The 72,089-nt window shown below is 41.7% G+C and overlaps 1 protein-coding gene across 1 annotated transcript; it reads right to left on the reverse strand.

Moving 5' to 3' along the window:
• Nucleotides 1–4,865: 4,865 nt before the first annotated feature.
• Nucleotides 4,866–60,158, reverse strand: Orc5 (origin recognition complex subunit 5). Its single transcript, XM_032907092.1, has 14 exons — nucleotides 59,992–60,158; nucleotides 57,705–57,797; nucleotides 55,045–55,245; nucleotides 50,148–50,222; nucleotides 46,147–46,258; nucleotides 42,188–42,318; nucleotides 34,973–35,021; nucleotides 34,801–34,891; nucleotides 33,146–33,198; nucleotides 32,182–32,294; nucleotides 31,097–31,144; nucleotides 25,951–26,061; nucleotides 13,269–13,381; nucleotides 4,866–5,612 (listed from the first exon to the last, which is right to left on the reverse strand). Exons 1-14 carry the CDS (start codon nucleotides 60,061–60,063, stop codon nucleotides 5,567–5,569), a joined length of 1,308 nt encoding a protein of 435 aa, XP_032762983.1. The 5' UTR covers nucleotides 60,064–60,158; the 3' UTR covers nucleotides 4,866–5,566.
• Nucleotides 60,159–72,089: the final 11,931 nt, after the last annotated feature.

Below are 72,089 nucleotides of genomic sequence, written 5' to 3' on the forward strand. Positions count from 1 at the left end.
CTTCTGTGCTAGCATGCTGGCTCTCCCAGCCCATCACCCAGACAGAAGAAAGATGAACTACATTTGTTTTTACTTTTGGGGGCCATAAATAAGTAAATAGAGCTTATTAGTTTCTTATCATTACTTCATGAGCTGAAGGGAGTGGGGAGAGAATCAAATAGTGCAGAATTATTATTTCAAAAAGTACAGGCAATTTGCAGTCCTTGAAGACCAGTCACAGCTTTATGGCTACTTTCTACGTGGTTTCCCCTAATCATGACATGGATATTGCTTAGAAGACTAACGCATCTAAATCATGGAAAAACTGCATCTATCCTGGTGGTTTTCTAACATAGATCCAAGTAATCACATCACACAAGATTCTCAATGGTAACATGTCCAAAACTGAGCCCATAATCTCTACCCAACAGGCTTAGTGGTCCCCAAGAGAGCCTGTTTCAAAGGATGGCTCTACATTACCAGCAGCTGCTGTCTACAGATCTGTCCCCACTGCTCACTGCTGCACCCTTGCACAGAACTCACGGCGACATACGTAACTGGTATTTAGCTTTATACATACACGCCACATTATGGAAACTGCCATTATACCAGACCCCCACTTCATGTAAGTGCAATGAAAGGTGAGTGTCTCCCAAATCCTAGCAGATCTTTGATGCTTCTAAAGCCAGGCTCTCCCCGCCATCCCAAAGCTGGTGCTATTCACTCGAACAGTTGGAATGCTGTTGGAAAGCCCCGCCATCACTGTGCATCCACATGCAGTTAAATGAATGAATTGATTATAATTTTCCCTGCTCTACAGGGTCCCCACTTGTCACACTGTGCCTCGTGAATGCACGCCACTGCTGGAAATGAGCACTAACTGTATGCGGAGCAGCTCACGGCAAACTTGAACAAAATGTTGCTGTCTTGATAGGAAAGATTTCTTTGAGCTCTACTAAGCATTTTTTTTTTTTGAGAGCAAATTGTGCCAGCAGACTGACTGAAATTACATGCAAAATCATCGACACTCTTCACATCTGATAGGCAACCATATGTAAAGATGAAACTTTCAAAATGCAGGAGATGGGGTTGACTGATCAGCCGCTGTCTCACTGCCCCCAACCCAACATTCAGCTCATGGGAAGGTGTGAACTACAAACAGTTACAGTCCGTGACGGTGAGAGGCTTGGGGTAGCAGTGGAGGAAGTGTCAGAGCTGACTGCACACCGCCTTGCTGGGTGTTCGGTGGGATAAGGGTGGACTGTCCCTGGATCTGGTACATAGCTTTCTCTGTATGGCAAGAACAGTGGTGCGTGCTGACCAGACTCTTGTTAGCTCCTCACTCTCCAGAAAGTATTGATTACCTACATCAGCAGTTGGCTCGTCCCATCTGTTAGACGTACTGTCATTACACTTGAAGGCAAACAGTAAGTTCTAGGTTACCTGTTTTCTGGTTTGCTCTCTTAGCTAAAGTTTCCACATTCTTACCGGACCCTGAAGAGCAAGAAGTGAAGTCTACATATGAAGTAAATAACGCTTCAACTCTAAAAATAAAGATCCATGTTACCGTGACCATGAGCAGCTCTAACGTTTTAAGAAATAATTTCTTGAGGTACAAGATTCCTTTGTATGAGGTCAGGTAACACTAAGGGGAGAAAGGGAGACCAGACAAAGCAGTATGAATTAAAAAACAACAACCCCCCCAAAAAAACCCCAAACCCTCCAGAAATACCATTGATTTTGTTTTGTATCATTCATCTAACTGTGGGCTGGGGCATACCCAGTAAGATTCCTTTGAAGAGAGAGTTTTTCTTTTGTGAGTGACTATTAATTGGAGATAGTTTGTGGGTTAGGGATGGGGGCTTGTGTGTGCCTCCCCTTACAGTGCTGGGACCCCATGTGTGCAGGCCGAGTGCACGTTGCCACAGTCTCTGTGACCGCATGTGCACATCCATCCTGTTGTATCTAGAAGGCCCCTTTTCCTTGGTGTCTTCCATTCCCGTTGGCTTTTACACTCTTCCTATCTCTTCTATGGACTTCCCCAACCCTAAAGAGAGGGATTTGATGAAGACAACCATTTAGAACCAAGTGTCTCAAAGTCTCTTATTCCCTGCTTTGTCTAGTTATACTGGATCTCTGTATTTCTTCTCATCTACTGCAGGGGAAGGCTTCTCTAATGATGGGTGAGCAATCCACTGATCTGATTATAGCAGAATGTCTTTAAAACTCATTGCTACATTCCTTTAGCAGAACAGTAGTATGTGGTTTTCCCCTGGGCCCATGGCCTATCTGGTCTACATAAGCAGGGTCAGGCATGGGTTCTGTCTCATGGATGGACTGTGATCATCTCATGGTCAATTAAATGCAATCAGAGAATGGTTACCCCCATAAGCTCGGTGCCAGTATTGTACCAGTGTATCCTGAAGGCAGGATGCCATTGTAGACGGAGGGTTTTGTAGCTGGGTTAGTGTTTACATTTTTCCTCTGGTAGCATACAAGATACCCTCTAATACTGTGAATACTAGTGAGTATGAGAGAAGGGCCTTAGGTAGACAACAGCTATGTTTCTGTTTGTGAGTTACGTGTTATTTTCAGGACTAGGGCCTTACCATCAGTTTGTGGAAACAACCAATAGTGTAGGCAATAGCCTAGTTGTTTAGGGGTTTCCACGAGGTCTCTTCAGTCAACTCAGTAAGTTGTAACCCCTTCCTGTTATTGGAGGTTTCATTTGGTTTCGACAGATATCTAGTTGGGGCTTTCTCTGCCCTATTATTTGGTAACTAATTTTGATATAGAATGTATATTTTAGTATATTTTCAACATCCCTAGCCTCTCTGCTCCCTACAAGCAATCCAGCTAGACAAACTAAAATAAATATCTATAGAAAATGCTAAATGCTTCCTGGCGGGCAAATCTCCCCAACTTGAAAAAAACAACTGCTTTAGTTATACAAAATTAATTATGTGAACCAACTCCATGAAGTAAACTATATTCTCCAATGATTATCAGTCAGCTTTGCATTACTGTAACTAAATACCTTGAATGGACATTGAGAAGAAACAGGTCTATTGTAGCTCACTTTGAGAGCTTTGGCTTAGAGTTCAAGTCAGTAGCCTAACTGCTTTGGGAATTTGTGGCTGAGCAGTATACTATAGAAGGGCATGATAACCAAGATGCAAAGACAGAGAAGGTGGTATGGTCTCAGGATCACCTATAAGGTCACACTTTCAGTGACCTAACTTCTTCCCACTCTGGGAAGGTTAACAGGTTCCACTACCTTGCCGTAGTGCTCCAGGCTGGTGACTAAGCTTTTAATGAATGTTGTGACACTTATTCCAAGCACAGCAATGAAAAAACAAGGTGCACAAAGGTTAAATAACTTGGCTAGGGCCACAAAGCACAGTGATTTAGCTGGTTCCCTACTCCCCTCACCCCACACCCCAGTAGCCTGAATCCATGACTTCGGAGCAAGTCCTACCTGTCGCCTTATGGAGGAGACATGGTCGTTTTGTGACTTTCAGGCTTAATGCGGCGTGGCTTGGTACGCCACTGCCCTTTCCAGAGCTGTTGAAAAGAATCTCCTCATTTATGAAGGCTAGTCATGGGTTGAAATGACAAGGAAGGAAGGAGGGTGGCCTTTAGCTGTGTGGTCTGGTTCTTGGTAAATTAAGAAATGTGTAAAGTGGGAGATTATGTAAGAAAACCTAAGAAGGCACAGCTTAGTAACTGCCCTCACTACCACCTACAGTCCTTTCTGATCAAGGTAAAGTACAAAGTACAAGCTGCCTCCTTAACAGAAATATCTGGCTTGCCCGCTAGCACGATTCTCAGCGTTAGATTTCTTCCTCTAATTGGAGAAATACGCCTTCTGAAGAGATTTCATTTGTGGATGACCCTTGTTAAAATGCTAATATGCGTATTAAGCTCTATTAGTCTTCATTTAAATAAACTGATCATATTACTGAGTCATTTAGCAAAGCTATTAGAAAGTAAATTACAAAACAGCAAACTTCTAAAGGCCCAGTTAGGGCAGGGAAAATGTAATTAGAGTACCTTTGAGGGAAGCCATTTCTAGGGCTGGCAATATGGTGTGACATGTTTCAGGACAGAAAATGTGCTGTACAGGAGACAGGTAACTAGCTGCGCTGAGGAGCAATGGTGTGGACACTAGAAACTTCACCCCTTTCTCTTTCATCTTCAGTTTCTAATCTGCCAATTGCTCTCCTTTCTGGTGTGTTTTACCTCACAGGACAGCTTGAACCATGACTCAGCATCTGTGTAGCAAAACAGGAACCAAAAACTACATGTCCCAGGAGGCACTGCTTTGACAGGTTACCTACAGGGCTCTCTGCTTATGTCCCAGAAAGCATTGCTTTCAACAGTTGCATACAGAGCCGTCCACACATCTATCCCAGAAGGCACAGGTCTCGATGGTTACCTACAGGCCTGTCTACTCTCTACAGATCCCTGCATTTGGAAACCCAAGTGTGAATCTGTTTAGTGCTCCACTCTTCCCAGGTTCTTCCTTCACCAAGCATCCTGGGAAGCACTGGAACAACTTCCTGGAAGAGCATGAAGAAAAACGCTCACTAGTTGTGGTGCTGTCCTGACTGGAAAGATCCCATCTTACTCAGGAGGCAAAACACAATTGTATTCCGTACCTCAAAATAAGAATGAGACAGAAATAACTTGTTTCCTTTGAAGAAGAAAGGGTCAGATAAATCACCACACAGAAAGGCTTCCTACCTACGAATGGCGACTGTGAGAATTTTTCTTTATAAAATGAAAAGAAACATTTAAACTAGGTTATAATTAAGCTTTCAAGTATTCAATGTAACAGGAAACAACTTAGAAAATAAGAACAAGTAAGGCAGTCAGAAACAAGGTACAATGTAAGAGGAAGAATTTTATTGTGGGGCTCTCAAACCTCAGTGACTCAAAAGCAAAAAGGAAGGAAAACAACATTCTCTAAAAAGCCATTGGTGGTTAACAAGAGTGACAGTACTGTCAGGGCAGCAAGCAGAGTCAGACATGAAGCTGTTGTGTGTACAATGAACAAGCTGCCTTGTGTTTGGGAAAACCAGGGTAAACCATAAGCATATACAGCGCATACTTTAGCAACCATGATCTTCTAAAACAGTGGCCTTAGGAAATCTGCTCTGGCAAGAGCTGGCAGCGGCTCCCGTGGAGAGGAAGTGAAAAGGCTGGGCAAACAAACAAGGGCTGCTGGCACGTTCAAAGCGCAGGGGATAGTTCATAGAGCAAAGCACAGTCCTAAGTAAATGGGTTTCAGGCAATTTCAGTGTTAAGATAACATCATTAAGAGTAGAACAGATTGTGCTCAAACCCTGCTGTTTATAATTAACACGTTGCTTCCAAATACTCCCGGGCCCCTGGTAAATAGTCTTCTGCTCACATCTACCCAGACCAATCAGAGGATTTTCATCAGGTTCCATGCTGGGCCAGCACCTGTTTGGACAAATCCAATAGAGCCAAAGAACTCCTTTCCCTGGCCAACCGAGTAGTTGGATGAACACAGCTTGGCTTAGTCATTGTCACAGTGTCCATATGGCTTTGAAGCTTGTTTTCACAAGAAATCATACAAGTATTTTATTATGTCAAAGTTCACCGTCCTAGAAACAAAAACAGATAGCACATTAGCATCCTCAGTCTCTACTGCTCAGCTCTGAGGGACTGCAGGGTACGTGGGAAGCAAATTCACACTGGACAATGCTGTCAGATGTACCAGGACAGTGGCAGCACTGATTTTTAGATGTACCTTATAAATGGGACGTTAAGCCATTGTGAACCATTCAGAAATTACTTTCCTTAAGACAGTTAGAGCTCCTTAACACTGAGCTATATTGTGCGGAGTTTAGATTCCATTTGGAAGCTGCTTGCTTTCTGCCTAATAATCAGACGAAGTGATTAGAGATGCAGAAGGGTTTGAGTCTTGTTTGCTTCAGAACATTGTTTCCCTTCCAACACCTGCTTTACCAGCGCAGCTCATCTGTCCTCGTTTGCAGCTTTCATTATCCCAGTCTTTAGCAGCGCTGACCTGTGTGTGCATTTCAGCTAAATCTGTGTGGTCCAAGAACATGATACAACGGGCGACGGAGATGTATATTTTTACACTCTGATAGCAGGCAGAATAAAATAACAGAGGGAGAGACATATAATTATTTTCCTTTCTCTAAACTCATTCTTCACTATAAATATTCAGACTTGGAGGTTTATTATTTGAATAAATGGTCAAAATAATTAGATATAATGATCTAGCAATAAGTATAAAATTAAAGCCCTAAGTATTCAGTTCCACAAAAATAATCATCCACTTGAGAACAGCCTTTTCCAGTCACTAATTGCACATTACTTATTAAACTATCATCATTATTCTTTCTGTCTATCATTTTGTTATACACTTTCTAAAAAAGTTTCTACACAAATGACTGACATGCCAAATATTTTTTAAATATATGGATAGGGAATTATAGATACAGATTTTGAAGCACATTTAAAAATAGCTCGATTTGCGAGATGCTCTGGCTACCGAGATACCCACGCTGAACTGAAGAATATATTTATTATAACAAGTGCCTCCCTGAGAAATACTGAACCTTTCTAAGCAGCAAAACAGTGATCATTTCAATTAAGTCCTCTCATGCACAAGGATGATGCTGTGACGGCCTAACACAGTCCTTCGTTCACTTACCTCTCACACCTACTGGCAATAGAGTTCCTGTAGCAATGACCTTAAAAATACCCTCACAGCCAGTAACCTGATTATCAAGTCTTGAGAGAAACCAGAAACAGTAGGCTAGACTTTCTCATTCATGAGGAAGAGAAAATGTGCATTCATATACCTCTCTGAATACATTTCCTCTGATGGTTTGAATGGTCAACAAAATAAAATAGATTTAATGCCTTGGTTTTGCTTACTTGTTTGTTTTGTTTTGTTTTGTTTTGTTCTGGGTGAAAACAAAAAGTGCTAGAAAAGTTAAAAAAAAACCAACCTGACACAGACCTGGGAGAATTTCTATATCCCAAAGCATTATTCAATAGACCAGTGCATGGAAGGAACAAATGACCAATATGAAGACGCATCGACAAGACTAAGAATGTACAAGGAGAACGCACAGAGAACACACAGAGTCACAACTGTGCTGCAGTAACCATGAGAAAGGTCTGCCCAAACAAATGAAAGCAGATACTTTGTGATAGGACCCTTACATGTTTAAGTAAAAGTCCGTGCTGTTACGGCATAGTTTATGCAATAACATACTAAGAATAAATGGTCTGAGTTAAACACCCCAAGCAACTTAAAAGCATTCACTTATAGACAATTCACGCATTCTGGGTCTGTTTTGCAAATCACTGTGTAATTTCTTTTTCTGAAAGTCTGAGGACTGTCATGGCTCAGTGGTTAAGAACACACACTGCTCTTGCAGAGGACCCGAGTTAGAGTCCCAACACCCACACCTGGGTGGCTCACAACTGCCTGCACCTCTGGTTTCTGCAGTTACCTGTGCTCATGTGCACAAACCCACACACAGGCACACACACTCACAACTAAACAAAAGATGTTTTGATGTCCACAAAGCCCAGAAGACAGCATTGAATCCACTGAACTAAGGTATGAGCTGCTGGCCATGTGGGTGGTGGGGACCTAAGCTGGTTCCTCTGCAAGGGCAGCACATGCTCCCCAGTGCCCATGCTGTAAGATTTTATAGCTCCCCTCTAAAACCAAACAAGCGAACAGCAGAAACCCTAACAACTAAAGCAACTAGGGGATTCAATGTGCAAGATCATTACTTTATGCAACATTTACTAAGCAAAGTGTCCGATTACTTCTATGGTCCCTGTGGAGGGTGGGCTGGGAAAGGTATCCTGGTTCCCAGTTGAAATAAGGTTGAAACCCCAGAGACCCTAAGGGACAGTAGGCATTTCCCTAAACTCCCAGAAGGCCAGGCCCTTCTCAATGTAGCCACACTCTCCTGTAGAGAGGCTTGTGGCCAGTCACATAGAAGCAGGACCACGCCCTCCCACATGTAGATGAGGTCTTCCCAAGCTCTCAGACCAAGCAATAGGAAGCACCTGCTGTCAGACCCTGACCCACCACAAAACTGTATATAAGAATCCTATCCAAAAGGATTAAAGGTATGCGAGAACTACACCATCATCTGTCATTAGAGCTGTAACACTGCAGCATGGGGAAGAGATTTGCTCTCCCAAAATTGCCCACCAGTAGCTCTCCTGCACCCCTCGTTGGCTAGCCAGTCTCCTGCTGGCTCAGCCCACTATGTCTCAATGTCTCGGAGCAACTGAAGAGGCAGCGTTGGAGACAAATGTATTCCCCCTCCCTACTTAAGTTCTCTCCCCTTCGCCTGAACCCTCGCAACTAGCCAGGTCAGAGATCTCCCTGGAAAAGCCACCAGTATGAAGGCCAACAGGTCACCCCAGCTCTCAACAAACAGGTGACCTATCTACTGACCCCACATACATCTTCTGAAACAATTTAGAATTTCAACAGCATGACCACAGTGGCAATATAAAATACCAGGGAACTCTTTTTGTATCTATGAATATGTGGAATATATGTGTGTATGCAGGATTGTAAGTATATGAGTGCTGGTATGTGTACAGGGAGGCTTCGAGTTGACACTGTGTCTCCCTTGATCAGACCTCAGCAATTCTAGGTAGCCTAGCCAGCCAGCTCCATCATGCCCCTGTCTCTCATGTGCTGGGAGTCCACGCACATGCCCCTTCTGTCCCGCCTCAGCCTGGCTCTGTTGCTCTGAACCTCTGTCCCGAAGCTTGTGTGGAAATGCTTCACTCGCTGAGCTGCTGTCTCCTTAGCCCTCCCTCCTATGGGTAACTCTTAAATCAGAATTTACAACAACAGAACTAAACCGTACAATACACATTTAAGGATTTAGTTTTATCTCTATCTTTTTATTTTATCGTGTCAATTCTTAAATCATAGTAAAGACTTTTCTCATGCTTTTATACTTTGGGGCTAGTTTTGAGTTTTGAAAATCTGTTTGTCAGCTTTTGTCACTAACAAACTTTACCTTCCAACCTTGAGGCATTGTGTAGTCTTTCCACTGACTATGGAGAACTGCAAACGCCTACCCCTCACCCCACAGGAAGACTGTTCCATAGTTTCTTCCCCGGAGCTCCTGGTTCTACGTCCTCCTCTTCACACTTCTACTCTACATTCTGGTTTCTTCTTGGGAGCAGCTTCCTGTCTGTAAGTCCTCCATGTCTCTAATCAATTTCTCTCATTCTGGGCACTAACTAAAACATGGCTCTCCCTGAAGGGCACAGTTTTCTCTTCAGTTCTTGCTAATACAGGTTTATCTTTCTAATGTATGCCAGACAGTTCTGTCAGGTGAGACTGGTGTCCTTGTGTAAGATCCCTGCCCTTGAGACCCAGCGCATTCCAGTCACCTGCCTTCTATCTACCTTGTCACCATTTCCTAGTCACTGAACACAGTTAGCACAGAGTTTGGTTTCTTTTGTACCCCAAGACCTGTAAACTTACTATATATTTGCCTTTTCATCCGTAAACACTCAGAATAAGAACACTCAGTAAGTTCTACTCTTAGAACATACTTACTGAGATGTTATTTTTTTCTATTTCAAGTATCTGGGACACCTAGGGACAGCTAGATTACAGACCCTTCGTTTTATTGACCTACGAACACAGTGTCTATGTGCTAGGCAGGAGACTCTTGGCGCCTGGCTTCCTTTCTGTCCAGCGCAGACTCCACAGCTCATCACACCAAGAGCTCACCTGCCACTCGCCTGGCAGAGCCCAACAGCATGTGATTTCAATTATTCCTCTCTGCAGCCCTGGGTCTAGCATATGGATGCTGCTGCAAAAGACCACAGTCTGTAAGATTGGTGCCACTGTAAACTCAAGGTCAAGGACTCCAAGTCCTGTCAGCACGCTGCTTTTCTTGTGAGCACTGGCTTCCATACCCACAGCTGCGGATTCCAATATCACACCCTGTTCTCAGTCAACACTGCTACTGTTTCTGCCTTTGGTCATAATTCTGCCTCCTCCTTCATGGAGAAAACAGAGATCAGGTGAGAAGTTCCTCATCTACCAAGGTCAGCATCTGGATCTGCCCTGTTCAGTTCTAAGGCCCAAGAACACTACTGTCTCAGCCTAGGCTTGACCAACTCCTCTCTACATCCAGGCTTACACAGCACTGCAAACATTTTGTGCTTTATGTCTACTTTGTTTTGTATCATTAACTGTCCTCTGGTTTCCCTCAGCATCTAAGTAAATTCCTATCTTCAAAACAAGAGCTAAGTCATAAATGCACACGAGCTGCAGCTATGGCATACTTGTGTCTGGATCTCCAAAGCCCAGCGCTGTCTGTACACAACACTGGCATGAATGCTAAGTGCATGAAAGAACAAAAGCCAAACCTGTGCTTGCTGCGTCTACTTTCTTATCAATGTTACTGACAGAATGGAACACGAGGCGGCCTATCCCGCCCTTCATGGGCTGACAGTGCTCCCGAAGTCAGGACTGCTGACTCCCACTGTTAAGCTGCCTTAGTTTACAGGCGGTGAAAGTCTACACACATGTAATCCATGTGAGAGGCTACACACATGTAATCCATGTGAAAGTCTACACACATGTAATCTATGTGAGAGGCTACACATATGTACACCTGCTTGATTCACTTAGGCTCTGCCACGACCTCTTCCCTATGTTTCTCCTTCAAAGTAGAAGTCTTAATAACTGCACAGTATCTATCCTAAGAATATAAATTATTGGTCGATCTAACAGGTTGTTCTTTGCTACTTTGCTGACTAGCTGTCACTATTTTGTTCAACTTGACACAAACTAGAGTGATCTAGAAAGAGGGAATCTCAATTGAAACATATAGACTCCCAAATTAGTCTACAGGTAAGTGTATAGAGTATTTTTTGATTATGATTAATATGGGTGGGCCCAGCCCACTGTGGTGGTGACACCCCAGGCAGGTGGTCTTGGTGGTATAAAAAGCAGTAAATGGCCATGGGAAGCAAGCCAGTAGGAAGAGCCCCCATGGGCTCCTGCCCTGCTTGAGGTCCCAGCATGGCTTCCCTCAATGGATGGACTGTGATCAGGAGTGACAGCCAAGTAAGCCCTCTCCTCCCCAAGTTGCATTTGGCCATGATCTTTCTCAGAGCAATAGACAGCAAATTAGGACAGGCACAGATCCTCAAAGTCGGCCCAGCTACCTCTCTGACAGTCAACACAGGGGCTTGCTCCTTCTACCCCAGCTCAATTCCCAGTGAGACCGCTCTTCACTCTCTTTTTCATGTCACCTCCAAAACAAACCCACACGATTCCACCCACCTACCTAGGGTGTTACTGACACTGGAAAGGACAAGAGTATTTGCAATGTCTATACAACACCTACAGGGTTAAAGCGCCACAGCAGGCCTGATATAGACAGAGCGATGTCTGTGCTTCCCATTCCGTGGACTCATGTTCAGGACGATGACTTTAATTATTCAGCTAACTATTTATGCTGATAAACATACATCAAAACGGCATCTTCCCAGTGACAGAGGAAGTGGTGAGTGGCTACGGTATGTCTGAAGGGGCTTCGGAAGTAAAATACAGCTTCACAGTGAACTATGAGTGGAGAGAAGCTGTGTACAAAGCGGTGACTGGAAAAACCGAGAAAAGGCTCAAGCGTGAGCCCACAGGACAAGGGCATACAATATGTAGGAAATACAGAATTGCTACTAGGAGAGTGGAGCCAACTTCTTATAGATCTTCCTGCCTGTAGTGAAGACAGAGGCTGTAAGGAGAAGAGAGTAGAGAAAATTAATTAGGAGGCTTCTAAAGAGCAAGAGAGCACTGTAGAGTGGTGACGCCGCCATCGTGTGATCGTCGCCATCGTGTGATCTACACAAGGACTAGAGACCTCACGGAACAGTGAGTAGGCACGGACAGTATGGAAGAACAAGATCACTCTCAATTCTAGGCCCCTGCAGCACGGCAGACTGCAGTTCTGACTGCGGAAACAGAAAACAGTTTGTGTGTGAAAACAGGTTAGAATTTCTGAGTTCAGTCTCGAGTTGAACTATAATGTCTAATAAAGGTCAAAAATATAAAATATGAAAATGAAATGCCCTTTCACAATAATGGGACTTACTAATGGTTGCTGAAGTTGTAGGTATAGTTAAAATTGCTTAGGAAAAAAGTGTACTATGAGAAGAGAGGCCAGGATCAAGCCTCGAGGAACAGCTAACTCCATTTAAAGGTCGGGTGGGGAGAATGGGCTGGCAAATGAGCCTCAGCCAAAACAGCCAAAGAACAAGGAGAAAACCCTGGAATCACGGCTTCTAGAAGAGGCTGCAGCAAGAACTGAGTGGTCAGTGGTGCTAAGGGCCACTGGAAGAAAATCAGCAGCTTGAGAGGAGCGCCCTCCAGGGAAATGGAGGGGAGTTCCGAACACTGGCAGGTGAAGAACTGGTGAAGAACTCCTTAGGTAGGGCCCTGCACCACCACACACACTCAGGAAGGGAAATAGACAGCCACCAGCGGTAATGGCACTGACAGGGCTCTAAACCTATGGCTGCAATATTGTGAATGAAGCATGGAAAGAGGAGCACAGACATTAGGGTCTACATAAAGCCAAGAATCTAGCAGGCAGGAGTGAATGCTAGACAGTGCACGCTCTCCTCCTCAACACCTAAGCTGTGATGGCTGGAGCCTGAGGCAGGGTAATCTTCCTAAGGAGGACAAGGAAAGAGGAGGAAGTCATGGAAATGACCTGTGACAGCAAAAGACTTGTAGGATCAGCTTGGACAGAAGAAATGGCTGCCACCAGACAGCTACAGAGGAGTAGTACGGTTAGAGTCGGTGAAGGACCTGAGGAAGAAAACTGCACAAGAGACAAGACATGGGAGAGAGAGACAAGAGCTCAAGTCAGCACTTGATATGTCACTCGAGGGCAGGGGGCTGATGTGGGGGAAGAGGATGACCTATGCTCTCAAGTGTCATGTTTCCATATACATGAGCTTTGGTATCCGGTGATCTCTGGAATCCAGCCTTCCTATATATAGTATTGCAGTCAATTCATTTCTGTCATCTAACACACTAACCACCACTTCTAACTTCCCATCATTGGTAAACTAGATTACACGCTACAATGGAACTCATTCAATCTTGGCACAGTGATCTTTTCTTTGTTATATTAGAAAGGGTACTTTTAGTTAGCATATGATTTGCATGATTGTGACCTTTACATAATCAGATAATCTACACTTACCGTGCAATAGATCTGATGAAATCTAGAGAAACTGTGCATTTGTATTTTGGTCCATTAAGTTGATCTTCATGACCAACTATGGTTAACAGCTGAAGAGTCACTAGGGAGGTAATCTAAAAATGAAAGGATATTGTTATGAGAAAACTTAATGAGATTGAATGATACCTTTATTTGTTTACAGTGCTATTAATAAACACATAAATGAATCCATAAAAAACACAAGTATTGTAAAGTTTGCACACCCAAATTGTATGTGTTTGTATGTGTGTTTAACAACCTAGTTTAACAATGACAGGTACTTACCAAAGAGTCCTAGTTTGTTAACAGATGATTTAAAATACAACATTTTCTTACATAAACATCATTTGCATGTGTGTAGGTTCCTCTGTGTGTGTGTGTGTGTGTGTGTGTGTGTGTGTGTGTGTCTGTGTTGAGTACACTTGAGTATGTGTGCATGTGGAGGCCAAAGATAAACTCAGGTGTCATTCCTCAGAAGCCATTAATCTTTTTACTTTTTTGAGCGAGGGTCTCTCTCCTCTGATTTATTAGTCTGGCTGGCTTGGTAGGCGAGCGAGCGTCAGGGGTCTGCCTGTCTCTGCTCCCCAGGCTCTGAGATCACAAATGCGTGCCACAGTTTTGCTTTCTGTGTGTACAGTGATGATCAAATTTGGGTCTTCATACATGCAAGCATTTTACTAAGTGAGCTAACTCCTGTCCTAAATAGAAGGTTAAATTAATGGAAGGGTTAAGACATTCTCCCACGGCAAAACTATATTAACTGCAGCCCTTTCTTTTTTCCATAGGGATTCATTTGCTAAAACACTTGGAAAGTTTACAAGCTCCTTTATTACTAAAGGCGGCCTACTTTGTACTTCTTCTAATGTAAGAGAAAACATTACTTACTTTGCCAGTGACTTTCCCTTATACTTCTTATAACTTCCATTTTCCTATAGATTAAATACTATCTCATATTTAACTAAATTCTTTATTGACTGTTATTCTTCGTCCACAATTTTCATGGACAAATATAACATGTGTCTTTAACTGAGCTAGGTTAAAATTTCAAAAATATTTTCAGATATCTGAGTTTATACCCACAGGGCAGTTGCAATGACTGTGCAGAGGCTTGGAACAAGTCAACCGCTTTGAGATCACTTTCAGTTCTGCCATTTATAAGCCACTCACGTACAGTAGAAAAATGCATGATAATATCATTTCAAGACTGAACAGCCAAAGTCACTTCCGGAATATGAGTTCAATGATGATATCAGTTTTTAGGGAGATGATGGGCTATTTTAAGAAAGCTAGTATTAAAGCATTCAAAGCTAAACAAAATAATCCATCTAGACTTGGCATACAAAAAGTGCTACGGTTACTCATTCCACAACCTTGTTATATGAGAACTACTGTAATATATGAATACATATGTCAGGAAAACTTTTGTTACATAAACAGTATAAAAACATACTGACACTTTAAGAATACCTTCTTAAGAATGTAAAAAAATTTAAAAAATTCCCAGTTTATTTAAATGCTGCTAGACTAAAATCAGAATATATTAAAGCACAAAAATAATTTTTGGGTTTAACACCTTAAATCTCAAACACACCAATTCAGAATTCTAAATCAAAACTTTTAGAAAAATATAGAAAATTATTCCTATTCCTGCATAATTATAAGGACATTTACCTTTTCCACGATCTTATCTTTAATTATCTATTTTTAAAAATTATATATCCATTAAACTCTTGGGGACTTACTCTAGAATGTGAACATTCAAAGACAACATCCAGAAAATAATTTTTCTTGCTTAACTTCAAATGGTCACGACAACCCAACCAGAGCAGCTCTCGATGCTTACAGTGGAATAGCTGGAGGCAGTCAGTGCACGTCAGACAGTTCCAGACACAGAAGCTCCTGTCCACTCCAGCACACAGGCACAGGCACGAGGAAGACAAAGACAAGGCCGTCTTTCCCACCTAGCTCTTTTGGATTCACTGCCATACAACACCCAAGAAAGATAGCCAGAAGGGTCACGTCTGTCACTACAGTCCTAGGAGCAGAAATCCACTCATAGATTTCTTTAGTTTCAGCAAGGAAAAGAAAGAAGAGTATGTAGGTTACAAATTAACATCTCAGAAGGACTTAATCTTTGTTGGAAAAAAACTTGCCAACAAAACACTCTCTACTTGAATGTTATAGGCAATCTCTTTTTAACACTTGTAGTGTACAGAAGGCTTGTTGTTCAATTGAGCTCTGAATTACTGTGAATACATTTCATAATCAAATACTAACGAAGGCTTACAGGGTTTAGAAAAAGATAGCCACAGGAGAAGAAACTCCCAGGTCCAGTACAATGGCATAGGTTCAGATACACTGCTTTGCCCTGCTGAGGACAACACAAGGGTCAACCAAGAAGGCTGGGGAAAGGGGGAAGACTGCAGTCAATGCAGGATGCTAGGCCCTGAGGACTAAATGGAGGTAAAAACTTGGAAATTCCTTGCCCAACAACACAAAGTAAGCCAGGCTTAGAACTGCCAGCCAGCAACACAAGATTTATGGCCAGCCTTAGTCTCCCCATGGACAGAAGACAGCACTGTGAAAATGAACTGATAAGTCTGTGTCTGGCAAAACTATCATTTGCAAATGAAGTGGAAATAGACACTCTTAAACAAGAGAAAATTAGGGAATGTGCCACCGGCAGACCTACCTTTAAAGAATAGCCAAGGGAAATTCTTAAAACAAAAGTATAAAAGGAGCATTGAGCACCAGAAAGAAAAAGAACAAGAGAGAGCAGGCATGTAGGAAATGCAGCACATCTCATGTGTCTAATACCTGATTAAAAATTGTAACGGCACCTATTTAGGCCAAACCTATTTAGTAAGTGTTCATGGCAAGAGAACAACTTCATATAAAAATCTGCAGACCAAATTTCAGAGTAGTTTCATTTTTAAAAGTCAAAACAAAGACCTCCACCAACAACCTCCAAACTAAAATACTTGAAAGAACGTGCATGTCAAACGGGTTAATGTTTAAAAACTGGTACAGTCACATCACGGAGTACTAAGCCATAAAAACAAAGAAAGGGGCCGGCTGGGGACATTGCTCAGTGGGCAAAGAGCTTGTTTAACAAGCGTAAGGGACCTGAGAGGTGGTTAGGATTCCCCAGCACCCACATAAAACGCTGGCACGGCAATATGCACCTGCCATCACAACTCTGGGGAGTGTACGACAGGGAGAGCCCAAGAGTTTCATGCCCAGCCAGTCCAGTAAAATGGTAAAAGATCCTGCCTCCACAGATAAGGTAGGCTGACAAAGGACGGCACCCAACACTGACTTCTGCATGGACACCCGCCTGCCACATGTACACTAAGGTACAAACACACGAGCACAAATGACTGAGGCGTGAAAAATGAATCCCAGCTACCACAGAGCGGGGAAGGAAGGGAGATCTAAGGGTATAGCTGTCAATGGGAAATAGGTAGGTCCGTTAATGATGAAGACGGTGTGCACCTTGACTGTGGAGATGAATATGCAAACCTGCCGGCCGACGGGAAAATGTGTCCTCTGACAGGGTGCAGAGATGTATATACAGATGAACAGATGCAGGGACTGGAGGAGCAGCCTGGTGGTAGCATCCTCAGGGCTCTGTCCTTAGTACACAAACGAACATTTCGGAAAGCAGTGCGCCTTGCTGCCCACCCACAAAACAACCACCTCAAACAGCCACAATCACACACAAACGAGTGCGTGTGAAGTGGGTCAGTTAGACTAGGATCAGTAGACCACATCAATGCCAGCTTCCTGACCGGGATACTTTCACCTGGACCTTGTGCAAAATGTCCCTGCTGGGGGATGTTAGTGAAGGGCTCACTGCCCTGCTGTTCATGATTGTACACATTAAATTATAATATTATATTCCATAAATATGCTGAATTATATATTGATTAAAAGTAAAATATTTAATATTAAAACTAAAGTATATAACCCTTTTCCTTTACCTCCTGATATATTCACAAAGAAAACGTAAAAATAAAAATCTCTATATACAATACTATTGACGTATGTGTTAAATGGGGCCATGAGATATCTGCTCAGTCTTTGCTGTGTTATTGTGTTCTTTGTTCTCATCCAGGAGATGAGCTGATTATTTATATCTTACCAATAGGAGTTCATGTACCACACTGAGGGGGTTTTCTTAATCTGAGAGGCCGTCACTAACAAGCTTCAGTTGGAAATGCTTAATGTAAAAACAGTGGGAACCTGTTCCTGGGCTAATAAACTGTCCTTTCTGCCAAAAGAAGGAAATCAATTTACGACTGTAATTAATTTCTAACGGGCTCAGTATTTTTATACCTTTATAGGATGGTATGTATACAGGTCAACTGAAATACTCCATATTCTAATTGTTCTAAAAAACCTTTATGATCCAAAACATATTATTTAAATAAACTTAATATATGAAGTATCAGTGTGTGAGATCCACACAAACTCAGCAAGTGTCATAATTGGTTAGTATCAAAGGTTGTGATGGTTTGTGGCATAAGTTAACTGTTCATCCCATTTTTACACACACACACACACACACACAGAGACAGACAGACACAGACAGACACAGGCACACACACACGGACACAAACAGGCAGACACAGATGTATGCACATACACGCCGAGGTAAATGAAGCAAGAAAGAGAGCAATTCAGTTTAAATTTGCCACAGTTTTTTTTTTTAGCCTCCAAAAGGAGCATGGTCAGATAAGCAAAAATGGCATGTATTCTTTTGTATATATACAAAGGAACTAAAAGAAATGGCTCTGATCCCTGGAAGCATTTGGTAAGCTTTAATGGCTGGGATGGTCCTAAGTCCACATAAGGAAAGTGAAAGTCGTTTATTTACAAACACTGCGTATGGAAAAGTCTACGCACTCAGGAAAGCTGCAGTCACACAGTAAATGGCAGCACCTAGGTGTTCGTGCGCTGCCAAGGACATGCCTGGACATACATTACTGGTTCGAGAACACGGATGGACCTATGAGCAAATGGGGCAAAGCGTGCACTTCCTGAGACATCCAAGAAGGGTATGACAGACCACGAGGGGTAAAGGACCTCAACAGTGACAGAGCACTGCAAAGCTGCAAGACAAAGACCAGGGAACTTAATCCACATCAGAGAGGAAGCAGCTTATTGTGAACCGGGTGGAGAAGAACCAAAGTGTCAAACATGGGGTCAGACTGAACAGGGCCTTACAAGAGAGGCTCTGGAATGAGAGGTGGTTCTTCAGATAATGTAACTCCTTAAAAAAGTATAAGCAGAAAACAACAACAAACAAAAAGAACACAAAACAGGAATCAAATTCAGTTTGCCCTGGAGGCAGGGGGCCCAGAGAGGAAGCTGGTGTAGTCCTAAGAAGTGATAAGGCTCATGACTCCAGGCGACTGGAATGTGCTGGGGAAAAGAATGAAGGAGGCTTAGTATTTAGGAGGAAAAAGCATATTGGATGTGGTCAATTAAAAGAAAAACTCAGAAGCTATTTCTCCATTCGTTAAACTGAAAATGTAATATTACTTTTCTCCCCATCACACACACACACACACACACACACACACACACACACACACACACACACACACACACACACACACACACACAGTAGAGGGTGAATGAACAGATAACCAGTTTTACTTTATTTCCTTAATGTGCAAATTTGTTTATTTTTATGACCAGTTTTAAAAATTTAAGACTGAAATTCCACAGAAATTAAGGAATAATCAGGTTTATCAAACCAGAGCTAAGATATAGTTGGGGTGTTCAGATTAATTCAAATGCAGTCATCAATGTGGATGGAGAAGTGGAGAATAAGGGACATAAATACAGAGTCCATACACAAGCAACACTGATGCGGCATCGGACACCAGGGAATATGTGAGACAGTTCGGGCTAAGCTCTTTCCTAGTCTGAACAATGAGGGCGTGTTTGCCAACCATTCTAAGAATTCGACTGTTTACAACATGCCCCAGGGTTTGAATGGAGAGAGCAATTAGGTTCTAAAAGTGACTTAGGGTAAGAACCCTAATTTTCTATCCAGTTTGTCTATGAATGTGCATGTGTGGTAAGTCTACGGAAGCCTGGTGTGTCTAATCTCCTCCAAAGAAAGAACTCTGATGAGCCGTATACTAAAATATCATGCGAAGCCTGCTTAAGGAGGCCCATTACTCTATCATGTATCCACAATATTTGAAAATGTAGCAGGCATTTCCATAATGGAGACTGTCCCTAATCATTTCTCCCCTAACTCACACTCCCTTCTCTCTGAAAACAATCTCGTTCTAATGTATGTGTTTGCCTTTACAGTCGCTCTAGCAATAGTACGGGATCTCTGATACCTGCATTGTACCCTGTGCTGTAGCACAATGGTGATGAGCAATGGTACCAGTCCTTACACCAACAGTGCAGCTAGTGAAAATCATATCAGCGTCACCGCTTCCAACCCAGAGGCATCCGCAGCTGTTTTAAGAGCCTCTGAGATAAGGAGCCTGCCGCCCAGCAGTGGGTGGTACAGCAGTAGTATGCCCACGGTGGGGGGGAGGGGAGGTGAGCATGTCGGAGGGAAGACTGAACGATTTCTCTCTCTATAAGACACTTGGATCTCTAAGTCATTGAACATCAGGGACTACTGAGGTAAGGAACAAGCCCGTACCTTTAAACTGACCCAGTACTCAGACTCTGAGTGTGTGCATGCTATGTTCTTCAGTGCTGTTCTGTTCTCAGAATAAGTACAAACGTCTCCACAGAAGAGAAGGAAGCTACAGACACAATTGGGTCCTCTTAGATTGTCTTTATCCAATGCAGTGTTTGAAGTGAAGCAGACACTTACAAATATCTACTAGATAAGATTTTAAGCAAACAAGGAAAACTTCAACTGTAAGAAGGATACGGTACTAACTTTGAAATCTAATTAAATGTTATATGCTTTAGGACAAGAAAAAAGTTAAATAGCTCCCATTTAAAAAAAATCTGAAAATAAAACAAATACAATGCGTATGTATGTGTGTTTGAAGGAAAATGCCCAAACTCTGGTTTTAGTGAAATAACATGTCAGCTCTTGTAGCAGCAAAGATGGCTTCCTTGCAGTTGCGGTGAATGAAGGACAGAGCGAGCGCCTGCCCACACTGCCAGGTAAAGGAAAGCTCCATTCTACTTTCTGAGCTCAGAAGGCAGATGAGCAGACGTCTTAAGGTTATTTAAACACAAAACTTTGGGAGAAGAGACTAAGCTTTTAATACAAAAAAGTAGTGTAGCAAAGACAGGCAAATATATCCGAATACATAGGATGCGAAATAAAAACAAAGTAGAAACATCTATTTTAAGAAATAAAAATTTATATAGTAACTTATGTTCTAAAATGTTTTCAATAATGTTCACATATGTAAAAATAAATCCACAGGAAATTGAGCATTTCTATTAAATGATGTACAACACGACATGCAATCACCCAGAAACTGCATGTAGCTGAACACACACACGCACACACACGCACACACACACACACACACACGCACACGCACACACGCACATACACACACACACACACACACACACACACACACACACACACACACACACACACACACACACACACACACGCACACACACACACACACACGCACACACACGCACACACACGCACACACACGCACACACACACACACGCACACACACACACACACACACACACACACACACACACACACACACGCACACACACACACACACACACACACGCACGCACACACACACACGTGCACACACACACGCACACGCACACACACGCACACGCACACACACCCCTGCCAGCCAGCAGGCAGCACAACAGTGTTTTCTGAGACTTCGCTCTTACCTCTCACCCATTTCTTGCTATTAACTCCTAGCACATCTTTAGAATATAACTGTCACGTTAAATAATTATATGTATGAATCACAATAAATTCCCTTAAATTTATTTTTCACAAGTGAGGAAGATCAATAATGTAATGGGCAAGTCAATGTCTCCACTTCTCAAAAAACGGAGTTTTCCTTTTCAAATCACTTTTGCAACTTATTGAAAATGATTTTAGAAATAAACTAGCAATTTCATCCTTTGGGGAAAAAGTAAAGTAATGTGGCTTAATATTTTAAAATAAGTAATATGTGACAACTGTAAAGACCGGTATTTGTGTTCCTGCTTTAAAAAGTAAATGTTCAACATTTTCCCAACAAGTTAGTAATTTTTCATCAAAGAGAAAAGAAAAAATGCAAATAAACCATAATGTAGACTTACTATGCTTGTGGAGAAAAGGTAACTTGCTATTTTACCTTTGAGGAAGGTCTTTAAAGGTCCTATCTGGTCGAATTAGAAACGTGAAGGTAACGCCCATAAGGCCCCCCATTTGCTGTGTGGATGTGGTGTGGAGGTGTGGAAACACTGAGGGCAACAGCATGAGGCAGCAGCCGCCACGGCGCGCTGCCGCACAGGACTTTAAAACAGATCCCTAAGGATGACTCAAAGGTGGAAAGGATAAAGACTAGGCACGGCTCACATCTAAGAGTCTGAAACATTTGAAATGTTTTCATAATTCGGTAAATCTGAACATCCACACACTTTACAATGTCCAGTGTGCTGCTCCTCCCTCTGCCCACCTAGACACGAAAGCGCTGTGAGTACACTCACATGCTCGGACGATGATTAGTATAAGCACCGAGAATTACTTTCAGATCTCAAAACCTCGAATCTACCCTAACATGTTTTTTATAGTTTCAATACAGAAATGATTCAAATGAAATAAAATAAAAATAAATTTTTCTTTGTGCTAACTTTAGATGTACATACCATAAACGATTCCTTTCACTCAAACAAACCAAATGGGGAAAAATTTCAAAATCACTTTCTTTTTAAATACTAGGGACAATGCTGAGTTAAAGCTGGTTTCTACAGCAATTTAAAGCTACAACACAACACTGCCATCTAGTGTTCACATCAAAAAAGAACATCCAATACAAATGATACTGAAGTGTATCATTGAGTGTACATAAGAGTTAGTTCTGGGAGGCAAGAGTACAACTGACAGATGAATCAGAGAAAGAAGAAAAACAGGACCAGGCACTGAGATTCACTGCTGACCAAAGGCAAAAGAAGTGAGGCAACCTCCTTGCTATCTTACACCTAGATGTTATTCTTGAACACGGTGCATGCTTTTCTTTTCTTGGTTAACTTACTGACCAGGCAGAAGCAAAGGTCAAATCCTTACGTCTACGTAGATTTATCCCCTTGGTTTTTCCTATCTTTTATATCCTAATAATTAGAATGACCAAGTTCCAAAAAGATTTTATAAGCAAGCATATATGCATATTCATTTATATGCTTTCAACATCTGAAACACTATAAATACCAAATGTTAAAGAGGTACCAAAAGGTCAAGAGCTTCCACTGCTACGATAGAGCTCTTCCTAGCTGTGTTAGTACAGTAACGCACACACAAGGATCAGTGACGCTCACACGCAGTAATCCCTACATCAGTAAGACGCCCCAGTACTTGCGGCACCGTAGATGAGGCACAGGATGTGCTGGGTAGCAGGGGTGACACTTGGAACAGCAACAGTAGCAGTCGTGCTGCAGTGACCACTATTACGGCACAGCCATAGCCCTTGCCAACCAACCTCCAGGACAGCAGCTGCTAAGTGTTTCCTTTGCTTAGCTCCTGACTTTAGTCCTGCCCCCTGCCTTCTCTAACTGTATCCAACTGTCACCTGATGTCATTGCTTTTCCTTTTGGCACAACACTGTTTAAGTAGATTGGAAACACTAAAGAACAAATCAAGTCCACTCATGCTTCCCAGTCAGGCACCGCCTTTCACCTTAACTGCCACATTTTTCTTACAACGCAGACATAATCATTTTCTGCTTTTAGTCTCTCGTGAACCTCTCACGCTTTCCTTTACAACCTTTTAATACTATTTTTATGTATCCTCCCCAATGAAGTTGCAAATTCCCAAAGGAAATTTTTAAAAAATTATCCTTGTTTGGTTCTCAAAAAGGTAACTTGGGGGCATCTAAGAATTACAGTCACGCACACTGGAATATTGCTTCTTTTCTGCTTGAAGTCATCTCTGTCTTCTCTTCTATCTAAGCTGAATTTGCTTAAAGGTAATAACTCCTGATATCCATTTCAGTCACTGCAGTAGCAGACACAAGTAAAAACCATGAATGTTGTATGTAGAAAGTTACTAAGTAATAAAGGCCAGACATGTGCTACAAACTTAGGAATCCAGACCTCACAAGGAAAAGGCAAAAGGACCGTGAACACGGTAGGCGCAACACACCTAAATGCTGTCTCAACAAAAGAATCAAGCAGAGAAGTTCTAACAAAGTCTTGCGCTTGGCTAAATAGTGGTCATAACTTCAGAAACAGCGAGTTTGAAAAATATAGAAAACTTTTAATACAGATTAAAACTGAATTAAGTTTTTAAAACTCTCAGCACCTGGTAATTGTGTATACAGCCTAACAATTGACTATGATACCTTCCTTCAACTGCAGACTCTGTGTACACACTTGTGGGATTAATGAGGTCTGCTCTTCCACAGGGCTCAAACCGCTCGGGGAGGCAGGACACCGGAAATTTACCTCTCGCTGGTGGGTATCAGGCTGTGGGAAGCCACAGGATATGTCTCTGGGGACCAGTAAATGCAGCTAAGGCACCGACATACAGAGCTGTCTCGGAGGCCCCTGGGCTTGCAAGGAGACTGAGGCAGTCGGTTCTCAGGCTCGTCGACATCCTGGCACCACTGGGATGCCGAGGAAGAGCGGAGAACTGAGTGGGGGCTCACGGGGCTGGATCTAGACTGGGGCCAAGGGGGAAAAGGGGATGCTCTGGCTAGTCCTGTGGGGAGTCTTTTAGCTGGATGGTGGTGGCCAGCTTGGGCTTAGTGACGGGCGCCTCTGGGAATGCAAAGAGGCCTTCTGCAGGAGATTAGACAGCAGCTCTGTAGGCGAAAGGCTTCTCTACAGCTCCCCACTGCAGATCCGGATAAAAGAGGCAGTCCACGGTTTCAAGGCATTTATTGCCATGGTGGCAGGTGGATGAGTAAAACCGTACCCCACTTCTCAGAGTGAGCCTGAGATTAAACACCTTTGGCACAGAGGAGTGTCTGGGAAGGAAAGGCTATTGGCTAAGCCTCCGGGCCTTTAGGTCCTCATTATAATGGAGATCTGTCTTGACCTATGTGACCTGTGGTCAGGTCTTCTACCAGTGAAGGGGCTTGGGGCATTTCCCTTAGGTGATGGTCACAAATCTATGGAGGGCTACAGGCTGGTGACCGGCCTAGTTTCCTGGGAATCAGGCAAAGCACCTACCCGTCCCTTTAGGGTCATGGGAGTTTCAAACCTCCTCAACCTGGAACCAAGGTGTCTTTCACTGCTGCCCCTTCCCCACACACTAACTTTCTATAGGTTCATATAAAGTCTTAGGTAATAAAGACACTGTCTAGATCCAATGTCAAGAATGATGAGACTACTATCTATTTTTGGTACTTCTGTAGTGAATTAAAAGGTATCATCATGTTACAAAATCTAATATCCACCTTGAGATCAAATTTATAGTGAAATAATTATTAAGTTTAACTCTTTATATATTACATATATAACTACATATTACATATTACATATACATACAGTATATCCCATAATACAAACTGCTCACTGCATGTGATGACTGTGCTCTAAGAGAGGCCGCTTTTGTCACTGCCTTTTCTACTCCTAACGCATGTCCAGTCTTTCAGAGACATTAAGAAAGCTAGCATGGCTACACTTACAGGATTTCCTTTAAGGGTGAATGAACTACTTAAAACCAAACACTCCTCTTCTGCTGCTGAGCTCATGCTGCCATCTAGTGAGATGCTGAGCAGTGAGCTATCCTGCTGCAAACACTGAACAACAGGAGCAGCACAGGAAAAGGGTACTTAGGGGAAATAAAGGCAGTCCACATCATTTCCTGCACACTTAAGAGATGTTTTCAGTAGATTATGCTCATATATTATAATTCATCAATGTAATCATTAACCTTTATGTTTAATCAGCAGTAATTTTTAAAATAACTTTACTGAAAAAAGGAAAACGAAGCGGAAACATTAAACTGGTTTTGCCATTGCTTATAAAGTCTGGGATGACTCCCGGGAGTCTGTGTCTGGAGGTTTGATGCAGCTGCCCCTCAGCACCTCAGGAGCCCTGATGAAGGAGCTGCACGGACGCCCAGGTGAGGATGCACAAGCCTGTGTGTAAGGCAGCTGCATTTACACACGGTGACCTCATCGCCAATGTACTTTACGTCATCTATTACTACAAAACATAATCTAATGTGAATGCTATACAAGCAGTTGTTACATTACATTTGTATTCATATTAAATAACAAGAAAAGGCCTTCATAAGCTCAGTACAGAGGAAAGTCACTGTCTTCTTTTTCCTCACTGTAGCTGGTTGAATACATGAATTCCAAACCTAGCTCTAAAAAGGGCCGACTGTACTCACTAAGAGCAATACTCATTGTAAAGTTAAAATATTCACGTTTGTTGAGCAAAGATCTCCACGCAGATTTCCATAGTACCTGAAGAACTGGCTGGGAATGGTGGGGAAGAGCCCAGGATGAGGCCTACCTGGGAGAAGATATTTGCAGTGGGAGCCACTCTGCTGTCCACTATACTATATAGTATTGCTAATAATCTGTCCAGTGGAAATGGCTTTGGTCCAAGAAGATGATTGCTTGTCTGTAGAGAGAAGAGAACATAAGACTTTTTCCTTATACCACAATGTATGCTTTCTATACTATACATGCCCAGGAGTAATATATTTACAGTTTTTCTCTCAAATATACTAACGAATTTTACCTACAGCCCTTATGACGTGGCCTGTCACCATGACTCAGCTTAGGCATGTGTACCAGCATCCATTAAGTACACATAACGGTGGGTTCCGTGATGACATGTGACTATCACAGATCATGCAGTTGGCCACATTCACACACGCCCACTTGCACTCTTGCTGTCTCCCACTCCCACAGAGCCTCTATGTCCTAATCGTGTTGGCCCAGCGAGCTCCACCACAGGGTTGTTGGAGCAGAGCCACCACACCAGTGCTCATGCTGCTGAAGAAAGCTCTCTCCGTCCTCAGGAAGGGGAGTCAAGCGCCCCTTCTAAGAGATTCTGCACAGTTCTGTGCTGTAGACCCTACCTTGTGCAGATAATGCCATATCTTTTATAAGTGACCTTAAATCTCCCCCATACCAACAAACAGGAAAGAACCCAGCCATTTGCAGTCTTGGTACTGCTATCCTGCTGTGCACACTGCCAAATGACTTTTCAAGATAATGTATAACCAAAACTAAGACTTTCTTAAAAAAAAAAAAACCTCTTGTGTCTGTGTGTCTGAAAGTGTGCGTGTGCCCCAGAGGCATGCTGGGGCTGCAGAGGCTGATGAGGTGTTGGAGTTACACTGCTGTGGGTACCACGTGGAGCACCGGACTCTCTTCACGGCTGAGCACCTCCCTAGCTCCCACATCAAGTTCTTAACTGATACGTTACGTAGTTCCCACCACTCCTCTTCAGACCAAGCCTTGGAAAAAGGTCAACAGAGCTTAAAAGATTGGGAGCTAAAAATACTATCTTAATTTAGCAAAGTAATACAATTGTATAATTTGTAAATAAGCTGTACGCCTAAAATAATTTTATAAAAGAAATTTCATTCTATTAGCAGATTACTTTAAAAGCAGGTTAAAAATATAAGGACTTCCTATTACTATTAACAGTGGAAAATAAATTGGGAAAGTTTATCCCTTAGAGTACGTAAAAGAAGAATGTAATGGAAAAAGCCCAAAACCTATCAAAGTATACAAACACAGTGTTGACTTCAGTTATACAGAGAGGTTAGAGATGATGTTCCTGTCTTAAATTTTGCATGCTTTTTCTACCAAATACTTCGAACACTGAAAAGCAGAGATTTAATATAAGCAATACCAATGTACTCACTGCCCAATCTTATCAAATCCAAATATACAACATATGCAGAGAAATAAAATCTTAGACTGTGTTACTAATAAGGTGAAATCCACTGAACGCTTTCCTTCTTCACTGTTCCTTTCTGTCCCTGGAAAGAATCCTAATCTAAATTGTGCGGTTTTCATCCTCACACTGGTTTTCACAACAGTACTGCTTATGTATCTATTAGAGGCATGAAGCACTGTATGACTTTAAATTCCATATAAGCTATATCATTTTGGATGTAGCTTTATACTACATTGCCTTTTCCCTTTAATATTACATTTCCTGAGATTTGTCTATATTTTACATATTTTATAGCACTGAAGTGGACATTTCTGTTTTCTTCGGAGACTCAGTTGTGTCATGTGATATTTTTCTGGAAACTGTCTTATGAGATGATGGTTTTGCTGAAGCAGACACAAGGGAGGGGGATGCTTTGCTGAGAAAAGACATGAGGTGTTTTTTGGAAGCAGCCTGGAAAAGGGGCATGTTTTAGTACAGCAGACACTTGAGAGAACAGGTAATGTTTGGGAAAACATAACCAACAGACAGTGGACAACACTGTAGGATTGGTTCACCTTGCCACTCTTTGCTGGTCTTTGCTTTCACTGGTCTTCACTGAATACGCTGTGTGGTATTGGTTTGCCTGGCCTTCTTTGCTGATCACTTCATGGGGAAAAACACAACAAAGAACTTCTGGTGGTGTCCGGAGGCTTCTTACCACTTCCAAGGACTCAGGCAGACTGGCAGAGCCTTGCTGTTTCTCTGGATCTAATTGCCGTTGCTGAGTCGTGAATGGTGTTTGTGAGTGGATCGAGCTACCACTGCCGGTTCATGTGAACTGAACTGTTGACATCCTGACAACTGGATTCATGCCAGAGAAGTATTTCTAAACAGGTCTACATCTTCCTTTGCCCTACTAACCTGTCCTTTTCACTACCTCTGGTGCGTGGTGGGCTAGAAGGGAGGCCAAAGCATTTCAACGCACTTGTTAAAGTAGGTTCTGAAAAACACAAGCCTTCACAGCCCTAATAGTTGTTAATCTTTTCCATTTTGATGACTTACCACTACCATATTTACTTCTACACAGACACGCTGCAATTGACAGTCCTGCACCTCTCTCCTTGTGTGCACACATACAGACGTACTTCTGCAGGACAGCAAAGACACTGCCAGGAGTTTGTCAACAGTGACATTTGTTTGCTTGTTTCCTTTGAGTACACAGGAAGACTTAATGCAGATGGATGGAGGCCATTTAGCTGAGTAGAAGTGATATAAGTTCTTCCAAGAAAAGACTTCAAACCACTGGGTCCTCTCCCTCCTCCTTGCTCTCTTTGCTGTTACTTCAGGACTGTGTTTCACTTGGCATCACTGTTGGCTAGAAGAGGCCACACAACTCTTATTTGGTTACACTGTGAGCAACGTAGAAGGTCTGTCCTGACAAGCCATTCAGGGTCCTGGGATTTCTTTTTCCTGCAGTGTGACTTAGCCTTACCCTTGACCAATATACACATTTCATTTGTATTTGATTTGATACTGTCAGCCTACAGAGTAGGCAGACTCTGCTTTATAGACTGATTTATGTCAGTTTTGTCAATCCAAGACTGTAACGCTGCACTGTGGTCATAACTTGCACTGCCTGCTAATACTCAAGTTTCTTTCTGTATCGCTTCCTCTCCTGTCATTCTGCAATGGGTTTGTAAAACTGCTCACTCATTCTAATCTCTTGCCTACTGTGAATTCAAGAGAGTAGGAAACATTAACAGCTTTAGTGTAGACCCTAGAATTGGATCCTAGTTCAAACTATAAAAAGGTAGGGAAATTAGTGAATTTCCTCAAAACTGAAGAAAAACCAGAGCTGAAAAATTGCCCTTGAAATACAGTACACAGAGAACAAAGGAAATAATGAAGTGGCTTTGAAAAGCACAGCAATGTCTGATGCACCTAACTGCTCAGTACCTCAAGACCAGATAAAGGGGAGAAGCAGCGACATAGGAACCTGCCGATGCTCAGAGGCAAAACCAAGTCAAGATAATAAGAAGCCCAAGCCCAGGTAACTGCAGCACAACCGTAACAGTAACAGAGGAGGCAAAAGGAAGAACAGGGAGATCATACACATATCAGAAAAGGAAGGGAGAGGTTGAGAGACCTTTTTATACCAGCAACAATGAAAGACAAAAACCAATGAAATAAAGCTTTGCTTTTTAAAGTCCTGATAAAACAGCAGTAGTTAAGAAGGGTGGAGAAGAGCTTATGGACTCAAGTGTGAACTCAGTTCTCCACCTCAGCCCAGTCTGCAGTAGTCTGGGGACACAGAGCAGATGAGCTCTCCACCTTTAAATCTGTCCACTGGCTTTAACCTGGACCCAGCTAATCCTCTGCTAAAGGTACCCACGAGTATAATAACTGAGATCGTCTAGATTCTCAGACAAAGTTAGCTTGATTCCGAACTGTGGTTTTAACTTCCACTGATCTGCTTATGAATGTCCACCTATTCTGTGAAATCTCACAGATGCTCCCACATGTGATCCTTTCCCTTACACTGGAGTTTTGTCTTGTTTAAAGATAGAATCTCACTATGTAGTTCTGGTTGGTTTGATACTCTCTGTACAGACCAGGCTGGCTTTGAACTCATAGGGATCTGTCTGCCTCTTTGCCTTCTTAGTGAAAAGTACTGGGATTAAGTACATTAAAAAGGTATACAAATCATTTGCTTATAATAATCATAAATAAATTCATTTAAAGATATTCTTTGCTCAGATCCTACCATTTACTAAAGACAAACTAAATTCTATAGTAATGAGATATATGTTTACATAAATAATTAAACTTTGCTGAATATTTGATGCAAGATATAGAGCAGCTTCAGTGTTCTGCAAAGTTACTCAGTATTTTGGTTCTATACTCACTGTGGTGACAACATCACTTTGCAAACACATATCAGACAAAATGGCAGAAGCATTCATAAGGGATTCTCTGGAATTGCTTGAAATTCTGTCTTAAACCCAATCTAAACTTCATTTTACTCAAACAAGCAGGTCAAACAATAATTTTTAAAAGTATTCTAAACTGAAATAATCCAAAGATAAACTAAAGAAACAATGGTAGAAAAATATTAAAGATTTTGTTTCCTGTAATTAAGCTATTTTTTTCAGAGCAGGAAACGTTGTGTGTGTGGAGTAAAACACTGCAGTGTATAACAGACAACTGTCTCAACTCTGAACACATGCCCTTCACACAGCATGGCGTCACATCCAGTTCTGTGATACAACATGGGCCAACCCCTCAGATCAGCGCGGGTTTGATTTTCAGTGAACTTTTTGGTTGTTTAATGTTTAGAAATCGTTTACTATTGACAGAGACCCACAGTATAAAGGTTTTGTACTCTACACTTCCAAATTTCACATCACTGAAATCAAATCTCTTACCTGCTTAAGTGTTTATGGTTTCTCATTTTTACTTCATTAATGGGTTTGGGGGAGGGTGAGAGTGGAAAGGGAGAACACTGCGTTCATGTAAACAATCCAGAGAACTTTTCCGTCAAGGAAGTTATTAAAAGCTCTGTCAGCTCAGTTTTATCTCTAGCACCTGCTTCGTTCTGTTTGCTTTCATACGGTGCACGTAATAAAACATCGTTAGACGTAACATTATCAACAGAAAAGCTCTTATATGCACATAAAGTTACACATTCATCCATTTCCTTAATGATCCTAAATGCATAAATTTTTCTAAATTCAGAAGTTAAGAGAATTTAAAATATGAATACCTTCTCATGTTTCTTTAGAAAGTTAGTTTTCTTGATTTTTCCATGATGCTGTAATTAAGAAAAATAATATTTTTAGACTAAGAAGCTTAAAGTAGAAAAAACAATCTATTGAAAATATGGTATACATGCTCATTTTATGCACATACACATATATATGAGAGATTCCGAAGTCAGGGGCTAGTTACACTTGTCCCCGAAAGACTAGTAACAAATGACCTAAAAACCAAAACCAAAACAAAACAAAAAAAACCCCAAAACTTAATCATTTAAATTAAGTCTTAAGTCCATACAAATGTTTTAAGTCCAGAGAAGAGAGCAGTGTTAGGCTCCGTGCTACATGATGGCAGGAGTTCAGATGCCGATGGCTGTGGCAGTCTGTCTGCAATTCCAGACTGGGGAAGAGCAGACAGGGCTGCCCAGAGCAAGCCGCCTAGAAAATTCACCAGTCTGTGAGTTCAGGCCTTCATGGAAAGACCCACAATGATTTCAAAGTCCACATGTGTGTACACACATATGCATGTTCAACTTGTTCACACACATGCACACAGTCATGAATATATGCATACACACATAAAAATGGAAGAAAAAGGAATGTTCTGAGGGAGTGAAAGTGCTTTAGACTAACATTTTGCACCCCATTTCTTCTCTTCTGTAAGCTTCCTACTTTCTCCCAAAGTTCAGATTGTGATTGTACAGCCACAGGTCTGAATTGTGTGTTAAGCATCTCCTGGTCTAATCTCTGCCCCTTAGGTATTTACAGATATGGAGGAACCTCAAAGCTGTCATTGCTTGGTATCCAGAGGAATGAAGACCATTCAGACAGCACCATACTCCATAGATGTTCGAGGTCCTCATGAAAAAATAAGTATGCCAGCTATATACTATGCTGTTCTCTGAATCATCTTTAGGTTAGCCAATACAATTTAAATGCTCTAAAATGATTAATATTTTATATTATTTATAGAATGACCAAAAAATTGTTTTTCATGTTCAGTGTATAAACAATAGGTTTAAAGCTTGTATGTTTGAACCTGCAAGAACAATTCTACTCCTAGGCTTTTCAAAACCACAGGTGTCAGTAGTACCTTAAGGAAGAACCTCCTGTCCGTTCTCGCGGGGTTGTAAGAGGCAAGGTATGCAGCAATAAGAATAAACTTGGAGTAATACGGAAGCTCCACGTGGGTGTACGCCGAGAGACCTGAGTAACAGAGCACCAGAACAGCACTCGTCAGGGGCCATTAGGTGTCACTACCCGTTCCACGTGGGTCCCCCTGGCCCACCACCGCTGTGCTCAGCTACTGCTGCACACCCTGGTACCACCGTGCTGACCGCCATCGGGGCGTGCTTTGCTCGCTCTGTTTCACTGTGTCTTCCCAATCTGAAGTCTAAATGCTACTCTTTCTTCCTTTAAGACTGCTTTCTCCATTAAACTCTCTCCAAAGACCTTATATGACCACAGAATAGGAAAATTTACCTCTATTTCAATTTCCCCCGCCATACACACACACACCATATAATATTATGCAATATGTTAAAAGCTACTTGAAGATAAAAATAATAACCTTTTGATAGACACTACCCACTGAAGCCATATCTAGTATACTATTTTTCTGTAAACCCACAATTCCATGCATGAGATCTGACACTGTGTGTCAGTGAGAAGCCTTATATGAGTATCCCTTAACATCTTTGCAGTAATTTAAAGCTAGCGGATACAGACACATTATAGCATTTTTTTCTAAATCTAGTCATTTATCTTTCTTTCCTACAATATACTACTAGCAATCACTTGTAAATCAGCCGGAGTGCTAAGAAATCAAGAAAAAAAAAATCAAAAACCAAAAATCCTCAATACTACATCATACCCTTAAAAGAGAACAAAAGCATTTGAAAATAAAACCACTGAAGAACCCAAGCTAATATAAAGTTGGATTTTATTTCATGATTCATGAAATATTCCATATGCTGAGCTAAAGTTGTATCATATAATTGGATTGCACTGAATTCCCAGCAGAATGAGCTGTAGCCGCCTCAGGGGTTCCCTGATACCTTTCAGCTGTCCCGGGTCTGTGTCATTTTTCTGTAATGTTTCCCACTGGGAACTAAAATAAAAAACAAGAGCGCAAACAGATTGAAAAGACACAAGAAATCAATATGCGGTAATAAAGAGCTCCATAAAACCTACCATGTTCATTAGCAAACAGAAAGATAATACATACACACAATGTACATGTTTGTACAAAATCATTTGATACATAGTAACAGTGTAACAAAATACTCAAATGTTAATTTTTTAATAATCCTTTTTACTCTGACCATAGGTGTAAAGTTATCAAAATTACAATAAATTAATACCATCAGCCACTCTGTAAGCTCCCAAGAGCTCTAATCATCGTATTGGATACAACTGGAAATTAATCTATCGAATAATCACTGAAGTGTCTAATCAACTTAAAGATTAAGTCCTTCAAGAGCATACAAACGCAGAACTAATGCATATGAATCTGTATTTTTCAAAAATTCACCATTGAGTGCTGAGATTCAAAATGTGTGTCACCATGCCTGGCCCTCTTGCAATTTTTAAAAGAGATATCATATCACATAGGATGGCTTATCAAGCAATATCTACTCACATACTGTTCTACACTACGTTTGCCTTTATTTTCATTATGATAAAATTAAATTCAGTGTTTACTATCAATCTTTTGGGTACACTTTCCTGGTGTCTCTTTGCCATCTCCAGACTGTCACCAGAGTGCTCAGAGGTGCCTTATGAAGTATTCCCTGTTTAATTCTGTTTTCTACAGCTTTAATACTTGAGTGACAGTTGAAAATACAAATATTTTGGCTTCACTTCTCTTTGAGTTTCTCAAAAATACTGATCAATTTGCAAGTTTTAGTCACTTTCTTCTGTGTCTTTTTGCTTAGAACTCTAAAGATGTTTTTCTTATATTTTTAGTGTAAACACTTTCCAAGTCTCAAGAATAGCCATAACAATGTTCCCATCAAAGACGTTAGAAGGAATTATGTTGCTTTATGTGAGGAAAAAATGCCTCAGCAGAAGTGACTGAGTGACACTGAGACCGGAATGTCTATGGACTGTCTGGGGATTACTCCAGTAGACCTGGAGGAAGAACAGGTCATACAGGAGAGATGGGGCTTGAGTGCCGACCTAAAGATGCGGTGCAAAGCCACATTCTGATGACAACAGCTACTAAATGCTGCAAGAAGGTGAGGCCGAGGACGGATTTTAGGCTTCTGACACTCTGATCTGTAAGGCTGTGGTGACTTATTAATGCAGCGGACAAGTAGAGTCTCTGAACCGACCATTCTGGATAATCTGGGGCTGTGAACACTTCTGGTGCATCTTCTTTTATTGCCCAGATGTTTGCTTGACTCTGGTGTTGGAGTTTTATAACTCTCCATTGTTTCCTAGCTCCATGAATACTGATTATATAAGCTGAATCTTCTCTATCATACATATGTGAAGAAGTAAAAGGAAAACATGTATACGTTGGTTTTATATGAAGTTTAAGTAGCTTAAAAATTTGAAGTATTCTCGAGTTTAGGTTTTGGATAAGGGAGCTTAATCAGTAAATTCTACACAAGTATTCAAAACAAAACAAGCCCCAAACACCTGCTGCCTGTAACAGTTGTAGTCCTAGCTCTCTGGATAAGCGATACTTAACATGTAACACAGTTACCTTGAGACCTCCCTCAGATACACCGTCTGCATGGCCTTCTTCAAGTGAGGTTCAATATTTCTCCACAGTTTGCGAGTATCACGTTCACCTGCTACTCCCGGGAGAGAATTCCAATAATTCAAATCTTGTATCATTTTTCTCACATGAAATATTAATAATTATAGTTAGTTACCTTCTCCTTTAACTACAGGCTCACAATATTTGGGGAAATTAAGCACTGCCTATGAATTTAAAAAGAGAGAAGACAAAAAGGAGGAATCAGTTATAATTAGAAACCTTCTTTTCATATACATTTATTACAAATTATGCAATTTTATTTAAATTCAATTTTAAGTAAAGTGTAATTTTATAAACAGAGTATCAATAATGGTAATACAGTAGCAAACATGCTATTGGCTAAATCCTCCCTAATTAGGCTCAAATAAAATAGCAAGGCGTAATTTGTACTCTTAGCCATAATGTTTAATAAAAAGATCAAGGCCAGACAATTAACTGCTATTTTCCAGCATGTGAACACCATCATAAATTAAGCATCACCTAATTAAGGATGATTTAAAGTGTTCGCACTGGTCATTGCACATATGAGTTCTTGGCACTATCCCAGGCATGCTAAATCAATTGGAACATAATACCCAACAATCTACTACATGTTTTAACAATGTCTATAGACATTCTATGCATTAAGAAGTATGAGAAGGATTAACTAACCATGACTACTTACTAGTTTTCCATGTTACTATCCTACTGAAACGCAATTTCAGTAAACTGGTAAAATGGGTTTGTATGTTTACATACTGAGGTGTGTAACTAACATTAATTTGACCCTAAGTATTTTATGATGAAATGATTTAGTAATAGAGCCTAGATTAAAAAGAGACATAATGATACAGCTGTACAAATTCAAATTCAGAGGACAAAATTAAGTACTAAAATTAACTTCAGAGAGAAAAGAATAAAAGAAAGCTATCTGTCTCAACTAACGTCTTGCCTTAATTTTAGACTTTCAGACCTAAGCACAGAACATAATTGCTAAGGCATCAAGTCAACAAACCAGTTAACAGCCCAGGCAAATTCTGCACCGCTCTCTAACATCAGCCAAATTCTGTACCACTCTCTAACGTCATGCCCATTTCTCCCACATTGATATCTCCATATCAGCAAATTTCTCCTCCTTTGTATCAGGATTTCTGTCTTAGTTAATGTTCTATTAATGTGACAAAGCACCATAATCAACGCGACTGATAGAAGAAAGCATTTAACTTGGGGCTCATATTTGCAGAAGGTTAGTCCCAGACCATCGCGGAGGGGAGCATGGCAGCAGGCTTGGCAGGCATGGCACTGGAGCAGTGGCTGAGAGCTTAGATGTTTATTTGCTAGTAGGAGGCAGAGAGAGAGTGGATTTTTTTAGAGCCTCAAAGTCCCTCCCTAGTGACACACCTCTTCCAGTAAGGCCACACTTCCTAACCCTTTCCTAAATAGCTCCACCAACTGGAGACTAACTATTCAAACATGTGAGCCTATGGAGGCCAAGTTCATTAAACCAGCACAGACTATGCTACAGGGATAGCATAATAGAAATTCAAGTACCTGAAGCAGTATTGCTAGTTTCTAAGAGAAACAAAGTAATAAGGTGCTAATAAAAACTACAAAATTGCTCCAAAACCAAGCAGAATTTTAGCTTGCTTTTATGTTACAAATTTCCACCATCAGTGCACATCCCCTCATGTGTCCCCACCCAGTTTTCAAGTTTAAAATACATTTTTACTAGTTTCATCAATAGTAAGAAAAGTGAGGAACATATGTAAAACTCTATTAAGAAGAGAAGTGCGCTACTGTTGAAAGCACAATTTTATATGTCACCTGGCAGCCGAGGAAACAGAAGCAGAGTATAGTCTGCCGATAAGCACACAGGATTCTGTTTGCCTGGACTTAACTATGGCTCTGTGAGGTGATCCGAGAATTTACTTCTGAATCAATAAACAGCACTTCTATTAAAGCCCCATTCGGGTAAGCAGAGTATTTTCTAGTTTCGATGGAGAGACCTGCATGGCTTTAGACGATCAGACAATCTATTAGAACACTGACAGGGCTGTAAAGGCAGGGAAGGCAAATGAAGAAGATTCCCACCTCTTCCCCAGTGAGATTTGCAGCACAGTTTCATTATGATTGGCAAGATTACTTGCTGGGGGATAGTCTGATATATGTAAACTGTGTTAGAATCCCCTTAGTGTGACCACATTGCCTCCCGGTTCAATAAAATACTAATCTGGGAGCAGCCGTGCAGATGAAATGAAGGTCCCAGAGGTTGTGCTACCGGAGGGTTAGACAGGGAAGATTACTGGGTGGTCAGAGTTAATCCCAGGAGACTTCTCTGGTTGCTCACGGGAGGCAGTGGTTATAGGGGAACTCAAGCATTGCCGCTGGCTTGTAGACGGAGTTGACCAATTACCTTCCTTTCCTAGGAGGCTCGAGGGAACAGGTACCATCAGTCACTAGGGCCATGAAACTTCATTCTCACAACACAAGGGAGACATGAATGTACTCAGAAGCAGATGTGTCCCAGAACTTCAAGAGAAAATCCGTTCCAGACAAACTTTTGGTTTCAACTTTATAAAACACTGAACAGAGAACCTACTACACAGAGTCTGCTTTGTGATCTAGAGAATAATGAGCAAATAAATATGTTGCATGATATACTAAATGTGATAATTTTATATGTAGCAATAGAAAAACCTACATACTAAAGCATAAAAATTAAAACACTCCAGAGCCATGTAGATATGGTTCTAATTTTTTTTGGGGGGGGGGGTTGTTTAGAAATCTCTGTATCTTAAATATTGAGGGAACAAAAATCAGGACTAAGAACACATGAATTAACTAATTCAAAGAAATTTCTAATAACCAGTGAGTCCTTTCTTTGCTCCAGAATCCCCACTCTAAATGTTTAATGTATATTAACTCATTCAGTCCTTCAAAATATCCTATGAGACAGACACACCTATTGTGCCCACTGTGGGGATGACTGAACTCTCCAGGGACCATAGACAACTCTGCTTCCAAATGAAGCAAAGCTTAGGACAGACCCACTGCTTCTGTGATAATCAACCCATCTTAAAATGGATGTCCGAAGACAGCTTGAAATGAGAAAGGAAGCTTAAAGCCTCCAAGCATACACAAGTGCATGCGCACACCTGCAGACGGCTCAATTGCACACAAGTGCACATCTGCAGACGGCTCAAGTGCACACAAGTGCATGCACACATCTGCAGACGGCTCAAGTGTACACAAGTGCACGCGCACATCTACAGACGGCTCATCAGACAGCCCTGGGTTCATCTTCAGGTGTTCCCAGTGCTTCTTTCTGAGACATGGAACTGGCTATGCAGACTACACGGGCTGACCAGGGAGCCCCAGGATCCTCCTGCCTGTCTCCCCAGCTCTGGGATTACAAGCATTTGCCATCGATTATGGTCCTGGGACTCAAATTCAGTCCATCACGCTTATAAGTCAAGCATTGTATCAACTGAGCAGTCTCGTCAGATCTCCCTCCTTCCTCACCACAAACCAATTCCTAATTTTGACTGTGCTACTGTAGTTAGGTGGGAGCATGTATGTCTTTATAGGAAATGCACACTAAAGTAGGGTATCTGGTAGATAGTGGGGTATCTAGTAAACCAGTAGCTCTCAAATGGTTTGAGAAATTAAGAGGTAATGTCTTTTTCTAAACTTGCAACTTTTCTATAAATGAAAACCTGCTTTCAATTTTGTAAAATAAGATTTAAAACTACTGAATACTTTCATTATCTTACAAAGTTATTACAGCAAATATCAACACCATCAAATACAGTAGAGAACTACATTTTAAAAGCTGGTCATTTCACCAAGGATTTATTTTGGTACCTTCTTAGCCACTAAGTCACTAGCTCTTCCCACTGGCCAAAGGGACAGAGAAACCAAGGCAGCTGAAGCGAACAGTGCTGCTTCTGAGAAGACTGCTGACTCCTGAACAAGGCGGCTCTCTGAGTGACTGCTGACTCCTGAACAAGGCCGCTCTCTGAGTGACTGCTGACTCCTGAGCAAGGCGGCTCTCTGAGTGACTGCTGACTCCTGAACAAGGCGGCTCTCTGAGTGACTGCTGACTCCTGAACAAGGCGGCTCTCTGAGTGACTGCTGACTCCTGAACAACAAGGCGGCTCTCTGAGTGACTTCTAACCCTTGAACAGATTCTTGACTTTGAACAAGATGACTGCTGAGAACAATTGAGGAAAGCAAGGCGGCTCTGAGTGACTGCTGACTCCTGAGCAAGGCGGCTCTCTATGACTTTTGAAAAAAAATTTGGAGATCTGGAGAATTTAAATGTACGATATGTTTTAAAAAATATGTGAAATTAATGTTAAATAAATAGAGTATTCCGTGTTTGGTATTTACACATGTATAAAAATCATCTCTTTAGCTGCTGGCTTTTCTAACAATCATAATTAACAGTTTGGACTACTGAATGCAGTGTCAGAGAAATAAACCTAAAAGAATATTCAGAATGGCATTTTATTTTCTTCTGTCTTTGCTGTTTATATAAGGAGTCTCCAAAATATACAAAGAGTGACTCCTAAAGCAGATGTCAAAACACCACAGAAAAAATGTTTGAAAATAACTTTATGTGGGTTGTTTATGAAATTTTCAGGAAATGTACTGTTTATAAACTTTGAAACAGGTAACGGTGTGCACAGAGGGAAATAAAAGTCTTGACTCCTTTACGTCTGGAGACGGAGAAAAGCAAGAACACTCATGTACGACCTTTGCAACGCATAAGAGCTTGGTACATTGGTTAGCAGTGGATAAAGATTTAAAGCGCACTTCAAGCTGATGAATATATGTTCAGAAAGCTGCACCGTTATTGAAAATTAACTTCAGAAAAGTCCAAAGGAATTTAAAAACTACCGGATTTAAATAGATATTTTCATCTTTTCTTTTCCTAAAGACACTTTCCTTGGCGTTTACCTTTTTCCTGGGGCTAAGGAGGAAGCCAGGTTGTCTCCCAGGAGACAGCGCAGGAATATCTCCTTCACACTGGGGCAGCCTTCCACCCCGCCCGCCCAGGCCTCTCTGACCTCTCTTTACCATCACTTCCCTTGAGTGCCAGGGTTCCTGAACAACATGCAGCTTCTGGAGGGCAGTTGTGACCTTGAATAACAGCATGCGTTTTCCCCAGTTGAGACGCTTAGAACCTACATGTAAGCTAGAAGGTCCCAGGAATCTAAAGCTTCCAAACTCGCAGTAAAGGTGAACACAGTCATCCCTCCCTGTGGCCTGCCTGACACACAGATCTAAACACACATTAAATCCTCTTAAATACTTACTCTGAGAGCAAAGAAAGGAAAAGAAGAAAACAAAGAAGACGCACTAAGAAATACAGAATTTCTTACTTGAAAGTAACTTTTTCAGCCTTGAATACAATACTATTTTTTAATCACATGAAGATGTCAACACAAAAGCACAACTCTCACTCCAAGGGAATAAGAAGCAGTTTATTCTGGAGCCAAATATGAGTGACCATAGTTACCCCAGGTTCCATGGCCAACGAGAAATCACTTTAATGAAGCTTTTATAGTCACAAAACAAAGAAGTCACAAACCGAAGCGCTTTAAGAGTACTTTGGTGGGAATATTAAGTAGTGGTTATGGCACAGCTGGCAAATCTCAGCTACTGGCAGCAAATCTGACCTTTTACTTGGTGAAAAATTAGTTTTGCTAATTTATTCTAAAAAGGTTTTTACCTACAGTCAGGGTGTTAGGCCTGAGACAGTCAGGTGGGCATGGGGCTCAAGGAATGAACATTCAATGGGCCTTAGCCCAAGAAAGGCTGTAATTAGGTTCTGAACATTCCAAACTCTCCTTTGCTGTGAAACTTCAGTCAGTTAGTACCTACAGACACAGGTTCTCTAGGAATGTTCAACCAGAGAGAAAGTCTTAAATAGGAACTGGAAGTCTGCGTTTGTTTGTTGAGACAGGGTCTCTTGCTGCTAGACTGCTTGGCCAGCAGGTCCTGGGACTGCCTGTCTCTACCCTGCAGTGAGCCCTGTCGCTGACCCCCTCAGCCCTCTCTGACCCCCCCCCCCTCAGCCCTCTCCCCCCTCAGCCCCTCTCTGACCCCCCTCAGCCCCTCTCTGACCCCTCAGCCCTCTCTGACCCCCTCAGCCCCTCTCTGACCCCCCTCAGCCCCCTCTGACCCCCTCAGCCCCTCTGACCCCCCTCAGCCCCTCTCTGACCCCCTCAGCCCCTCTCTGCCCCCTCAGCCCCTCTCTGACCCCCCCTCAGCCCCCTCTCTGGCCCCCTCAGCCCCTCTCTGACCCCCCTCAGCCCCCCTCTCTGACCCCTCAGCCCTCTCTGACCCCCTCAGCCCCTCTGACCCCTCAGCCCCCTCTGACTCCCTCAGCCCCTTCTCTGACCCCCTCAGCCCTTCTCTGACCCCTCAGCCCCTTCTCTGACCCCCTCAGCCCCTCTCTGACCCCCTCAGCCCCTCTCTGACTCTTTCTAAAAGAGAACCAGATAGCCCTGCCGCCTTCCTTTCACACCTGCAAGACCAAGTGATAAAACAGAAAAGTTAGCATGGTCTAGTGAGATACAAACAACTATTCCAGCCTTTCTTTAGGTAAGTGGCCGATGAAAATCTACAATTAAAGCTTCCTGTCATACTCAAACAGTAAACTCCTAGACTAATCACTACATAAAGAAACCAGGAGATGTGTGTTACAAAAGCTAGCGCTGAGATACTAAACTGCCTAAGTTTTTATATCTTCCTGCTATTTTTCATTTTATTTTAATGGATCTCTATAGCTTCTGCAATTAGAAGTGATTCTGTAATTAAAAGCACTTGGTTTTTTTTTAAGTTTGAATGCTAGCACCTTCATAATAACCCAGACACACCTGTAGCCCAGTAATGAGGAGGGTGGAGAGAGGATCCCTGGGACTTTCTCACTGCCAGCCCAGCAGAAAAATGTGAGCTCCAGGTTCCATGAGGTGCCCTGCCTCAAAAACGGAAGTGATAAAGCAGGACACCTAATGGCCTCCTCAAGCCTCTGTGTGCACACCCCACACATATGCACAGACTGTACAGTGCACAAGGGCACACACGTGCACACACACACCATCACACATTCACAATAATGAAAAGGTATATCTATCAATGAATACGATTGCCTTATAGGTCTAGGCAGGTGTTAACCCACAGACACAAATCCTTTTAAGACACATTAGTCTCAAAATACCTTTTCCAAATTTCTGAAACACATTCTCAGCTTCTAGCTTGTTTTAAAATTTTCTAAAGGATATACACATACATACATTGTGTGTGATGTGTGTGTGTGTGCACACACAAAATGTTCACTCACCAGGTGTCTGAGCTCTTTCAGATCTCGACAGACAGTGTAGAAAACTCCAAGGAGAATATTAATGTAGGCAGAGTAAAAGTCAGCTGAATACCCTGGAGGATGATCGTGGGACAGGATCTTTTGAAGGTTCCCTATTCACAGGGCAAAACACGAACTTAAATGATCAGCACAGAACCACAATCACTATGCTCCACAATTTTATAAATGCTTTTAAAAATCAAATAAGAAAGATAAGGTGGTTGTCAGTTAGAAAAGTTTTTTTCTTCCTGGCACAAAACTTCGTTAATGATGGTTACGATGGTTAGTCAGCTGGTTCAGACACTGGGCAGACTGGCCAATAACCCCATTCTGGGCGGGAGCACACCTCACTGCCACAGGACAGTCCCTAGGCTGGGGACCTCCTTGAACCTTAGTTTTGCATTTTTTCATAAAATTGCTCATGACTGGATTGTTTTTCAATCTTTGACAATCTGACAGCAGTAAGGACAGTAGTAAGAAAGTAAGTCTCGTACTTTCTTGAGTTCTGTGAACCCTACAGGCAAACCAAGAAACCAGAAGAGAGGACCACAGGACCCCCAGAGTACAATCCAGCTCTGAGAAGTGAGCTGTGTACTCGGAGCTGGCATCTGCAGGAGAAGCAATTCTGTGAGGCAGAGCCTTGAACCTGCGACTTCTTACCAACTCCTAGAAGACAGTTTCAATGGAATTGACAAATAGTTGTCACACTGGGCCAATTGAAGAACAGATTGTTGGGTGAATTAAAAACAAAACCAAACCTACAGTATTTGTTGTCAGAAAGTGTTTTCAGTGGAAATAATTCAGATATTGGCACTAACCCTTTTCAGTCATGACGAACACTCCAAGAATCAAAATTCTCAGTGAACCGCTATAAAAGCAACCAGTCGCGTGAGTGTAGGCTACACACAAAGGAAGTGAGGTCTAAAGTACCCAAGCCATGTCTAATCTAAAGCCTAGGATTACACCAAGTAACGAGAACAAAGCCATGCCCAACAAACACGGAACTACTGGCAGCACAAAGAGAAAGCATTCTGATTGGCCTAAGGGTCCTGTAATCTTGCCTTAAGGGCATGATCTATCACAGAAAACAGTCGCTCTACACACACAGAACTCTCTGTAATGAACAATGAACTGTGCATGAATACACTCAATCATCAAACAGAAAGCAGTAAAAGGCTGCTAAAATTAGCCCTAGAAAGTAAAACAGATGAGTCCCACCACCAACCCAGCGTGCTCCCTCCCTCCCTCCCGTAACCTAAGTCCCTGTGTAGCTTTGTCTGTCTTGAAAGTCTATATAGACCAGACTAGCTCTGAATTCAGCGACTGGTCTGCATCTGCCTCCGGACTGTGGGGAATAAAGCTGTGCACCACTCTACCTGGCTCAATGGGGTTCTCTAACCGGATGTGGTACAAAAAGAGCCTTGAAGGAGCTCAGTAATCTCACTGAGCTGAGGAGAAAAAGGTTGGTGTCCAGGTAAGACAGCCTGGATTTGCAGGCAGTGTATCCAAGGATATAGAGCCATCCTAGAGCAATGGGAAAATGGAAGAAGAGTACAGAAACCTGTCAAATGGTCTATATGAACGGAGTAAAACATCGTAAGGCCAAATAAAAACAGCTGCCAACTACAGGGAAGCACAAAAACCAATTATTGAGAACTAAAGGTCAGACAGTATCCAGCTCACATGGGTTTATTAATACTTTGTGTTATTTTTAGTCAGAATGCACAGGCCATGATGAACACAGAGGCATGCAGTGAGAGTCCAAAGGTGCTAGGTCTCAGAAAACTAGCCCTGAAATAAAAACGACTCTAGACCCTTTCTCCCAAAACACATCAAATACAGCCTAAACGTGTTCAAATCATGATGTCTATAATTCAGGTTTACAAAAGGTAGATAGATGGAGCATAATACCGCTTGGCAGGAAGAACAACACAATGAAGAATAAAACAAAACAAAACAAAATACAAACAAAAAATGAATTTAAAGACAGAGAAAAACTACAGCCAAAAAAAAAAAAAAAAAAAAAAAGTCAAGTGGACTCGTAGTTTAGATAGACTGCAATGGGACAGGATCACATGACCTACAACAACAACTAACATAGCCCTGGGGAAATGGAAGCTGTCAGTGAGTTGTGCGAATGAAGAAATAATAATAATTGCTTAGATCAGTGGTTCTCAACCTGTGGGCTGTGACCCCTTTGAGGGCTGAACAACTGACCCTTTTACAGGGGTAGCCTAAGGCCGTCAGAAAACACAGAACACCTTACAATTCATAACAGTAGCAAAGTTACAGTTATGAAGTAGCACCAAAACAATTTTACAGTGGGGTCACCACAACAAAAGGAACTGGATTAACGAGTAACAGCATCGGGAAGGCTGAGAACCCCCAGCTTAGACGAAGTTCTACATTCATACATCTAGAGTAACAAAATCACATTAGACAGAATATATGATAAAAGCTATTTTCTTTCTTATATTTATATTTCATTAAAACCAACAGGACATTACAAGTCCCTAGTACGCAGAACCAGGGCTTGTAATAAGGAAGGCAAAAAGAGAATATAGGTGGGACACACAGCTTGCGAGGTAGGAAATTATGTCACTGAAGTTCTCAAATCGCTACAGAGCAGGCCTTAACCTATGGAGAGTAACTAAACCAAATCTAATTTAACACATCATAATCTCCTCTCAAAGGAAAAACAAAACAAACAAAGCCACTGCTAAAAGAGTGTAATCCTTTGTATATAGTAAAGAGCAGAACACAAGACTTTTAAATTGGACCCTGGCTATGACTGGAAAGGAGGTACCCTTAAAACCAAACCTTGAAAACGACACAGCTGTAAAGCTAACAGAGCAGGATAACATTAACCACTGATCCTCTTGCTGCCAATAATTTAGTTTGCCAATTAATGCTTCATTTTTAATAGAAAATGTATGATTAGTGTTCATGCTATGCTTAAATAGGCCTGAAAAACACTTAATAAGCAAACGCAACATGGCTCCACCTACCATATAGTTAACTGGTCTGTTTTCCTATACTACGTACTGCAAAGATTGCTAGACTTACTTTTGTCCTGAAATTCATCTATGCATTCTATCTTTAAAAAGAACAGATTCTGCAATATCATAGCCTTTAAGCATCTCGTTCCTATTCTTCCCCTCCTTTTCTCTCATCTTGTGATTTCTATGGAAGCTATTAAGCATAAGGTCTTCATCTATTTTGAGTTCCTCTAAATAAAAAACAGTTAATTAGCTAAAGCAGGAGGTGTTACTTGGCTTCTGTTCTTGTGAAAACAGGCAAAACTGTGTTGTTCTCGGCAATGAATGTTTATAGCTCATTAGACGAGAGGGACAGTGTTAGCAAGGCCGAGATCATGGGGTGCTATTTCCTCACAGCCGGCCACACAACCTTATGCCTCACAGCTATCATCTTTGAATCAGAGGCATCTTCTTTGCATAGTGATAGCTCAAAATGTGTTCTTCCAAAGAGAAAAATCATTAGAACCTATAAAATTTAAGATTAAATATAATGACCCTTCCAAAAAATAGACACGAGAGCCAGCATTTGTTAGAGCAATAGTTACAGCAATGACAAATAAGACATATAGAATCAAGATAGAGTCAGCACGGAACTTAATCTGAGTACATGAGGAGGATTTCTCCCCGTTTCTAATGTATGCTACTAGTCTAGTACGATCCTTATTTGTGTGGATGTTATACTCACTGCACACACACAAATGAAAGCTGTTGAAGGCACTCTATTAACAAACACACGAGACCTGCTCATCTAGTAATTATGAGGATAGTCCCCTTAACAGGTTAAAAATGAACTTCTGTAAAGGCAGTCTCAAGCATTCTACTTGAGACTGGCAACAAACAGTCAAGGATATCAGAGCATTTCCATCTAAATGTGCTAGAACTTAACACGTTGGACAAACTTACCTATGCTGTAGTCAGGGAAGTGTAAGACAAATGGCTCGAAGCATCCAGTGTTTGGACGAAATTTTTCCCAAATAATCTCACTGAGGAAGATAACAGTCACGTTTCTGTCAGTCTAGAAGTAATAGGAAGAAAAGTAACTTAGTATTTAACAATCCTAGGGCAGTAATTCCCTGTGGATTTATCTTCAACTAAATTCAGCAAAGCTTAATATGTAACAAGCTATTTGCATATTAATAAACCATATTTAGAAAACCTAATCAGAGAGCTCAACCATTTGTAAATTCTCATACATAATTGCTTGGAATTTCCATAAAACTGTACATTAATCAACATTTCAGTTATTCATGAACACTAGAGCAGTCACACAGAACTTATTTTGTAGATATTAAGAAACACATCTGTTGGGAAAATTAAGACAAAATCTATGAGATTTTTAAAAATCATAGGCTTTCAATCAATTAACATTGGGAAAAAAATTTAGCATTTTCCATTATTAAAATAGCTACAGCAACTCAGAGAAAAGGAAACATGGGGTTGGATCAGAGTAGATCTGCCATGTTGTTTAACTTCATATTATTAAGAAATATTAACATTTTCTGTTTGTTTTCAAACTATTAAGAAAAACTAATGGTCAATACACAGTAAAAATACAAATAACTATGACTAATAGTATCCCTCCAGCAAATCACTAATGCTAAAAGAGGTATCTGTAGAAATATATTTAAAAATTACATTTGGTATTCCAAGGGAGAAAAGAGAGCAGAACATGTCTTTTATCCTTTAACAATGGTCACAGACGCCTGTGCACATCAGCTAGATTTATCTGCACACTGTACTTCTCTCACAGATTTATTTCCCGTATTCTAACAATGAGGCTAACAATGCAGATGTGGTACTGCTCCTGTCCACAAGTATTCTAGGACCCATCGCTCATACGAGCCGCATTACTTCTGCGATGATTTACTGTGTGATTCCCAGCATTCCTGTCCATTGCAGGCTGTTTTGTATACTCAGAAAAGTAATTCCGCAGGCTACGGCAGCATACACCTTTAATTTCAGCAGGAGGCAGAGGCAGCTTGATCTCTGTGAGTTTGAGGTCAGTATGGTCTACAGGCAGGCCTACAGAGAAAACCCTGTCTTAAAACAAAAAAAAAAAAAACGGAAAGAAAGAAAAGAGTAATTCTTTGATTAACAAAAACAGTTGAATTTATGAATTAATAATTCCATAAAAATGATCATCTTTATAAGAGAAAGGAAGATGTTGGGGGAGGAAGGTCGTTGTACAGAAAACCACCATTTACCATACAGCAGTGTGTTCTCAATGGAGAAGACACAAATCAAATACCTGCCTTCCATCCAGAAAGCTGAGAGTGGTTTATACTAATATCCTGTGACCTTTTACAGAGACGTAGCTCACACACCTTTTGCTACAGAGGCAGGCCCCACACTATTTCCTCAGAATGTCTATTCCAGACTCTTCCCTCCCTAGACCATTATCCATCCTTAGGGGAGATGCCATATGTACCTGGTGGCCTGCTGACCTCTATGCTATCGATCACTACATTCTAGACCTTTCAGCTATAGACCCCACCCTCATGGTAACATGTACGTGTAAAGGGGTTTCTATGTAGTCCCACCATAAGCGTCACTATGCCCCTGAACTGGACAGATTGGACCTCTTGTTTGCTGGAAGCTTTCCTCAAACTGGGTCTAATATTCTGAGAGCGAACCGCCTGGCCTTAACTTGAAGTCTGGCCTGCGGCGAGGCCCATCTGCACTGGGGTTCATTCTCATCTCTTCATAGGTTTGGCTTTCCTGCCTGGATACCAGCAGGGAACCCCTCAGCAAAAACTGTATTTCTTGCACAGGCAATGCAAGGTACTGAGCCATACCAGCCCCCAAAGAAAGGACTCTTCAAATGCTTTCGTCTTACAAATTCATTGATTTCTTTAAAAATTAATTCTGATTTTACTTAGGCTTAAAAAGTATGTTCTGTCTACATTCTTGATGTTGAAGCCCATGGAAAATCATCAATCTGTTTTGATCTATTTAGTGAGCACCACGCATGGCCATGGAGCTCAGAGGACAACTTGCTGGGGTTGGGTCTCCATGAGCACCTCAGTTTCAGGTAAAGAACTTGGTGGCAAGCACTCCTAACACTGAGCCTTCCTGCCAGCCAAAGGCATTTGTCAACATCAGTTAGACAAGTACGGAGAAGCTGACAAAATCAAAGATGGATGACTTTAAACTGATAATACTTTCAACTGCTCATCTTAAAAATAGTATACAATGGACTTTATTATAATTAATAGTATACAATGGATTTTATTATAATTTAAATTTCCTTTGACTCAGATACTAAGTGTAAAAAATAGGAAATGTTTATTAAGTTACCCTAAATTTTTTTCCAAATAGTTTCTGTAGTTAAAACTACAACACAAGTGAAAGGTCTAATCCCGCCAAGGTCAGCTGAACACCATGACTGGGGGGGGGGGGGGGGGGAGTATTTGGAGAAAACACAATGGGAAAGAATATACTCTCTCACCAGGAGTCCAAGTCCAGGTAGCTGCCTCATTCCAGTACTGACTCCACCCACACTTACCTCCTCAACTGCTCCCTACCCTACCCTCTCCCTACTCCTTCCTGAAGGTGAGCCACCAGGAGAAAACCATGGTCTCTTTGGGAGGCATTGGTCTCAGTGGCCCCTGAGAGCCAGCATTTGAATCAGAATGATCTCCAATAGGCTCACATATTTGAATAACTGGTGTGAGTGGGCTTGCAGTTGGGAAGGTGATGGAACTTTCAGGGGTACAGCCTTACAGTAGGGATCAAGGAAACATGTCAGTGGGTAAGCCTCAAGGCCCCACTTTCTGTTTCTTCCTTTTTCTCGCCCCTTCCTGTACTTGTCAGGCTGGACTCAGCTCCTGTGGCCATGATCTCCCCTCCTCCACCCCCTCCCCTCTTCCCCTGCCCCAGGGACAGGAGTTCTTATGCAACTGTAAGGCTTAGTTATAAGCCCTTTCTCCCAAGGTTACGTTCTATCACTGCAACAGAATGGTAACTAAACCAAGCAGCTTCTCCTCATCTAACCTTAGTTCAGGTAACTTTCTCATACTGCACATAACTTTCGAAGGCGAAGATTCTGCCCTGGTTCTCAGCACAATGTCATACTTAACACTGTCATACAGACAGCCAGGAGGTAGACTCTATTTATGCTCAAACCACAGACAATAAAACCAAGCTAAACATACAAAGCAACCAAATTTTAAATTACTGTTAAGTAAAAAGGGCAAGCACTACTTGTCTGCTGTCTGTGAATAAAACCCCAACAGGAATATGCATAACTATGCTGAATCTGGCACTCCTATATGGACACTGGTAAAGACTGAATTCTCTCATCGATTTTTCTCAAATTATTCAAATGTTTGTGGTTCTCCCCTGTGATAACTACTCTGTTACCTGATTCATATGCTTATTAACTCTTTCCTGCTATTTCTGCCTTAGGCCATGACATTCTGGCTGTGTTACAACTGTCCAGTGATAACACACAGCAAAGGAGAGAGCTGCATGGTGGCCCAGGCGGTGCTGGAGGACGAGATCCAGATGATCAAAACAGACACAGCATAACTTTGGTAGATTCAAATGAAAGGATATTTACGAATTATTATAAAATCCAATGTCTATCCTTCTCTCATTAATGAGTACTTAAAATTCTTTAACAGATAAAAGTTAACTTTATAACTGAAAATGAAAAGTTAAAATAATTTAGTAAGTCTATCAAGTCATAAACTAATATTACTGCGGAAAAACTGAACTGCACTGTGACAGAGAAGCAGGACAGTACAGCCCGCTGGGAGGGGAATTGCACTGTGACAGAGAAGCAGGACAGTACAGCCTGCTGGGAGGGGAACTGCACTGTGACAGAGAAGCAGGACAGTACAGCTGGGAGGGGACCAGACCCGACCTATGCTGAGGGAAAGCCACTCCCATTTATTACTCACCAACTCTTGCAGCCTAAGAAACCCAGGCAAGAGATTTGCTTCCATGTCTCTCAGATAGTCAGCTTTATCCAGAACCTTTAAAAAGAGATATCTACATGAAAATCAACACATTATTTTATAAAGCATGACACATTGTAAGATTTTTTTAAAAACCCTGTAACTTTTTAAAGTAAATTTGAATTTACTTCCAAAGGGCTATTATTTGTAAAAAGATATTTTGAATAGATTAAGCTAAAACCAGATTATTAATAGCATATTTTAATCTAAATATTCAAAGAGAAAACATGTCATTGCTGCATTTAAAAGGCCGTTCTCTAATTGTTCTACCCAACACATGGTGTGAAGTTCTGACTCTATTTCAAAAAACCCTACAAGTCCTTATTACCCAGCAAAGACAGAATTACTAAAATTCATCAGTTTTCTTGATTAAACTTTACAGCTAGACATGCCGTGTAACATTTAAACTGCTGGATAGTCCAAAGGCTGGGCTTCGTTCAGCGCTACAGTGCCTGTGTTGTGACATTTCTCTAAAACAGACGCTAGACAGACACGGTGAGCACTCATGGGTGATGTCCTCCTACAGAACGGCAAAATGGTGATGAGTTTGGTCACATTAACAACTACTAAGACTGACTAAGGAGGTCAGGGGTGCTCTTTTAAAAAATATAACCAGCCACAGTATCATACATTTAAAAATTTAATGATAATAATCAAACTTCTCCATACTTGTCCCAAAAAGTCACATCAGTATCATGGGGTGATTAAAGATTCACGAGTGTATGAGTTCACATAGAACAAAAGGAAAAATTTTACCGATTGATTTTACCAATTACTAATTTTTTTTGAGTTTGTGCTGTTTTTGGTTTTGTATTATTACTACAGACCTAAAGGCTTAACATTTATTTTTTCACAGTTCTTAAAAGTCAAAACCCTTAAGACCCTCTCCCTGAGCATCACGATGACATCTCCGGTGGCTCCCAAGAGAACTCACTGTCTATCCTTTGCAGCTCTGGTAGCCTGGTGCAGATGGCTGTGGTCCTGGAATGCTGTGGCTTGTTCCCTCCGACACATCAATCTTAAAGGCAAATAAGCATCCTTGCACTTCTGACTGATCTGCCTCAGCTTTGGCAGTCTGGTCCTGTCCACCTGTGTGTGCACTCAGGGTCCCTCTGACCCTCTGACATTTAGGAACAGAGTCTGCTTTCCTCCCAGATAATCTGGGTAATCTCCTCACCTTAGGATCCTTCACTTAACATCATGTGTAAAGACCCTTTCTTTTTCCAAGCAAAGTAGCATTTCAGGGTTCAGAAATTAGGACTCAGTATCTTCTTGGGCCTATTATTTGCCTACAGTGTAGTGCAGTAAATTACATTCTCAAGGTACCCAATGAATTGGAGTTCAATGATTTTTAATTATTTCTCTAATGTGTCTATTCATTTAACTCATTAAGTTCCCAAGTTAACTCTTTGAGAACTTGGTACACAATATATTTTCACCATGGCCTCCCGCACTTCTCAAGCTACCCCCGTCCTGCTGTTTTCCCTTGTTCCTTTTAAGTAGCTGAGTCCAGTTAGTGCTGCCCGTTACTCATGATTATGAGGTCATCCACTGGAGCATGGGTGACCTACCAGGGGCCACAGCCTTGAAGAAAACTAACTCTTCCTCCCTTAGCAGTCGTCAACTGCCACTACCTCCCCAATTAGGGACAGGGACCTCATGAGCACCCCTCATCCATGATGGAATGCTGACTAGCTCAATCTTCTGCAGACAAGATTAAGCTGTTACTTACTGCTACTGCTACTAAGCTGCTGTTAGTTCATGATTTCAACGGCTGTCATGTCCAGAAGACACTGCTTTGTCCTGGCTTTCCCAACCTCTGGCTCTTACAATCTCCCCCCAGTTCCACTGTCTCTGAGTTTTGTATGAAGGCAGTACCATACAGATGTCCTATTTAGGAAACCTCTAATGAGCTCTCAGCTGTACCAATCTGACCTATAAAGACAAGTACTCAGACGGCAGTTTGATATTATGTCCATTTAGCAAAGAAACAATAATGGGTTCTCCCTTTGGGCCTATGTTTAGGTTGATGTCATTACCAAGGTGAAGGCAAGTACGGAATAGAATGAGGCCTGTCATTGGACAAGAAGGAAGGATGGGAGGGAGAAAAGTTTTAGAGAGGCTGAGGAGGCAGAGGCGAGGAGGAGGGAGGCAGCGGAGAGAACACAGAGTGATGTCAAGATTCCTCTCTGCACATTTACAGGTTGTTATAACTATTCTTAAGAGACGGATGTGTACAGGATTTTATGTTGTCTAGATGGGCAAATTATATTTCAGTAATTAGATCAGAAGATATTGTGTGATGTGTTTTTTCATGTGGTGACTTAATTGAGTTCAAGAGAGTGTATAGTGGCCGGATGCACCGGGCCTGCCACCTAACTGAGATGTGCATGCCTGGTGTGGTGGAAACCAGCCAAGAGGGCTGTGAGTAAGGCCGGGGAGGCTGACAGGGTGGGGGCTTGGAATGGCTCAAGGACAGCAGGTCAGAGAGTAGATGGGGGCAGCGTGGAGCCGATTTGTGTGGATGTATTGTGGATTGAGAATTTAACATGTAAATCTGATTGTTGGGTTACAGTTTGTTGAGCCTTGATTTTACTGGGTGGCTGGAACCAGAGAGTTCACGGCTAGCAGAGGTCTGTGAGGAGAGATACTAATCTGAGATGAATTAGTGCTAGTTCAAATGGCCAGCAGGAGCCAGAACTCCGAGAGAGCACAGCCACCAGGGTACTCATGGGAACCAGTTCCGCCTTTTATATTCTTACCACAATGCCTATGGCTTCTTCAGCCACCGGTTCTGACCAAGATTGGAGTATACTTTCCTCCTCAAAAATAGGCCTTAAATCTAATTGAGAAGGATAGGTTGACTCCATGACAGGTTTCAAATTGGCAGTTTAAGAGACTAGAACAGGGCAAATCCAGGCAAGCTGACAAGTCAGTTACTAGAAAAAAAAAAACCCAAAAAACCAAAAACCTCAGTTTCCAGTCCTTTGACTCGACCTGACTGGGATTTTAACACTGCTGAAGGTAGGGAGAGGCTCCAGGCCTCTCTAAGACAACTTCTATATATGTAGACACTTCAACCTCTACAGAGATGGCCCGCATTTGGTTCTTCCATTAGGAAACTACTTTTATAATACTAAAATGCTATCTCCCCTTTTCATCATGTTTAAACATTTGCACTGTTGGTATAAAAGCAACAGTGAGTTAAACAAGGTCACCTTAGCATACATCAAAGAGATGGTGGGAATTATTAGTAGTCACTGCATTCTTTACTAGCATTTGCATTAAAAATTTAAAAATTGACTTGGGGCTAGAAAGATGGCTCCCCGGTTAAGAGCTGCTCTTCCAGAGGACCTGGGTTGAACTCCCAGCACCCACAGGCAAGCCCGCAACCTATAACTTTAGTTCCAGGGGATACAATATTCTCTTCTGACCTCTGCAGGCTCAGAGCACGTGTGTGGTACACGGACATACATGCTGGCAAAATATCCATACATGTAAAATAAATTTTAAAATAAAAAACAGACTTTCTCTTCTGACAGAAAAGATGTGTTTTGTCTTAATTGCTAAATCAAACTAAGAACAGTGAATATTGAAACCTGGAGAAAAAGCAGAGCTCACATTAGAGTATTTTCTCATCACCTGGCTTGTGGTATTGTCTCACATATTTCTGACAAGTTCTGAAGTTGCCAGCAATGAAGAAAAACCAGTGGGTGCACACCAAAAGAACCCCAACGAGAAAGCGCTCTCTTGGCTAAGGGAGCAGGAAAGGGACGGCCTGGCAAAGCTCCTAAGACACTGCACATGTCTTTTTGGCCTTGAGGGTTGTGGGGAATCCCTGTATAGTGGGCAATTTTTTATTGTGAGTAGAAAGTTTTGAAGTGAGAGCTGGTAAATGCAGGGCCGTTACCAGTCTTATCTGTTGAGGAGTTCGTGATGGCGTGTTATCTGTTTTGATGGCTCTTTGTGAGTGGGAGCTGTTGGGCGGAGGGCTGTGCCCTCTTAAGTCTAAAGGCTTTGGTGGTCTGCCATCTTTATCATTTGGGAGGTGCAATCTTTTCTCCAGTGGAAACCTTTGTGACACTGGGGACAGACTGTCTTAAGGCATTAGGATCTGTTATGGAGAAAGAGTTTTGTGGTCATTCATTCCTCCAGTGTCCTATCTCTGCACATTTAAAGCAGATTCCTTCTGTTTTTAATGCTGTTACTAAAGCCTGAGCCACAAATGTAACCTGGTGTATAGACCTAGCACTCACTAACTTCTTAGTGTTCATGTCTGTTCCTTCTTATCTCTCATTCTGGAATACTGGAATGTTCACATAAACACATGCAAAGCCACAGGACTCGGGTCCAAGACTCATCTGTATTAGAGCGACCTGTATTAGTAACTTAATCCAGTCCCATAGCTTTACATCGTGCCTATACGCTCACCACTCCACAATAAAATCTCCATGCTGGACCACTAAAGCTAAACCAAGCTGTCCTCCCTGAAGCTGCCTTTGTCTGGTACTTGGTCCCAACAATGGGAGAAGTAACTTATAGCCTTACTCATTCTCCTTGATCTGTCTCAAACCTCAACACTCCTGAAGTCGTACAGCATCAGAGCATTAGTACTTTGCACGCCAGGGCACTTATTACAGTCTGCATGCTGTCTTATGTGAGTGTGTATTGGGATTCTTCTGTTAGGCAACGTTCCCTTTGAACAGCAGCTTCTGACACATTTTCTATTACAAAAGCACCCTCCACAGAGCACTATACAAACAAAGACTCAATAAATATATGGAAGTGTATCTATTCAGTTTTCAGATTAAAGATGTTATAATCACCTTAAATTACTTACAATATACACAGTCTGATCCTTGAGATGTTCAGCACTGGTCACTTGCTTAAACAACCGGACAAAGTCATTAAATGTTTCACAGGTCGTTTCTGTAGAACATTCTGCCTCTGAAGAACTAAGATGACTCAGCTTGTTTAAAATTTGTTCCAAAAGTAGCCTTGAAGTAAAACATTCAACACAATTCACAAAGGCATGTGGGAGCTGAAAACAAAAACCAAACCAGGGTAAACAAAACATACACAACCAAGTTTCTGTTGGACAGCCTCTAATTTCCGCTAATCTACATCTGATGCTTCTCTATGTACCCTGTGCCCAGGAACCCAGCCATGGAAAGAACACCATCAGGCCCTGGTTGGAGAGGTCACAGGAAGGAGCAGTGAGGCACTGAAGCAGAGCTGTTGGGGAAGCAGCTCAGTATTTCCGTGTCTACATTCTGCTGCAAAGGCCAGCACTCCCGCTGAGGACACCTGTTCTAAGGCTATTAGTCTTGCCGAGTTTTGGCAACTTAAGGTTCCTTGAGGTATGCGGTGATAAAGGCCATGATGAACTACGGTCCCTTGAGTCCCTTGAAACTTCCTCACTTTGTAGATAGTCCCTTACACTTACTTCCGTGATTGAGTTTTTTGTTTGTTCTCCTCTAGCACCCAAAGTAAACTTGTATTTTTCTCTCAAAATATCACTATAAATAAACCTAACTAATTTTGAATGTTAAATTCCCAGTGAGAACTTTAGTTACTAGAGAATCTTATCTACTAGAGGAGTTTTACTTACCAGTGTGCTACCTTCCTTTACTAGGAAGATACAACCAACATTTGCTTTCACGTTCACTTCCTTATGTAGAACACTCAATGTCTATTAAGAATGAGTATCTTACTTATTATTAATTACTTACTTATTAATGTCTATTAAGAATGAGTATCTTACTTATGTAGAACACTCAATGTCTATTAAGAATGAGTATCTTCTTATTTTTGTGCTGTTTTTGACTTAAATAACAACAATATTTTCTAAGCATGTATTTGGGTAGCTATAACAGAAACAGAAATAATCCTTTCTTACACTGATTAATTGACTGCAAAAATAATAAAGTATTAAAAACATAATACATCCCTTAAATATAAAACTTGCTCACTGGATGCTTTTATTCAACATTTATCTTCTGGATACTTTATAGACAAGTTTTCAAATGCGAGTTTTTAAATATACAAACCAAAGGCCTTATATATTCAGATTCTGAGGTCAGATATGAAACTCAGGCTCCTGTGTGTTTAAAATGCCAGTTTTCTTTGGGATCAAAGACTAATATCTAAACCTTAAAATGTGCCAAGCACTGTGCTTGCAGGAACAATATATAAAAAAATTACATCCAACACACATAATCACACACACACACAATCACAGTAAAGATAAATACTGTGATACAATGAAGCCAACAGTGCTACAGCCACACATGGGCCATTTTAGCCCAGCACTGGATGTTCTGAAGCACTTCCCCGAGAAGTAGAAGAGAGAGACTGGCTGAACAAACATTTGTCAATCCAGAGGAACTAGGAGGGAGCAGGTACGCAGAGGAGCTTCAGCCAAGGAGTGAGAGCAACATAGGGCAAAGTCTAAAACAGGCAGCAACTGCACAGAGCCACTCATCAGGCCATCTTAAACATGCATCCTGGAGCTGAGGCAGGACCAGAGTTAGCAACTGGAAGCTGTGGTCTGCACATCTGCTTCTGTGTATGCACTTGCTGCACGTCACAGCCAAACCTGCTCAAACAGATATTGCTTCCTGACGATTTGACAGAAACAGTGTATGACAATATCCACAAACAGCATCTAAGAACGCCTATAACTGCCTACAATACTAAACTGTAACTCACTTTTCATGGGCTAACATTTACTCTCAGAACAATCCCAAGGGTTGCCCCTACTTTCCCTCCTTTGCATACAGAGAAGGCACTGGGTGGTGAATCCAGAAAAAAGCATGAGTTTACAAGACTCTACATTGGGCAAATCACCTGAATATTGCTCTGAAGGTGATGGGAATACTTGTATGAATGGGTTACAAGATGAAGAATACATTGTAACTAGGAGAATGCAGAAATCCTTGGAGAAAACAATGGTATGTGAAACTGAGGTAGCAATGGACAGGAGTAAATACAGTCGAAGTCATGACTTTACAATGGGATGTAGTTATTAGATTGCTAACTGCATGAATGAGGATAAGAAAAAAGTATTTAAAAAACTCAGTCACATTCAAATAGGAAATATGGAAAGAGGAGGAATGTACAGTTTTACAGGTGTGAAAAATAAGAATTACCAGAATCAGTATTACAAATAGCGAAAAAGAAACATTTTATCATGTTAAAAAGCAAATTCTAATATTTTTAAAAGAAGCTATTACTTGTGTACCCAACTACCAGGCAACAAAAGAAAAAAAATTTGCTTCAACTTGAAACTTTTTAATATCAAAGTTTTAAGTTATTTAATAACTAATAGGTTTTGAAATTTATACTCATTGAAAATATTCCAACAAAATTTGGACAAAAATGCTTTATGCAGAGGATCCTCTAGAGAAGGGTAAACTGGAGTAAATTGTCTAGATTCATTCTGTCTCTAGCAACTTAGGAATAAAGGTCCACTAACGTCAGTGCTAGGGTTATTCTTACCTCTAAAGTTTTCAACAATGTCTGTGTCACATAGGTCTTCCCACTGGCAGTGTGTCCGTAAATGAAGATGGACGGAAAGCTGAAGTGTTCTCTCTAGGAAAGAAAAGACAAGGTTCTGTCTGTATGAAACCAGAAGTGAATGTTCACCAACCTGTAGGAAAGTTTTATTGGTAGAGTATAATCCTAAATCCAAGTTATGTCAGTGGTGTAGTGTATACATCTAAGTTCTTAATATTCTGAACTGAAATTCAACTTTAAGTGCATTCCCTTATTATTGTTACCTTGTACAATAATAAGCTACTGAGCAGCACAGATATCAGGACAGGGTAGACTCTGATGGGTTCAAAATCTACTGGGGAGACAAAAAATTTAGAAATAATTTCAGGTATCATTTCATAAGCAAAAAGGAACTTCCTGACAGTCTTCAACAGTTTTTTTTTTTTTTTCTTTTTTTTTCGGGGCTGGGGATTGAACCCAGGACCTTGCGCTTCCTAGGCAAGCGCTCTACCACTGAGCCAAATCCCCAACCCCAGTTTTTTCTTTTTCAAAGCTGGATGAAATCTGCTGTTCTGGAATCCCATCACACTTGTCTACAGCTACTATTTGGTGCCTAATATAGCACTCCCTGCCCTAACAGGCTTCTCTTACTGTGATCAATAGTATGATCAAAAGCAACCCGGGGAGGAAAGGGTTTACTTCAGCTTACAGTTAGAGTTCATCATGAAGGAACGTTGGGGCAGGAATTTGAGGTGAGAAACTGAAGCAGAGGCCATGAAGGAAGGTGTCTTATTGACTTGCTCAGATTGCTTTCTTCACCACACAAACCACCTTCCCAGGGGTGGCACCATCCCCAGTGGGCTGGGCCTTCCCATATCAATCACTCATCAAGAACACGCCCTACAGACTACCGGTTGGAGGCATCTTTTCAATTAGGTTCCCTTCCCAGATAACTTTAAGAGTGTCAAGCTGAGGACAAAACTAACCAGCACGTTCCCCCTTTTTAACAACTTTTACATTATTATCAAGAGTTAAAATGAACTCTTCCACCACTGTTGCTAACTTTTCCTCTTCATAAAACTCCCCAGTGTCTGCCACAAGACAGGATCCGGCACAGTGCCATACACAGAGAAGGTGCTCAGAAAATACACACTTGCTAAACATATGAATTAATCTTTTAAGATCATAGCTAGCTTTTTTTTTCTTCTGTAGCGATTTGCTATAGTGGGTCTTTGTATTTTCCACATGCAAACATCCTTGAAGAAAAACATCCTACTTCTGTTAAGCACAAGTTGAAGTAAGAGCAAAGGTGAAACCTTTGATATGATCCACTGCTAATCGGCACTACCTATCTTTATTTGCTAATAAAGTACTCCTCTTTGTGAGGAGTAGCCTGGGTTTATCAAGTCCAAGGAAGTAATGTACACAGGGTAAACAAGTATATATTTCAACTAATATAGGTAACTATAATTGAAAGCATTGTAATTGGAAACTACAGATGCAGCTGAGCCCTGGAATTAACAAACAGGATTCCTTTGAGATGGGAAAGTACTTGTCCATGAGTATTTCACCTGTCACCTCAGACTCGCATCCGAAACTCGGCTGGATGAAGTACATTTGTAAAAGCAAACACTAAATGGCTACGTGTAGATAAGACCAGGTGCAATCAATTCTAATTAATGGATACAATGCAAGGCAGATGAGAAAATGAATGCTACCCCAGCCTGTGAAAAGGAATCCCTCCCTAGCTGTGCTCATTTCAGAGGATAACCTCTCCCCTCTAAATCATCTCATCTGGAAGGCAGGGAAAGAAACCCAAGCGAGACTTCTGGCTTTTATAATCCTGGAAAAGCTGCAGGTTTTAAAGGCTAAAACACAGCATTACCCTAATTGGCCTTGAAGCCAACCACCTCTCTGTATCTGACTCAATTTAGCCCTCACTGCTAGGGACGAACTTGCGTTTAATAAACACTCGGCAAACAGACTTCGTAACTTAACCCTGTTCAGCAGCAACTTGCAGTTGGGGCTCACATAATCTCCAAAGTATGATCCAATAAAAAGGCCACTTCCTAGCCAACGTCCTGTTGAGCAGGCCAGATCTTCCTCTACAGTCTCCTTTGAAATGGACTGAGAAGTTTCTTTGGGTAAGTGAGGGGCAGTCCTACAGCACCTCCATCTTAACGTAAGAGGGTAGCCTACTGTCTAGAAATTCACACAGTATTCCCCCCAAACGGAACAGATCGAGGACGCGTTCGCCTCTGGAATTTGGGAAGTAATCTGACTACAATACCTCTCCAAACAGGGACTGCAAAGTGGACACTTGGGCCTCTCGACAGAGCACCAGGCTCTCCAAGTGAGACATTTTGGCGGGCACCACCTGATACTGCAGAGTAGTTGGCCGCCGGTCAGACCGGCGCCGCTCATTCAGCGTAGTTCACGTAGACCAACTGCAAGCGTTCCTGCGGGTAGCCTGAACTAGGGGCGGAGCCGGCGCCGTCGAATGACGTCACGAGCCGCGCGACAACGTGGGCCGCTCTAGTCTCCCCAGTGTTGGTTCTCAGTGGTCGGCGCCCGGTGTCTAGTTAAGACTACAGGTTCCAGCCTGCGCTTTCCCGCTAACTACCCCGAGGACCGGCTGAAGGGCAGGGAGGAGTCCTGGGGGCATCTCACTGCCTTCTTTCGGCGGCTTCAGTTCCCTCCAGAAAGCCGCACACGTAAAAGTACCGAGAGAAACGAGTATTCTTAAAAAAAAAAAAACAAAACAAAAAGAGGCTTTCCTCTGGCGAGAAAGTGGGCAGTGGGACCTCGGCAGGACTGAATAAGAATAATTTGTCTTTGCAAACTTTAAACTAGATGTAGAAGTATTAGAGTGCTAATGAGGGCATTTAGAGTAAAAATAACGCTATCTTTACACGTGTACTTATTTATAGGACACCCAGAAGCAAGATGTTTGAAGAGCCTTGAAATTAAAGAATGTATAGGAATAAGAAAATTCGTGTTCAAAGAAAGGGCTTTGGGGTCCTGAAAAAAAATGGTCAGGAGACATTGACTCGACTATTTCTGAGTTTTGAGACGTTGGCAGAATCTTTGAACCATTTGTTTAAACGTTCTTATATACAAAATAAGAACAATGGTAGAGTATTGCTAAGAATAAAAGATAACGTACGTAGTGTCTGCTACACATAAATTTCATAACTAGTGCAAAAGGACAGGGAAAAACACCAATATTAGAAAGAGGCCCACAATGTATTACTGAACAATACAACTGCCTGTGGAGGAAAACTATTGCTACACACACACACACACTAAATCAGCAGCATTTCTAGTTATCAGGGAAATGCATTCTAAAGATACTGCTACATAATTACAAGAAAACCCAAAATTAGAAAGATTATCCCAAGGGTTGGCTGGAATGAAAAACAAGTGGAACTTTAATATTTTATCAGAATACAAAATGGTTGCAAGTCCTGTTGGAAAACTGGCAGTTTCTTAAAACTTAAACACACTCCATGTGACTGAGCCATTTCACTTCTAGATTTTTAAAAAAGATTTATTTTAAATTATCTGCAAATGTGTGTTTGTATAAGGTTGTATGCAAGTTAGTGCAGGGGCCATGGGCTATTGGGTTCCTGTAGGTAGAGTAGGTGTGATTTACTCTGCATGGTGCTGGGAACTAAACTTGGGTCTTCTGGAATAACAGTATTGGCTTTTAAGTGCTGAACCGTCGTCTCTCAAGCCTCCAATTCTAGATTTTTAAGACACACTAAAATATCTATAAAGACCTTATCTGCATTATTCATAGTGGCTTTATTTACAATAGCCCCAAAGCATAAACCACCCAATTTACATTGGGTAAATGTTTGTTTATTCGTGCAATCAAGTGATTTTTTTCAGCACCAAGAGGGATGTGACAACTTTAATCTCACAGATACATGGGGTGGGAGAAGCCAGCAGCACTGGCCTGCGAGAGTATGGTTGTCACTCTACACGCGCAGTTTCCGGCAGTGGACTCAGCCAACCTCAAGTCAGACATACTTGGAGGGCAATGGAGTTCCAGCTTAGGAGTTGGCGTGTGCTCTGCATACGTGAGGCCCTAGGTTTGATCTCCAGGACTTACACACGTTGTACAGAAATACAGACTTTTATCAGCCCTAAACACTGCAGCATACCAACTGTTTGCAAAGTGTTCGTATTTTTACATATTAGAGTAATTAATGCAGAGATATTTAAAGTAAGAGGATATGTGTGTGGGTTATATGCAAATACTAGACCCTTTTGCATAAAGGACTTGAACATTTGCAGGTATAGTGTTTATGGAAGTGGCCCTTATAAATTCTGAGGAGTGGTAGTTGACATTATGTGTTTCCATTTTTATAAAATTCAGATATATAACCTGTAATTAAAGTGTGCACTGATTTCATGGTGTGATGTTTTGAAGAGATATGTCCCTCATTGTCTCAGCCATCTGAATGCTTGGGCACCAGCTGATGGTGGTGTTTTAGAAGCTTACGAGGTATGGTCTTGTTGGAGTAAATATGTCACTAGGGGAAGGCTTCAAGATTTAAAACCCTCTTGTCATTTCCAATTTGCTGTCCATTTCAGGCTCATAGTTTCAGATGTGAGCTCTCATCTTCCGCTGCCACTCTGCCCCACCTTGATAATAGACTCTTCCCTCTGGACCAGTAAGCTCAACAAACCCTTTCTAAAATAAATTGCTTTGGTCACGGTGTTACATCATAGCAATAGAAAAGTAAAGATGTACATGGTGATGGGGAGACAGATCAGGAAAGGGAGATTAGGAAGGAGCCTGAGAATACCGAGGGAAAGGTAGTAGGCAATATGGCCTTGCATACCCAAGATCAGACAGTACACATCATTACTAGTGACTACTATTGGCAACAAGGCCTTGCGCACTCAAGATCACGCTGTACACACCATTAATAATGACTAGGCAATAAGGCTTACTTACAACCTTTAAGGCAGATCATGTTCATCATTCCAGTGGCACTGAGATTTTGATAAGAGGCCACAGGAAGATACAGAGACAAGGAGAGGTCAAATGGAAGATAGAAATGGGATGGAGTGAGACATTCGCAAGCCAAGGTATGCAGAAAGTTGTATGCCTTCACCAGAAAGTAGGAAGTAGGCACGGGCAGAATCCCCTCGGAGATCTCAGAACATCCCAACATCCGAGTTGGAGACTTTTAGTCTTAAGAATTGCTGGGTAATAAATTTTGTGTGCTCCAGATCAGCCAGTGTATGGTACTTTGTAGCCTACAAAATTATAATAGCTACAATAATCATTATGATGGATTTACGTTCGTATACTTATCGGAGTCTGTACCTTGTACATGTGCAGATCCTTGCATGACAATCATATATCAAAACCTAAATTAAAATTGTCAATACTGATCATGTGTAATGGTCTGTAACTGAGTAATTCTATTCCACATGAGATTTATTTAAAATCCTTCATTTAGGTTAATATTTCTTCTTTATCATTATTTATTCACTTCACATCTCACTGTCCCCCTCCCAGTCACCCCCCCTCTCACTCTTTCCCCCATACCCCCTATCCTTTGTGTAGGTGGGGACCCCCCCACACCTGGGTATCTCTCAACCCTAGCACATCAAGTCTCTGTAAGGCTAGGAGCTTGCTCTCCACCTGAGGACAGACAAGACAGCCCAACTAGAAGAACGAGTCCCACACACAGACAACAGCTTTTGGGACAGCCCCCACTCCAGTTATTCAGGACCCCAAACTGCACATCTGCTACATTTGTGCAGGGAGGCCTATATCCAGCCCGTGTATGCTCTTTGGTTGGTGGTTCAGTCTCTGAGAGCCCCAAGGGTCCAAGTTAGTTGACTCTGTTGGTCCTCCTGTGGAGTTCCTATCCCCTTAGGGGCTGCAATTCTTCCTCCTATTCTTCTGTAAGAATCTCCAAGCTTCATCTCATCCACTGTTTGACTGTGGGTGTCTGCATCTGTCTGAATCAGCTGCTGTGTGGAGCCTCTCAGAGGACAGTCCTGCTAAACTCCTGTCTTCTAGCATAGCAGAGTATCTTTAATAGTGTTAGGGATTGGTGCTTGTCCATGGGATGGGTCTCAAATTGGGCCAGTTATTAGTTGGCCATTCCCTCAGTCTCTGCTCCATCCCCTGTCCTTGCTTTCTTGTAGGCAGGATAGTTAGGGGGTCAAAAGTTTTGTGAATGTGTTGATGTCCCTATCGCTTCATATGGGATTCCTCCTGGGTGACAGGAAGTGACCTCTTAAGGTTCCATATCCCCAATTTTGTGAATCACAACTAAGGACATACCCATTGAGTCTTGGGGGTCTCACTTATCCCTGGTCTCCGTCTCTTACTGGAGATGTCCCCCACCTCCCCACCCCTGTCAGTTACAGATTTATATTCATTCTCATCGCCATCTTGCCATCACTCCTGTCCCTTCCTACACCTGACCCTGAACTCCCCAATTCTCCTCCCCATCCCCTCTCCCACCCAGTTCCTTCCCCAATCTCACACTGATTGCTATTTTACTCCCCTTTCTAAGTGAGATTCAAGCATCCTCACTTGTGCCTTCTTTCTTGTTTAGTTTCTTTGGGTCTGTGGACTGTAGAATGGGTACCCTGTACTTTATGGCTTATATCCATTTATAAGTAAGTACATATTTTGTATGTTCTTCTGGGACTGGGTTACCTCATTTGGGATGATAACCTCAAGATCCATCCATTTGCCTGCAAAATTCATCATATCTGTGTTTTTAATAGCTGAGTAGTATTCCATTGTATATATGTACCACATTTTCTGTATCCATTCTTCAGTTGAGGGACATATAGGTTGTTTCCAGTTTCTGGCTATTATAAATAAAGCTGCTATGAACATAGTTGAGCAAGTGTCCTTGTGGGATGTTGGAGCATCTTTTGGAATACGCCTAAGAGAAATATAACTGGGTCTTCAGGTAGAACTATCCCCAGTTTTCGAGAAACCACCAAATTATTTCCAAAGTGGTTGTACAATTTTGCATTCCTACTAGCAACGGAGGAACGTTCCCTGTCTCCACAGCCTCCATGATATGTAGAGTCAGAGAAGATTTTTTCCCAATCTGTAGGCTGCTGTTTTGTCCTATTGACAGTGTCCTTTCAGTTTCCATGAGGTCCTACTTATCAATTGTTTATCTTAGAGGCTGAGCCATTGGTGTTCTGTGCAGGAAATTTTCCCTATTCCTGAGTTCAAAGCTCTTTTCCACTTTCTCTTCCATTAGATTCAATGTTTCTGGTTTTATGTTAAGGTCCTTGGTTCACTTGGACTTGAGTTTTGTGCAAGATGATAAATATGGATCTATTTTCAACTGACTGCCAGTTAGACCAGCACCATTTATTGAAGGTGCTTTCCTTTTATCACTGTGTAATTTTGGCTTCTTTGTCAAAGATCAAGTGTCGATAGGTATGTGAGTTTGTTTCTGGGTCTTTGAATCAATTCCGTTGATCAGTATGCCTGTCTCATATGTATCAATATTATAAAGTTTTTATCACTAATGCTCTTATTACAGCTTGAAGTCAGGGATGGTGTTTCCCCTAGATGTTCTTTTATTGTTCAGGATTGTTTTGGATGTCTGGGGTTTTTATTATTTTTCCATATGATGTTGAGAATTGCTTTTTCAAGGTCTATAAAAATTGTGTTGGAATTTTGATGGGATTGCACTGAATCTGTAGATTGCATTTGGTAAGATGGTCATTTTCACTATGTTAATCCTGCCTATCCTTGAACATGGGAGATGTTTCTGTCTACTGATATCCTCTTCAATTTCTTTCTTCAGAGAACTGAAGTTTTTGTCATATAGATCTTTCACTTGCTTGGTTAGAATTACACCAGGCTACTTTATATTTTTTGTGGCTATTGTAAACGGCAATGTTTCCCTAATTTCTTTCTCTGCCAGTTTATCATTTGTATAAAGGAGATCTACTGATTTCTTTCAGTTAATTTTTGATCCAACCACTTTGCTGAAGTTATTGATCAGCTGTAGGAATTCTTTGGTAGAATTTTTGGGGTTGCTTGTGTATGCAATCATATTGAGAAGCCAAGCATACCCCATCTTGGGACCAGACTCCATCTTAAAAGAAAAAAAAAAGCCTAAGAACTTGACCTGCATCTGAACCCAAGCTGCACACAAGTACCAGGGAGTACCCCACGGCTTGTCTTTGGCCCATATCCCAGAATTCCTCCATTGTTACTTCCTAGCAACAGTTAATCAAAGATTAGTATGATTGTTTTGGATGCACTTTCAGACCACTTGTGATTGTTCAAGGTCAGCTTACAATAGTCATTCAATTAGATGCTTGCCAGTTTGGATACCTCTCACTTACTCCCATTTCTGCTAAAACCTTGTCCCAGTGAGTGTTCTGGGTTTCTTCACCAAACCATCCTGCTGTGTCAGGGACAGTGAAGACCAAGCTCCAGCTTGTAAATAAAACCCTAATTGCGATTACATTGGAGTTAGCTCCTGGTTGGTCATTTGGGGCTCTCAAACGGGACATAACATTATCATCCACAAATAGCAATACTTTGACTTCTTTTTCCAGTTTGTAGTCCCTTGATTTCCTTTAGTTTTCTTATAGCTCTGCCTAGAAGTTAAAGCACTATATTGGATAGGGAGGGAGTGGGCAGCCTTGTCTTGTCCCTGATATAGTGGAATAGTCTTAAGTTTATCTTCTTTTAGTTTGATGTTGGCTATTGGCTTGCTGTATATTGATTTGAATATGTTTAGGGATGTGCCTTGTATCTCTGATCTCTTTAATACTCTTAACACAAAGGGTGTTGGATTTTGTCAAAGGGTTTTCTAGCATCTAATGAGGTGATCATGTGATTTTTTTTCATTCAGTTTGTTTATATGGTGGATTATATTAATAAGTTTTCATATGTTGAACCATCCCTGCATTCCTGGGATGAAGCCTATTTGATCATGATAGATAATGTTTTTGATGAGTCTTTACACCAATTGTCATAAGAGAAGTCAGTCTAAAGTTCTTATTCTTTGTTGAGTCTTTGTGTAGTTTAGATACCAGGCTGAGTGTAACTTCATAGAATAAATTTGGCAATATTCCTTCTGTTTCTATTTTGTGAATAGTTTGAAGAGTATTGGTATTAGCTCTGCTTTGAAATCTGGTAGAATTCTTCACTGAAACCTGGCTCTGAGCTTTTTTTTGGTTGGGAGACTTTTAATAACTGCTTCTATTTTGTTAGGCGTTATACAACTGTTTAAATAGTTTACCTGATCTTAATTTAATGTTGGTAAGTGGACTCTGTCTAGAAAACTGTCCATTTTGTTAAGATTTTCTAATTTTGTGGAGTACAGGCTTTTGAAGTAAGACCTAATGATTCTTTGAATTTCCTCAGTGTCTGTTGTTATGTCTCTCTTTTAATTTCTGATTTTGTTAATTTGGATATGGTCTCTCTGCCTTTTAATTAGTTTGTCTAAGGGTTTATTTATGTTGTTGATTTTCTCAAAGAACCAACTCTTGGTTTTGTTGATTCTTTGTATTGTTTTCTTTGTTTCTAACTGATTGATTCCAGCCCTGATTTTGATTATTTCCTGCTTTCTATTCCACTTTGGGGTGCTTGCTGCTGCCTCTCCTCCTCCTGCTGCTACTGCTGCTGTTGTTGCTGCTGCTCCTCCCCCTCCCCTTCCTCCTCCTTGTTCTAGAGGTTTCAGGTGTACTTTTGAATTGCTGATATAAGAACTTTCTAATTTCTTTATGGAGGCACTTAGTGCTATGAACTTTCCTCTTAGCACGGCTTTCATTGTGTCCCATAAGTTTGTTTATGTTGTACCATCATTTTCATTGAATTCTAGAAAGTCTTTAATGTCTTTATTTCTTCCTTGACCCAGAAATCAAAAAAGAGTAGAGAGTTGTTCAATTTCCATGAGTGTCTAGGCTTTTTGGTGTTTTTGTTGTTGTTGAAGTCCACCTTCAATCTATGATGATCTGATAAGGTACAAGACATCCTTTCAAATTTCTTGTATCTGTTGCTGCTTGCTTTGTGTCTGACTATATGTTCAATTTTAGAGAAGGATCCATGAGGTGCTGAGAAAAAGATATATTTGGGAGAAATATTCTATAGATATCTGTTAGGTCTATTTCATTCATAATGTCTGTTAGCTTTGTTATTTTTCTGTTTAGTTTTTGTCTGAATAACCTGTCTGAAAGAGTCAGAGTTGGGGTCAATCTGAAGCCAGTGGGAAAATTCCACCACAAACCTCCAAGCACAAGGGCCCCTCCCTTCCAGGAAGAAAAAAAGTTAGTTCCTGGAACAGCTGCAAGCCAAACTGTTGAACAAAGCCACCTGTGAGTCACAACCAACTGTCCTTGGAAAGTCTCAAAATGGTATACTGAGTCAGTTTGAAGGTTGCCTCACTTCATAGTAAGTAGGACATATTTCTCAGCCTAGTTACCATTGTTCAAATTCTGCCCCAATTGTTTAAATTCTTCCCAGATTGTTTGAAAAGTATATAATCCCCTATTAGAGTCTGCTCAGGGTTGTCTCCCTCCCAGAGCAGGATGACCCCGAAGCATTGGAACAATAAAACTCCTCTTGCTTTTGCATCGATCACCACCTCCATGTGTCTCATTCAAGAGGTCCTGAAAGAGGTTCAATTCGGACCTCAGGAATTGGCCAGGAATCTCACCTCTTATAAGGAACCTGCAGGAGGGCGATGGATCAGAGGAATGGGTGGCTCAATCAGGTACTGTGGTTGTCTGTGTTCTGTTATCTAGTTTCTTTGTGTTCTGCTTTTGGTTTGGTTCATGCTTGCAAGTATCGGGAGGGCTCAAAGAGCCTTGGAACAAGACTTTTATTCTGGCTTGGGCTGGCGAGGTCACCAGGACTTTGGTTCCAGCTTGGGCTGGCAAAGTCACCAGATCTCTGTGTATTTCTCCCATGGCAGGGCAGGATTTAATGTGTATTTCACCCGTGGCAGGGACAGATTGTTTGAGTTATTCCATCTGTGACAGGAAAAGATTTTCTGTGTCTTTCTTGTTTCTCTTTGTATCATTCTGTCTGTGGCAGGGTCTGTGCACTTGGCTTGTGGAAAGGGCAATTGGTCTGTGTGCTAGCTATTTTGTTTTTTGTTTGTTTGTTTGTTTTTGCATTCTTGTTTTTCTTTGTGTTCTTGGACTTGGACTGACAAAATTTTTGGACATGGGACAGAAATTTTCTACCACCTCTTTGGGCCTGATCCTAGAGCATTGGGATGAAGTCCAGGGACATGCACACAATTTGTCAGATATAAAGAAAATGAAACTCCAAACCCTGTGTGCATCTGAGTGGCCAGCTTTTGGAGTCAATTGGCCCCAGGAAGGGACATTTGACCTCCCCCATAACCAGGACAGTCAAGCATAAGATCCTGGGACATGAATTTGGATCTGACGGTCACCTAGACCAAATCTCCTACATAAATGTCTAGAAAGAATTTATAATTAATCCTCCTGTTTGGATCCACCCTTTTCCCTCTAGCAGGGTCTGACTTTCAAGACTCAATCTGATCCACCGGCTGGCTTGGGGAAGAAGACTGAGGTTCTCCAGGAATTGGGGACTGCAGATTTTCTCTTACTTGATCCTCCTCCCCCATATTAAGAACAAAGCCAAGATCAAGGCACTCTTGGAGGCTCTCCTTAAACCACTAAAGGTGAGCATCATCATTGTCCAGGCCACCAAAAAGGAGAGACATTCATAGACAGGGAAAACAGCTTTGCAGATAAAACTGTAAAAGTGGTTGCTAGCAAACACTTAGGCCACAGTTATGGTCCAACTAATAAAGACAGAGAAAAGGTGGGTAAATGACTGGGCTAAGGGCTGGCCCTTTCTACAGTACTCCTCAGATGAAATAGTTCAAATCTCTGGTCACCCTACTAATTATTACCTTGAAAAAGATTAACAATGGAAGATGAAAGAAGGAAAAGTTACTTTGCCTCAGGTCCAAGCAAGAAACCTGCTTGCTCAGATGCACCAATGGACTCATCTGGGCACCAAGAAACTAGTGCAAGCAAAGGTTCTCGAGTGTTTATCATAAACCTGAGGTACCTGGCAGAGGAAGTAGTAGAAAGATGCCAGGTTTATCAATAAGTAAGTGCCTGACACACCAAGGTAGGGAAAGAAAAAAAGACCCAGGGGAAGCAGGCTAGGTGTCTTTAGGAAAGTAGATTTTACTGAGCTCAAGCCTGGGAAGTAGTAGATACCTTTTCACGATAGGGGTAGGCCTTTGCACCAAAAAGGAGACTGACACAATGGTGTCAAAGATGATACTAGAGATTTTTCCCAGGTTTGGAGCACCTAAGGTAATAGGATCAGATAATGGACCTGCCTTCATATCTCAGGTAAGTCAGGGGCTTGCTAAGGCCTTGGGGACTAATTGGAAACTCTGTTGTGCATATCATCCCAGAGTTCAGGACAGGTAGAAAGGATGAATAGAACTCTAAAAGAGACCTTGACAAAATTGACCTTGGAGGTAACTGGGTCATGCTCCTTCCCTTTGCCCTGTTCTGAGCCTGGAACACTCCTTACCAGCTGAATTTGATGCCCTTTGAGATTCTCTATGGGGGGCCCACCCTGTTGGTAGCTTCTGGACCTGACTTTGAAATTACCAACTGAGGCAACCATAAACTCATAAAGTGGTTGACAGTTCAGAGGGAGATCTGGTCCAATCTGTCTGCTCTTTATGCTCCAGGGACTATGGAAATACCCCATCAGTTTTGAACCAGAGACATTATGTATTTCTGCTGTCAATGGTGCCAGTCTTTAGAACCTCGGTAGAAGGGCCCCTACATAGTTCTCCTAACTATGCCAATGGCCATAAAGGATACACAGCCTCTCATGTAAAGCTAGTCACCTGCCCCACCCCCCAGTTGACCATCCCTCCTGGAACAGAGATTGGAGCCTTTTCAGCATAGAAAACCCTCTAAAGATCGATCTCACTTGGCAGCCTATGAAAAAAATGGAACTCCTTTTCCTGCCAAGAATTAGCCTGATCCTGATCCCGCTCCCAGCCAAGGGGATGGCCAGAGGGACAGGCCCCCACCAGCCAGGCAAGCTGACCTGGAGCATGACTTTGACCCTTATGAGAGATGAATTGATCACAGTAACCGAGAATCACCCCCCTTACCCATAGTGGCCAATGCTGGCCTTTGACCTGTTTCAATTGGCTGTGGGACATACACAGCCAACAGGACTAAGTTAAATGGCCTTCCTATACTCTTAAATACACCAAGGGCAGTCTAGGGTCTGGTGCCGCCTTCATAATACCTCAGTCTATGTCTGTCCATGGGACAGGCCTATCAGGAGAGATCAGTACAGGTGTGTGGGAGGGTGGAGGTTAGGGGGAGACTGACTACTTCCTACTGTGGTGGTTGGGGATGAAAGACTATTGGAGATACTTACTGGGGCTCATCCTCCTCTTCGGACCTGATTCTAGACAGGAGAAACCAAGGCCACTAATTGCAAACCAGATCTAATAACCTCTTCCTGTCAATCCAGGATCTGCAACCCCCTCCTTGTTGATTTCACTGAACCAGGGAAACAGGCTAATAGTAGCTGGCTTAAGGGAAAAACCTGGGGGCTTAGAATCTATAAACACTGGCATGATGACTGATCCCTTTTTACTGTCCAGCTCAGGATAGAAGTTCCCACTGCTTCAATGGGACCCAACAAAGAAATGGCCATTGTGTCACCAAAACTGCTGGACCACCCCCCCATGACTCATTCAGTCTATACAATGGTCCCCCATGTTTTAAGGGATCCAACCCAGTATCCACCTGACTCAGCACCCTTGACTGATCTCATCAAGAAAACCATCATGTGCGGAATGAATCTAACCCTAGGTCCACTACCTCTTGCTGGATCTGCTATGATATACCCCCTCCCCTTATTATGAGGGCATTGCTTTTACCTCCTCAAATATCACCCTGTCCAATGCATCATCTTCCTGCAGGTGGGCTCAAAAATCAGGAATAGGTCTTACCTTATAGGTGGTAAAAGGGCCTGGACTCTGCCTAGGGCAGGTCCCACAGTCTTTGTGCAATTCTACCTATTCCCCAGGTTACCCAGCTTCGTACATCATACCATCCCAGATTGGATGGTGGGCTTGCTCCACGGGTCTCGTGCTTGCATTCACACACAAGTACTGAACTGGACAAAAGATTTCTGTGTCCTGGTACTACTTATCCCAAAGTTAGTACATCACCCTTTTGAGAAAATGCTAGATAGATGGGATGGAGACCACTGAGTCAAGAGAGAGCCTGTAGCTATAACTGTGTCTCTGCTACTGGGGCTGGGGCTGGGAGCAGCAGGTGTGCCCTCTGGGACTATCTCCTTAGTACTCCAGGGACAAAGGGATC

This window comes from Rattus rattus, chromosome 6, assembly GCF_011064425.1.
Source record: "Rattus rattus isolate New Zealand chromosome 6, Rrattus_CSIRO_v1, whole genome shotgun sequence".
NCBI classification, from domain to species: Eukaryota; Metazoa; Chordata; class Mammalia; order Rodentia; family Muridae; genus Rattus; species Rattus rattus.

Excerpts from the sequence above, each read along its gene's own strand:
- Orc5 (XM_032907092.1), bottom strand. The coding sequence starts at position 60,063 with ATGTCTCACTTGGAGAGCCTGGTGCTCTGTCGAGAGGCCCAAGTGTCC. Across the intron at positions 42,319-46,146 it reads CTTCCCTGACTACAGCATAG|GGAACCTTCAAAAGATCCTG; the intron begins GTAAGTTTGTCC and ends CCCTGTGAATAG. Across the intron at positions 35,022-42,187 it reads TGAAAGAGCTCAGACACCTG|GCAGTGCTTAATTTCCCCAA; the intron begins GTGAGTGAACAT and ends TTAAATTCATAG.